The sequence below is a fragment of the Lolium rigidum genome, chromosome 6 (genome assembly GCF_022539505.1).
Source record: "Lolium rigidum isolate FL_2022 chromosome 6, APGP_CSIRO_Lrig_0.1, whole genome shotgun sequence".
In the NCBI taxonomy this organism is placed as follows: domain Eukaryota; kingdom Viridiplantae; phylum Streptophyta; class Magnoliopsida; order Poales; family Poaceae; genus Lolium; species Lolium rigidum.
Genome location: NC_061513.1, coordinates 270,744,760 through 270,816,848, shown reverse-complemented (window position 1 = coordinate 270,816,848; position 72,089 = coordinate 270,744,760). Strand labels below are relative to the sequence as shown.

Below are 72,089 nucleotides of genomic sequence, written 5' to 3'. Positions count from 1 at the left end.
CCCCAAAAGTTGTGTGTGTCCACATGGCATGCACAAAAGTGATTTGAGATGGTTCTATATCCAATGCTACCCCTCCGGTGTGCCCGCTTCTGGACATGGGGTTCCTACACTTAGGCAGTACTCCGCATGTATAGTGGAACTCCCTGAGGTGAACCGGAGAGAACCTTGGGATCATAGGGTATGATCCTTGTTTCCACATGTACCTATGACCTAACCAAGCTCAAACGTAGGCATACGCCCACCGGGGGACCCCGATGGGATGCGACTCAAAGGGGTAGACAGCGCGGTCAACGTAACTAGGGTTTCGTCGTAAATCGAGCATCGGACCTAGGGAATGGCCCCAAAAGTTGTGTGTGTCCACATGGCATGCACAAAAGTGATTTGAGATGGTTCTATATCCAATGCTACCCCTCCGGTGTGCCCGCTTCTCGGACACGGGGTTCCTACACTTAGGCGCATTCTCGCATGTATAGTGGAACTCCCTGAGGTGAACCGGAGAGAACCTTGGGATCATAGGGGATGGTACTTGTTTCCACATGTACCTATGACCTAACCAAGCTCAAACGTAGGCATACGCCCACCGGGGACCCCGATGGGATGCGCTCAAAGGGGTAGACTCGCGCGGTCAACGTAACTAGGGTTTCGTCGTAAATCGAGCATCGGACCTAGGGAATGGCCCCAAAAGTTGTGTGTGTCCACATGGCATGCACAAAAGTGATTTGAGATGGTTCTATATCCAATGCTACCCCCTCCGGTGTGCCCGCCTCTGGACATGGGGTTCCTACACTTAGGCGCATTCCCGCATGTATAGGGGAACTCCCTCGAGGTGAACCGGAGAGAACCTTGGGATCATAGGGTATGGTACTTGTTTCCACATGTACCTATGACCTAACCAAGCTCAAACGTAGGCATACGCCCACCGGGGACCCCGATGGGATGCGATCAAAGGGGTAGACGCGCGGTCAACGTAACTAGGGTTTCGTCGTAAATCGAGCATCGGACCTAGGGAATGGCCCCAAAAGTTGTGTGTGTCCACATGGCATGCACAAAAGTGATTTGAGATGGTTCTATATCCAATGCTACCCCTCCGGTGTGCCCGCTTCTCGGACATGGGGTTCCTACACTTAGGCGCATTCCCGCATGTATAGGGGAACTCCCTGAGGTGAACCGGAGAGAACCTTGGGATCATAGGGTATGATCCTTGTTTCCACATGTACCTATGACCTAACCAAGCTCAAACGTAGGCATACGCCCACCGGGGACCCCGATGGGATGCAATCAAAGGGGTAGACTGCGCGGTCAACGTAACTAGGGTTTCGTCGTAAATCGAGCATCGGACCTAGGGAATGGCCCCAAAAGTTGTGTGTGTCCACATGGCATGCACAAAAGTGATTTGAGATGGTTCCATATCCAATGCTACCCCCTCCGGTGTGCCCGGCTTCTCGGACATGGGGTTCCTACACTTAGGCGCATTCTCGCATGTATAGGGGAACTCCCTGAGGTGAACCGGAGAGAACCTTGGGATCATAGGGGATGGTCCTTGTTTCCACATGTACCTATGACCTAACCAAGCTCAAACGTAGGCATACGCCCACCGGGGACCCCGATGGGATGCGATCAAAGGGGTAGACGGCGCGGTCAACGTAACTAGGGTTTCGTCGTAAATCGAGCATCGGACCTAGGGAATGGCCCCAAAAGTTGTGTGTGTCCACATGGCATGCACAAAAGTGATTTGAGATGGTTCTATATCCAATGCTACCCCTCCGGTGTGCCCGGCTTCTCGGACATGGGGTTCCTACACTTAGGCAGTATTCTCGCATGTATAGGTGGAACTCCTCTGAGGTGAACCGGAGAGAACCTTGGGATCATAGGGTATGATCCTTGTTTCCACATGTACCTATGACCTAACCAAGCTCAAACGTAGGCATACGCCCACCGGGGGACCCCGATGGGATGCGCCAAAGGGGTAGACTGCGCGGTCAACGTAACTAGGGTTTCGTCGTAAATCGAACATCGGACCTAGGGAATGGCCCCAAAAGTTGTGTGTGTCCACATGGCATGCACAAAAGTGATTTGAGATGGTTCTATATCCAATGCTACCCCTCCGGTGTGCCCGCTTCTCGGACATGGGGTTCCTACACTTAGGCGCATTCCGCATGTATAGGGAACTCCCTCGAGGTGAACCGGAGAGAACCTTGGGATCATAGGGTATGATCCTTGTTTCCACATGTACCTATGACCTAACCAAGCTCAAACGTAGGCATACGCCCACCGGGGGACCCCGATGGGATGCGATCAAAGGGGTAGACTGGCGCGGTCACCGTAACTAGGGTTTCGTCGTAAATCGAGCATCGGACCTAGGGAATGGCCCCAAAAGTTGTGTGTGTCCACATGGCATGCACAAAAGTGATTTGAGATGGTTCCATATCCAATGCTACCCCTCCGGTGTGCCCGCTTCTGACATGGGGTTCCTACACTTAGGCGATTCTCGCATGTATAGGGGGAACTCCCTCGGAGGTGAACCGGAGAGAACCTTGGGATCATAGGGGATGGTACTTGTTTCCACATGTACCTATGACCTAACCAAGCTCAAACGTAGGCATACGCCCACCGGGGACCCCGATGGGATGCAATCAAAGGGGTAGACTGCGCGGTCAACGGAACTAGGGTTTCGTCGTAAATCGAGCATCGGACCTAGGGAATGGCCCCAAAAGTTGTGTGTGTCCACATGGCATGCACAAAAGTGATTTGAGATGGTTCTATATCCAATGCTACCCCTCCGGGTGTGCCCGCTTCTGGACATGGGGTTCCTACACTTAGGCGGATTCCGCATGTATAGGGGGAACTCCTCTGAGGTGAACCGGAGAGAACCTTGGGATCATAGGGGATGGTACTTGTTTCCACATGTACCTATGACCTAAGCAAGCTCAAACGTAGGCATACGCCCACCGGGGGACCCCGATGGGATGCAGTCAAAGGGGTAGACGGCGCGGTCAACGTAACTAGGGTTTCGTCGTAAATCGAGCATCGGACCTAGGGAATGGCCCCAAAAGTTGTGTGTGTCCACATGGCATGCACAAAAGTGATTTGAGATGGTTCTATATCCAATGCTACCCCTCCGGTGTGCCCGGCTCTCGGACATGGGGTTCCTACACTTAGGCGCAGTTCCCGCATGTATAGGGGAACTCCTCGGAGGTGAACCGGAGAGAACCTTGGGATCATAGGGGATGGTACTTGTTTCCACATGTACCTATGACCTAACCAAGCTCAAACGTAGGCATACGCCCACCGGGGACCCCCGATGGGATGCGATCAAAGGGGTAGACTGCGCGGTCAACGGAACTAGGGTTTCGTCGTAAATCGAGCATCGGACCTAGGGAATGGCCCCAAAAGTTGTGTGTGTCCACATGGCATGCACAAAAGTGATTTGAGATGGTTCTATATCCAATGCTACCCCTCCGGTGTGCCCGCTTCTCGGACATGGGGTTCCTACACTTAGGCGGATCTCGCATGTATAGGTGGAACTCCCTCGAGGTGAACCGGAGAGAACCTTGGGATCATAGGGGATGGTCCTTGTTTCCACATGTACCTATGACCTAACCAAGCTCAAACGTAGGCATACGCCCACCGGGGACCCCGATGGGATGCGATCAAAGGGGTAGACGGCGCGGTCAACGGAACTAGGGTTTCGTCGTAAATCGAGCATCGGACCTAGGGAATGGCCCCAAAAGTTGTGTGTGTCCACATGGCATGCACAAAAGTGATTTGAGATGGTTCTATATCCAATGCTACCCCTCCGGTGTGCCCGCTTCTCGGACATGGGGTTCCTACACTTAGGCGTATTCTCGCATGTATAGGGGGAACTCCCTCGAGGTGAACCGGAGAGAACCTTGGGATCATAGGGTATGATCCTTGTTTCCACATGTACCTATGACCTAACCAAGCTCAAACGTAGGCATACGCCCACCGGGGACCACCGATGGGATGCGATCAAAGGGGTAGACGGCGCGGTCAACGTAACTAGGGTTTCGTCGTAAATCGAGCATCGGACCTAGGGAATGGCCCCAAAAGTTGTGTGTGTCCACATGGCATGCACAAAAGTGATTTGAGATGGTTCCATATCCAATGCTACCCCTCCGGTGTGCCCGGCTTCTCGGACATGGGGTTCCTACACTTAGGCAGATTCCGCATGTATAGGGGAACTCCTCGAGGTGAACCGGAGAGAACCTTGGGATCATAGGGTATGATCCTTGTTTCCACATGTACCTATGACCTAACCAAGCTCAAACGTAGGCATACGCCCACCGGGGACCCCGATGGGATGCGATCAAAGGGGTAGACGGCGCGGTCAACGTAACTAGGGTTTCGTCGTAAATCGAGCATCGGACCTAGGGAATGGCCCCAAAAGTTGTGTGTGTCCACATGGCATGCACAAAAGTGATTTGAGATGGTTCTATATCCAATGCTACCCCTCCGGTGTGCCCGGCTTCTCGGACATGGGGTTCCTACACTTAGGCAGATCTCCGCATGTATAGGGGAACTCCCTCGGAGGTGAACCGGAGAGAACCTTGGGATCATAGGGGATGGTACTTGTTTCCACATGTACCTATGACCTAACCAAGCTCAAACGTAGGCATACGCCCACCGGGGACCCCGATGGGATGCGATCAAAGGGGTAGACTGCGCGGTCAACGTAACTAGGGTTTCGTCGTAAATCGAGCATCGGACCTAGGGAATGGCCCCAAAAGTTGTGTGTGTCCACATGGCATGCACAAAAGTGATTTGAGATGGTTCTATATCCAATGCTACCCCTCCGGTGTGCCCGGCTTCTCGGACATGGGGTTCCTACACTTAGGCGGATTCCGCATGTATAGGGGAACTCCCTGAGGTGAACCGGAGAGAACCTTGGGATCATAGGGTATGATCCTTGTTTCCACATGTACCTATGACCTAACCAAGCTCAAACGTAGGCATACGCCCACCGGGGACCCCGATGGGATGCGATCAAAGGGGTAGACGGCGCGGTCCAACGGAACTAGGGTTTCGTCGTAAATCGAACATCGGACCTAGGGAATGGCCCCAAAAGTTGTGTGTGTCCACATGGCATGCACAAAAGTGATTTGAGATGGTTCCATATCCAATGCTACCCCCTCCGGTGTGCCCGGCTTCTGACATGGGGTTCCTACACTTAGGCAGTATTCCGCATTTATAGGTGAACTCCCTCGGAGGTGAACCGGAGAGAACCTTGGGATCATAGGGTATGATCCTTGTTTCCACATGTACCTATGACCTAACCAAGCTCAAACGTAGGCATACGCCCACCGGGGACCCCCGATGGGATGCGATCAAAGGGGTAGACGGCGCGGTCAACGGAACTAGGGTTTCGTCGTAAATCGAGCATCGGACCTAGGGAATGGCCCCAAAAGTTGTGTGTGTCCACATGGCATGCACAAAAGTGATTTGAGATGGTTCCATATCCAATGCTACCCCTCCGGTGTGCCCGCTTCTCGGACATGGGGTTCCTACACTTAGGCGCATTCCGCATGTATAGGTGGAACTCCCTGAGGTGAACCGGAGAGAACCTTGGGATCATAGGGGATGGTACTTGTTTCCACATGTACCTATGACCTAACCAAGCTCAAACGTAGGCATACGCCCACCGGGGACCCCGATGGGATGCAGTCAAAGGGGTAGACGGCGCGGTCAACAGAACTAGGGTTTCGTCAGAAATCGAGCATCGGACCTAGGGAATGGCCCCAAAAGTTGTGTGTGTCCACATGGCATGCACAAAAGTGATTTGAGATGGTTCCATATCCAATGCTACCCCCTCCGGGTGTGCCCGGCTTCTCGGACATGGGGTTCCTACACTTAGGCAGATTCTGGCATGTATAGGGGAACTCCCTCGGAGGTGAACCGGAGAGAACCTTGGGATCATAGGGTATGATCCTTGTTTCCACATGTACCTATGACCTAACCAAGCTCAAACGTAGGCATACGCCCACCGGGGAACCCCGATGGGATGCGATCAAAGGGTAGACGGCGCGGTCAACGTAACTAGGGTTTCGTCGGAAATCGAACATCGGACCTAGGGAATGGCCCCAAAAGTTGTGTGTGTCCACATGGCATGCACAAAAGTGATTTGAGATGGTTCTATATCCAATGCTACCCCTCCGGTGTGCCCGGCTTCTCGGACATGGGGTTCCTACACTTAGGCGTATCTCGCATGTATAGGGGAACTCCCTGGAGGTGAACCGGAGAGAACCTTGGGATCATAGGGTATGATCCTTGTTTCCACATGTACCTATGACCTAACCAAGCTCAAACGTAGGCATACGCCCACCGGGGACCCCGATGGGATGCGATCAAAGGGGTAGACTGGCGCGGTCAACGTAACTAGGGTTTCGTCGTAAATCGAGCATCGGACCTAGGGAATGGCCCCAAAAGTTGTGTGTGTCCACATGGCATGCACAAAAGTGATTTGAGATGGTTCCATATCCAATGCTACCCCTCCGGTGTGCCCGGCTTCTCGGACATGGGGTTCCTACACTTAGGCGGATTCCGCATGTATAGGGGAACTCCCTCGGAGGTGAACCGAGAGAACCTTGGGATCATAGGGTATGATCCTTGTTTCCACATGTACCTATGACCTAACCAAGCTCAAACGTAGGCATACGCCCACCGGGGACCACCGATGGGATGCAATCAAAGGGGTAGACGCGCGCGGTCAACGTAACTAGGGTTTCGTCGTAAATCGAGCATCGGACCTAGGGAATGGCCCCAAAAGTTGTGTGTGTCCACATGGCATGCACAAAAGTGATTTGAGATGGTTCCATATCCAATGCTACCCCTCCGGTGTGCCCGCTTCTGGACATGGGGTTCCTACACTTAGGCGATTCTCGCATGTATAGGGGAACTCCCTGAGGTGAACCGGAGAGAACCTTGGGATCATAGGGTATGATCCTTGTTTCCACATGTACCTATGACCTAACCAAGCTCAAACGTAGGCATACGCCCACCGGGGACCACCGATGGGATGCGATCAAAGGGGTAGACGGCGCGGTCAACGTAACTAGGGTTTCGTCGTAAATCGAGCATCGGACCTAGGGTTTAGGGTTAGGGTTAGGATTAGTGTTAGTATTTGAGATGATATATTCCGTTCTTATTATTTGGAATAAATAGTGATAATGTTTATTTTAAACAAACTAAAAAAACTTGTGCCGACGTCACCGTCGCACAACCTAAACCCTATTATTTGAGATGATATAGTATTACTATTTGAGATTATATATTCTTTTTTTACTATTTGGAATAAATAGTGACAATGTTTATTTAAAAAAATAAAAAAAAATAAAAATAGAGGTGCCGACGGTCGGCCGTCGGCACAACCTAGCCGTCGGCACAGCCGGGCCGCCTATACACGGCCGGACCGACACGCCGCGCACCCCTCTCACCCCCGCACTCTTCTCCCACGCCCGCAAGCCACTTCGCGCCGCCCGCCACCGCGCCGCCGCCGCCGTCCCCTTCCCCGCAGCCGCCGCGCCGCCGCATCCGACCCGCCGCCACCACCGCGCCGCCGCCCGCCGTCCCCTTCCCACCCCGACCCGCCGCCCGCCACCACCGCCGCCGCCCCGTCCCCTTCCCGGCCGCCGCGCCACCGCCCGCCACCCCGACCCGCCGCCACCACCAGCCGCCGTCCCCACCGCCGCGCCACCGTCCGCCTTCGCCCACCGCCGCGCCGCCGTCCCCTTCCCCACCGCAGCACGCAGCGCCCGACGCTCGCCCGGCCGGCCTCCCTCGCACCGGCTCCGACCAGCACCGCCGGCGCCGCCTCGGCTCCCTCGACCCGCGCCTGCCGCGCCTCGGCCCGCGCCTCCCCGACCCGCGCCTCGCTCGCTCTCTCCTCTGCCGCCATGGTATGCGCTGCAGCTCCGTAGTTGTATGGAATTAGGAAATGTAGTTGTAGGAATTAGGAAATTTTTTAGTTGTAGGAATTAGGTATATGGATTTGTAAATAGAAATTGAAATTTAAATTTAAATGGTAATTGAAATGGTAATTGAAATTGAAATGGAAATTGAAATGAAAATTGAAATGGAAAGTGAAATGAAATAAATTAGAATTTTGTAGAAATGCATTTGTTATATCAATTGATGAATTTGCATTGATTTATTATTATTATTTTAACTAGGTCCCGTAGTGAGCACCCCGCATGACGACCCCGGATCTTGCGGCGCATCGCTACGGCCGTCGACATCGCCGGTTGTTCGACTACTTCCTCTACAGCCGAGGGTGAGCTGAATTGCCGACTTCCCTCCGCATTTTTTATGTCACTAGATTTAATTTCTCCGTCAAGTCGCGTAACCTAGGTGTCAATTCCCGTCCGCAAGCGTTACGCGGATAAATATGCATTAGTGGTCAGCATATTTTGAACCGTAACGCTTGTGGCATTTACGGACAGTCGCCGGACTCGTAGTTGGGTACGTTTTCCATGCTGCTCGGGTGCGAGACAGATTTCGTCGCGCCTCCCTATTGTTCTCCGGATGCACATCCTCTCGGCTTTTTGCCGAGACGTGTATCGGGAGAGCAGCGGGGAGGTGCCGCCGAAATCTCGTCTCGCACCCGAGCAGAACGTGGAGAACGTACCCAACTACGGGTCCGGGGCTGCTAGGAGCCCACCTAGTAGAGATGTAGGTTGATGCACGCGTTTTCGCCGTAGAAAAATAAAAATATGATGCATTCAATTTCATGCTACTATTTGTTGTTTGTCACGCAATAAAGCAGGATGGCCGATAATGAGTGGATGTACAAGTGGCCGTGTTAGTTCGACTCAAGTGACAGATGAATGGAAATGGAAGACCGATTTGTTAGTGAAGGAGTTAGCTCGTGGTTCGAAGGGGATTGTTCGTCCCCGTTGCCCTTGCAATGTCTGCAGGAGGTGTCACCCTAAGGATATTCTAGAGATGACTAAACACCTTTGGTGGAATGGGTATATGCGTGACTACGACCCGCCGGTCGACTTTTCTCGGCACGAACGTGATAGAGGTGAGGTGATGCGGCAGCGGATCGATGGCAATGAGAACGATGGCATCTTAAACTTGCTAGATGATCTTCGGGATGCCGACATGCCGGAGTTACCATGGGACGAACGAGTCCTGAACCGGAGGAACCGCCCGAACCGGAGGGACCGCCACAACCGGAGGAACTTCCAGAGGAGGAACCAGAGCCAACCGCGAGGGCCTTCATTGATATGATGGCCTCAGCTAGGAGGCCTCTATACCCGGGTGCAAAAATGTCTCAACTTGATGGCATCACGCAGTTGCTAGCCGACAAGTGCATGTTTGAGAGTACTCGAGCATCCTTTGAAAAGACTCTGAGCACAGTAGGTAACATGTTGCCTGAAGGTCATTGCTTGCCCAAGACCATGTACGAAACGAAGAAAATCTTGAAAGCATTGAAAATGGATTATGTAACATATGATGTCTGTCCAAAACTTTGCCTTTTGTTTTGGAAAGACTATGCGGATGACAAGTACTCGTGCCAAGTGTGGTCACTCTAGGTATCATGAGGTAGATGTAGGCAATGGTCAGAAGAGGCAGACAAAAGTAGCCATAAAGATTCTTCGTTATCTCCCATTCATCAAAAGAATCCAGCGGCTTTACATGTTCGAGGAGACTGCCAAGCAGATGACATGGCATAAGACCGGGATAAGATTGCAAGACGAGCAGAAACGGGTACCCATGGTACATCCATCTGATGGTCAATCATGGAAGCGCTTCGATCAAAAGCACCCAAATGAGGCAAGTGAGGCTCGGAATGTTAGAATTGCGATAGCAACCGATGGATTCAACCCATATGGTATGTCGACTGCCGCGTACAGCTGCTGGCCCGTGTTTGTTATTCCGCTCAATCTCCCTCCCGGAGTCGTAATGCAAAGGAAGAACATATTCTTGTCGATGATCCTTCCAGGGCCCGAATATCCAGGGAAGAAATTGAGTGTCTTAATGCAACCACTTGTGGATGATTTGCACCACTCGTGGCATCACGGTACATTGACATACGACCGAGCATCAAAGAGAAACTTCATCATGAAAGTTTGGTTCCACTATTCGATGCATGACCTACCCGGGTACGCCCTATTCCGTGGGCATAGTACAGCTGGTAAGTTTCCATGCCCGAGTGTGCGAGCACGAACTAGAATTCAGGCACCTAAAAGCTGGACACAAATATGTTGCCTTTGACAAACACCGCAAGTTCCTCGATCCGGGGCATCGGTTCAGATCCGACAAGAAAAACTTCACGAAAGGCGTAGTTGTGCTTGAACATAAAGAAATACCAAAGTTCAATGGTGCAACCGTTGATGCCGAGCTACGTGCTCTCCGACCCTAGTAAGGAACCCGGCCACCAATTTGAGGGATATGGTAAAACGCACAACCGGACTCACATAGCGAGCATAACGGAGCTCGAGTATTACAAGGACCTTGAACTTCCCCATAATATCGATATGATGCACACCGAAAAGAATTGTGGGGAGGCATTCCTTAACACCTGCCGCAACATACCAGGCAAGTCAAGGGATAATGTTTCAGCTAGAGTCGATATTGAGGAGATATGTGACAGGTGGCTCTACACATGCAGCCTCCCGAGGGCAATCGAAAAGGTTGGTTAAAGCCGCATGCCAAGTACCGTCTTGATAGCGCCGACAAGAAGGAGGCATTTACGTGGCTCAAATATGACGTGATGTTCCCCGATGGTTATTGTTCGAATATGAGTAAGGGAGTCAATCTTGCTACAGGAAAAATAAACGGGCTCAAGAGTCACGACTATCATATATGGATTGAGCGGCCGATGCCGGTGATGCTTCGAGGGTATCTCCCCGATCATGTCCGGCGAGTGCTTGCGGAGGTGAGCCATTTTTTCCGCACGGTCCGTGCTAGCGGATATGTACCGAGGTGATTGAGAAGCTGCAGCAGCAAGTGCCGGACATGCTATGCAAGTTAGAGATGATATTCCCCCCGGGCTTCTTCACTCCGATGTTACATCTCATCGTGCATCTCGCCAACGAGGCACTCTTGGGGGACCGGTGCAAGTATCGTTGGCAGCTTTGTATTGAGAGGGAGTTCAAATATATTCGGTACAAATGTGGAAACAAAAATAAGATTGAAGCATGCATAGCTGAGGCAACTCTCCTCCATGAGATGACGAGACGCCACGACAATGTACTATGCCAATGATGTGCCCACTAAGCATAACCCGGTCGCTCGGTACAATTCCGATGAGCCCAACCGTGACCCAAAGCTCTTGCTCTTCAAATATCCCGGTGGCAAGGCCGGTGCCTCAAAAGTGGAGAACATTTCGCCGTAAGAGAAGGATTGCATAATGCTTTACGTGCTTATGAACATGGAGGAAGTGGTCGATTTCATGAGGTAAAATGATGAACCAATTACTTTGCAACCGAGTAACTTGGTTTTGGTCTAATACGTATTTTCTCCTTTCGACCAATTCCATGATGAAATGTGGTCGGGAAGAAATGGTCCCACTCCCACGCAAGTGGTACACTCTTCCGAAAGAGGGTGCCCCGCCCTTAAATAAAAGCTTCGTGAACTGGTTCCATGAAAAAGTAATTTCTCAAATGTTCCTCTTACTTTGCAATCCGTGACTTGTCTTATTACACGTAACTAATGCACTGAATAATCTGAACCGAACTTGTAGGGAGCTGATCCCAACGTTGAGATGACAGATGAGTTGAGATGCGTTTCCCAGGGTTTTAACCGTAGAGTCCATACGCATGAGAAGTATGATGTAAATGGGTATCGCTTCCATACGGAGTTTCACCAGAAGAACCGGCCTAATGCAAAAACAATAAATACGGGGGTCTACACCCGCGGAGCCGATGATCTTGATTACTATGGATGGTTACAAAAGGTATACGAGTTGACGTTCAACAACGCAAACATAGAACTCAAGCTCTTTGTGTTCAAATGCCACTCGGTTTGACCCACACGGTGGAATGAGAAGCACCCCTTCCATTGGTTTAGTTGAAGTTAGGCCTACAACCACCTACGAGCGGATCCGACGTCTATGTTGTGGCTCACCAAACCAAGCAAGTTTATTATTTGTCCTACCCATGTCGGAATGAGGAACTCATGGGCTGGGAAGTCGTGTTCCGTGTATCGCCACATGGTAAGCTACCCATCCCCTCCGAGGACGATTACAACAACATTGACCCGGTAACATATGAGGGAATTTTCTATCAAGAGGAAGAGCAGTTCGGGGCTCTTCAAATAGACATAGGTCTTCGGGATCTCCACAACGATGTACAAATGCGTGGTGAGACCGTGGTGGACCCGAAGGACATAGCTATGCTCACCAAGCGCCATGCGAGCAAAGACAACATTGTCGAGACTCAACCGGAACCCAATGCCGACCATGAATACTCATATGATACTGATTTTGATAGTGAGGCTGAGAACCCAATGCCTAGAGATGAGAGTGGTGATGAATGGTGAGGGTCTTTTATGCTTAGTACCTACATTATCATTATGCTTAATACATACATTTGTCATTATGCTTAGTACCTACATTATCATTATGCTTAATACATACATTTTTCATTATGCTTAGTACCTACATTATCATTATGCTTAATACATACATTTGTCATTACGCTTAATACCTACATTTTTCATTATGCTTAGTACCTATATTTGTCATTATGCTTATTAATTTTCAACATGCTTATTAATTATTTTCTCTTTTTCTTATGCAGGTAATTGCCCAATATGAGCGGACGGAAGGCATCATCGAGCTCCTTGCTTGATCAGATGCATCAGCGGAAGCCGTGGCCGGGTGCTTCCGGACGGAGTGCAAGACCCATTATTCCCACCCGGCGTTACGAAGACGCAGACGGAGGACGGGGAGGACGAGGGGGAGGACGAGCCGGAGGACGAGGGGAGGACGAGGCCGGAGGACGAGGGGGAGGACGAGGCCGGAGGACGAGGGGAATGCACAGCTCCTTCTAGCCGACATTCCCTCCGCTTCGGCTCGGTGGCTTCACGGTCGCCGGACGAGGAGGAGGACACTAGGGAGGAGGAGGAGGACACTAGGGAGGAGGAGGAGGAGTCTAGGGACGAGGAGGCTTCGACGGAGATGGCTCCGAAGAAGTTGCGGATTCGTGGGGAAGCGCAGGTTCCCGATGAGAGTAAGGAACCCGCTACGAGAGGATGACAAGTGGCTCCTTGTCCCGGGACGGATAGAGTAAGTAGTAAGGTGATTTCATTTTCGTTATGACACTTAGCATTTTCTAATGTTTGATAATTGTGCAGGAATTTCACATACACGGGGAAGAATGTCCGCGTGCCAGGGAGTCTGATTGGAGCTGCTATTAGGAAGTACGGGCCGGGGATGTACACTCCGATCCTTGGGGGCGAGTCCAAGCTAGCCTACACTTGGGAAGACTATGAGATAGCGCCTTACCCTGGCTTTGCTTCCGCCGCCGACGCCGTGATCAAGAAGTTTTGGGTACGTAATGCATACTCTTTGGGTTTCGTTCATATGTAGTTGATAACCCCACCGTGATAACTCATGCCTCTCACACTTTCCGTTATGCTTGATTGCGGCGCAATTATAGGGTGGCGACCGAGCATAAGGATAGGGCGGACGTGGTGCTCCGTAACATGTGTCGGAAGTTGACACGGCAGCGAGTGGTACAACCGAGAGGATCACGTGCATCGGCCACTTCTATGCTGAGCAGGGCGTAAGGTACACAAAGCCCGAGATTGTGCGGGGACTCGCCCCGGCTATGACGATAGATGACTTCATGTCGGTAAGTAATTGTCAATGCGATTCTATGTACCGCGGCTAACTTGCAACTATATTGTTTGTTCTTCAAATGAGTTTTGATTTTGCGAGGTTGTACCACATTGGGCTGATAATAATAAGAGGGCCGCCTTCATGGAGTTGGTCAAGAATTGGGTCGGCGAAAACCCCGATTTCAAGGCCGTGAGCGACCGGAACAAGGCCAACCGTGGTTCTCAGGGAACACACACTGCGGGGAGCAGACAGCACCGATCGCTATCGGGAGCGTCCGGTACATATAAAAATGGAACAAGCTGCATTTTTTTGATTTTCGATGATATGCATAACATTTGTTTTGTGATGCAGGGGAAGAAGCTCGGGAGGGAACTTGGTGAGATGGAAGCGTGGACGCACATGAAGCCGGTGACGCCCGGTCCGAACGAGCCTCGGCCCGCGCCCGAGATGTACTACGGCAAGGCCAAAGAGAACAAGGAAAGATACTTGCGAGGAGTACGCCAAGCTCCATCCAGAGGTGGAGGACCCTATGACCGAGCCGGTCGACGAGGTGGCGATGATGCCGGCGGGGTCCGGCCAGCCGCATGGACGTCCCGCACCTTGCTGGGGGTTTCAAGCCTCAGAGGAACTTCACGCAGATCAAGGCTACCCTCCCCTCCGGCAGCTACGCTACCTCCTCGCGGACTACATGCCGTTCTCGGGTAGAGGTTGATGTAAGTCATCCACACTTTCATCCTCTGTTTTGACTCTTGTTCCCGAATGGCTATGTTGATGAGACGCATTATTTCCGAAATTGTAGACTCAGCTCGAGGAGGCCTATGCGATAGCTTACGAGGAGTATCTCGAGAAGATTAAGGAGCATGACCTTGTGAAAGATGCCTATGTCCGGTGGACGAGCAACCGAGATGGCGGTAAGTTTCAATCTCTATGGTTGCAAAACATCATAAGTCCCCATGTTTGAATCCGAGCTATCTCTCCCGTTTCTTGCGAGTTTCACTCGGTTCATGATGACCGGAGTGCGAGAGGAACCACTCCCGAGCCACCTCATCCGGGGCCGACGCCGGTGTTCCCGTCCAAGGAGGAGTTCTATATCATGTACAAGCGTCGGCGTCGGTTGACCCCGGTAAGTTGCTAACTTGGCTAAGTTGCTAACTTGGTGTGACATGGCTAAGTTGCTAACTCCCTCCAACATGTAGGGATTGGGAGAATCCGGGAACGACACTCCTTGTGGTACGCCGATGCACCCCGGTCGCCATTCTCCTGGTGCTTCTGCCGAACCTCGGCATTTTTCTGGTTCCGGTGGCTCTCGTCGTGGTTCTACCTCCCCGAGCACCGTCGAGATACGGCGGCCTCACTTCACCGACTCGGAGCTAGCTCGTCACCGTAGCTAGATCGTCACTCGGGTGGTGCACCACCATAGTTTCTACATTGTACTAGCACATGATGACACGCTCCATCTTTGTAGTGGATCCGGTGTATGTACCATGGTCTTGTATGCTATATTTGTGCTATTTGTGAGATTTGATGCTATATTTGTGAGATTTGGTGCTATACGGTGATATCTTTGTGCTATATGGTGCTATATATGTTACTGCATATTCAATCCTATAATATGTGCATTTTGTGCGATTTTCTGAGCAAATGAGGCCAAATTGGCAAAAAACAGAAAAAAACTGGACCTGGCTGTGCCGACGGTGTCACCGTCGGCACAGGCCCGTAGCTGTGCCAAATGGCAGGGTCTGTGCCGACGGTGACACCGTCGGCACAGCCAGGGCCCAGCGCGCGTTTTTTTCCAGTTCAAATTAGAACGATTTCCCGCCGGTTACGGGAAAAAAAAAATGAAGCCGTGCCGACGGTGAAACCGTCGGCACAAGGGGGCACGTTGACGGCAGCGGCGTGACGGCGAGATGAGTGTGCCGACGATGGGCAGGCCGACGGCCACCGTCCAGCCGTCGGCGTACGCCTGTGCCGACGGTGTCGTGCTACGCCGACGGTGCCCGCGCGAACCCCGACGCCATCTGTGCCGACGCCGGTACGCCGACGGTGACCGTCGGTAGAGACGGTGCCGACGGTGAGCTTACCTGTGCCGACGGTGCGGGGCCGTCGGCCCACGGCGTCTTCCCCGTAGTGTTCGTTCTGCCTGATTTCTGATTTCCTCTCGTGCTGCATGCAGTCTTCAATGGGAAAATTTAATTCATCTGCTGAAGCTGTAGTGCCATTTCAGATGTTCCAGGTGACCCAAAAGTTCTCTTTCATCAGTGTTTACAGAGCATTCAGTGTTATGAGCTCTGTTGACATCGATGGGCTCATGAAATGGCTGTCACCTCTTTTGGTGGTAATCGTCGACTCTTTGCACCGTTTCATTGCATTATACAGTTGTTACATGCGATGTTCATGTACTTCTACTGTCCTCTCAATTGCTTTAAGTACTTTCCATAGGTCTTCCAAACGACGACCAATAGGTTGTAGGGCACGCCATGGGAAAGAGGGGCACCCGATCACCTTGGAAAGAGAGAATCTTTTCATGCTATGTCATATGATTATGTAAGAATGGTGTTGTGGGTTCCATTTAAACTGATTATGTTGTCATTTCAATGAAAAATTTCCACGTTGTTGGTCAGGGCCCTGGCAATATGAGAGGAAGTGAGGAGGTACCTGAGAATTTGTGAAGTTCATCAACTCTTGCAGCTGGAGACTCAAACCGCCTATATTGGTGGATGACCTAGCTGTTGAGCTTGACAAGTTGGTGCTCGGCATTATTTTATAGTGGTTTAGCATGAAAATATTTGAACTTTGCTACAGTTCTCCTAATAAGGTGTGACGTGTGGAGTATCCATTTATGGATAAAGTCATGCATTTATGAATAAAGTCTACACGAATTTCTGGATGAGTTATATCAATTTTTTAGTATTTTCTCAATAATTAATAGATGTTTTCCCAATTCTATCACTTGGTGCAGTATGCTTGCTTATGAGTTAGATGCAAAGTATTTATTTCTGATCTGTTTTACATGTTCATGCATAGAGGGCCATTTTTTTTACGGCTACATCGATTTATCTCATTTGTCCTTCTTGCCGAGTGAAATCTCCATGCTAATCCCTTTGGTATATCGTTCTCTTGACAAGCACAATCTATAAACCTTGGACTTCAGCTATATTACCACCATCTTTGGAATGCCCAATAGTTGAAGCTGTCTTATTTGCACTTGAAGCAGATCCAACTACATACATTAGCATAATCTGCATCATGTATCATGTTCAATGATACTGGACGAAAAAAACTTTGAATCAGTCAAATTACAAGAGATACCACCAGGTATGTGCGAAGGTGATCGACTGGCTGGACGCCTGGACCTTCTCCAATTGCATCTTCTATCCTATGCAAGGGAACAATCTCTTGCAAAGTTTAGATGCATGGTTATGAATATTTTAGTCTAAAATCCCCTGATAACACTGGAATTCCTATAAAACAAAGATGAAACATACAAACAAACATAGTGAGATATCATATTAAGTCTTTACTGTCATTCTTCTCTGTGTAAGGGAGGACATTACTCAGGGCAGCAAGTACATTTTACTATCCTTACATTCGGAGTCATTGCCAACAGGTGTCATGCTGGAGGTTTTCTGTTATTTTATTGCATTAGCTCATGCATTTGTGCAGATTCTTGTGTTCATGTCGCTGTGCTTCATTGCCAAGAGAATAGTGTCATGCCGGAGGTTTTCTGTTATTTCATTATATTAGCTCATGCATTTGTGCGGATTCTTGTGTTCATGTCACTCGCTTCTGTGCATACATAAACATTTTCTTTCCTGCTTATGAATTAATTTGGTGGTCTTTCTCTCACTCCCTTGAACCTTCCCTACATCAGAGCAAGGCACATGTAGTTCAGGGGCCCATACATGTAGAGGTTATTAATATTTGATAGTATCAAACTTACATGTAGCTAACTGGCTCGGACCACTGTACCTCCAAAGAATTGAAGCAATAAAACTAAAAAGAAAAACAATGAACAGCTCACGCAACCCATAAAAATGGAGATGCGGGTAGCTAGCTGGCTAGCTTTCCTAATATCCTTTGTGCTTTTTTTCTCATATGAGCGAGCAATATCAACATGATTCTTTTTCATTTTCCCTTCTAACAGTCACTTTCATTACCAAACAAGAAACTTCTCTATTGGAGCCTAGAAGTGGTGCCAATCAATCACAACTTTCTTTGATCCCTACGAAAAAGATGTTGCATCAATGATTTTGAAAGACTTCGAAAAATTATTTGAGGTAATTTTCAGCATGCCACAAGAGAGAAAGATTCGCATCCACGGTCCTTATTTGCCAACTCCAAATCTGAAAATACAAATATAGAGCAGTGACTCCCACAAAACCCTCAATTGCACCACGCTGGACTTGGCGATCTAATTTATTGATCCATAGTTAAGCACAATTATTTTGCCAATATGGCTACCTTTCTTAGTTGGTGGATATGGCTGTTAGTTTTAGACAAATTTATATTATTTAGATTTGTTTGAGCAAGTATATACTTCTGGTCCTCCCGTTCTGGTTTAGTGTTATATTATTTTGAACAGTGTTATATTTATGTTATAATTTTTTTTAGCTTTGTTGGACTAAGTATGTTTTTGGTCCTCCCATTTTGGTTTATAGTAATGGTATGTTAATTTCCTAACGGTGCAGATAAATGTAGATGGGTCATTTTCTTACAGTTTCCAGTTGTCCATTGTTGTAAACTATATAAGAGGCTCTACCAATTAGCCCATAACAAGGGTGAACTGGCACCTGGCTTAACAAGCCGGCTGTCAAGAACATTGAGTTGGTGCATGTTCTTCCAACCTAATTTCCACTAAGGTTCTACTCTTATTTCCTTATGGTGCGTGAACTTTATGTCTATGCAATTTGAGCAAATGGGTGATTGTTTATCTGATGTGAAGTGCTTTACTTTTGGCGTTGTCCTTGGGGTTAATTACCATATTTGTTCATGTGTATTTGGTATTATATTTTAGGTCCATTGTGTAGGGTGTTTGCAAGGTCAAGCCGCAAGTTGTGTTCTCTAGATTCTGGGAAGTTTGCTTTTACGCTTTTTAGGGGTCGTTCGTGGTGGTTTGTTGTTGATTTGTAGTGTTTTTTTTAAAGGTTTTTTTTATCTCCTCTAGGTAGATTATGCAAATTTTACCAAAGTGAATGGTTATCCAAATCCACTCCACAAAGATCCAAAAATGTAACCAAACATAAACATGAAATGTTGAAATGCTCAACCACTACGCCCCTAGAATGCATGTCCATGTTTGCGAGCACGTTTAGCGGCAGCAGCCCTTCGCGAGACACCTCATTCAAAATCAAACACACGGCACGCGATGCACTCTCAATCACCCACGGATCAATAACAACCACAAGAACAAGATTAACCAACAATCAAATGACAATCTATAAAAAATCACATCCAAGCAAATGGACAAAAAAATCACTACATTCTTCACGCAGCCACAAAGATTTACCACCGCTAAAAATTACCACCAATCAGCCACCATATGGCGCGGCGTGCCGCCGCGCCGATCATTGCTAGTTAGTGTTAGGACTGTGCACACATAGCAACGGAGATAGTACAGAACAGTTCGTGGGTTGGACTATCTCTTCATGCAATATACTACTAGTACTCATAGATTAAACTAGTAACTCCAACGACAAAGCGACAAGACGAAGTCTATAGTTTAAAATTTTGTACTGGCATGTATAGGAGCTGTAATTAGCCTTTCCATGTTACAACCACGAAATGATGATTTACACCGAATTATCTCTACTAGATTTAGATGTGCGCCTTGGCGCACGATCCCGTGAAACTCGAACCGATCTACTTCTAAATAGAAATGTGCTATATAGAATTTAGAAAACAAAGTTAATAAGGTGAAATTAGACCCAACCACACAAAAACAAACGGAACAACAATACTTATATAGAATCATGAAAATAGTTAAATATACTACTTCCACCGATCCCAAAAAAATGCCAGATGATTAATACAATTGTGTTTGACAATTAAAACCTTCTAGAATCAGAAAATTCAACTTTGGTGACGTTTCAAGGTCCTCGGCACTAACCGGGCGAGCAGGCGCTAGGCGAGCTCGACGTGGACGGGATCAGAGCCTCCATCTCAAGCGCCGGCTTCAGATGCTGCTTGGGCTTTCTGCCGGTGCCATATGGGTCGCCATCTCAAGGAAGGCAGAGCCATTGGAGGCCAGGGTCAACCCTATCACAGGCGTGGTCACAATATGCATAAGACGGTAGATGCAGAACATGATACGTCACTATATGCTTAGCAACACTGGCTTAATTGCACTAAAATGGATCAATACAATAGGTGGTTTAGCCGGAACTTGTTTCAGTAGCTTAATAAAGTTTTAAATATAGTTACCTGAATCAACTGGAAATTATATATGGATCAGTCTAATCCAATCAACCAGAATCAATGAAGGAATTCTAACAGCAGATCATGGTACCAAAACACCTAAAATCCATCAAAGACATTCTAAGTAAACATGTTTAACCAGATATCTGAAACTGGTATTAGACGGTTTAGATAGCGCAACAATCAAGTATCACTGCAACTTTCAGTTTTTGCTAATCATTTCAGCCATCTGCTTATGAAGATCAGGATTGCATAAAGAGCTCACCGCTGAGATAGTTAGTACCTCTCATAGCATCATGCCAACCTCATACACCCCGTTGCAGTGGAAGGTGAATGTATCGTACATAGAAGATTAAGCTAAATCACATGGGAGTGGCTACATACCTGGAAATGTCAATTTGTTATCATCATCTTTCCAAAAAATAGAGGTATGAGCACATGCATGATTAGGACTTGGAAGGACAGAAGCAAGACAAAAAAAGAAACTAACAACTCTGAATCATCTTGTGATCATAAGAAAAATAATATCTCTTTCAATAGCATGATATATTAAAGAAAAGGAGCGCACAAATATCATACAATTTCAACCTATATGTGAATAAAATAAAAACTTGAAATTGTCCTCAATATAACCTAAGGTGCCTTTGAACTTTCTCACTGCTTATTCCATGCAAAGGATATAAAAGCATTCATAATTATCTAAGAGCGGGAATTTTATATGGTGAAAAATCACAAAATCAGTTATCATGTAAGCACGGAAGCAACAATAAGCCAGCGCAAATCTGATATGAGCTCATATATTCGTGAGGAAACAATCTTCACATAATAAATTAGCAGCCACCAGTAATACAAACATGAAAAAAATATTGCTAAAAGGGAAGAAGATATCAAGCAGATACAGACTTCCAACATACAATGAATGAAATAAATAAAACACAAGCATCTATGTCTTCTTCCGCCTGGGCTAACGCAAAAGACACAAGGAGTATTGGGAGAGGACAAAGCCGGAAGCAAAGGAGAAGAATCAATTATGCTCTACAGGAACTACATTATTCTGAGTTGTCTATTTGTACGGATAGTAAATTATATTACTCTTCAATCCTTTAGGGTATGTGTAGATACGTACCGTTATTTAGCACTACAACAACAATAGTGTTCATCATACCTGAGGAAACAATGGCACACCAGATGCATGTATTTAGAAATTTTCCCATAGATCTGCCTATTTGTCTTCTCTTCTCCTCCCCATGCGAAATTAAATCATATATCTCAGCGGCTGCCAAAAAACATATATCTTTCAGTGCAGAGTTGAAACATAAACAATCTTGAATCATTACATATCTTATGAAACACTACTCCGCGACACCATAAAGCATGGTAATGAACATACATAATGTTTAAGGCACAAACAATCTTGATAAAAGATAATAGTGACTGCATATCAAATTAATGTGTACTAAATAATATGACTATTTTAGTATGCAGCAACATTTCAAGTACGACCAAAATAAGGATGATAACCTGGTGGCGCTCAATATACTACTGCTTGAAAGCACCCAGTTCCTTACAAAGTGCACAAGAATTGAATATCTACTGCCAACAAATAACTGAATGGTATTGTCTCCCTTTGACATCTTGCCTATAGCACGATACACAACTGTAAGGATATGCTAGTTGCAGGTGTATACAAATCCACGCCAGTTAACATGTATAAGTTGTCGTGACTTTTCCATTTTTTAGAAAGATAATTTGCCTCATCTTATTGACTTATGGGAAGGCCTGAAGATAATAAGGCTGAAGCTGGACCTAGAAATGAGCTATGAATATATACGTAAAAGCATTTCTCCAGGCATTGTTGTTACTCCTAGACTGCAGTTAACACAGACATAATGGCGAAACTAAAATATATGTGCAACAAATGACTAAACGGCTGGAAGTGAAAAGGTAACAACGGAACATCCAATGTAGGAGTGCACAACATACTACAACACTGTATACAAACGAAATTTGTAGATTTCCATCTAGGTACAGATTCAAAACCTCTGCCAACCTAAAGACTAACCAAATCGACCCACAACATAAATAAAAAAAATGTGAAAATTTCCCCCAATAATGTCGCTGAGAACTCCCAACAACCTCTTAGACTGGTCAAACCACAAACACCTAAAATTGTTGAAAAACATGACCACGAACTGTAATCCAGGGAACAAATGAAAAGCTTCATCACACCTTTCACTCTTCACATGTTAGTCAGCACTCTATACCTACACGATGAATTGGTGTCGTCTTCGACAGAACATCACAGGTCCAGAAAAATCTGCACCCTTTGTTCTTCCGGTGTATTTAGAAGAACATCAGAGAATCAATTAGGAGATATGCACATCTGATTCACTATTCAGGGCATGTTGCAACTGAGCAAATGCTGAAGGATGGATCCTGATGATGGCAACATTGAAAGTTGCAACCCCGTAGCGAAGCTATCCTTTGCCTGATCAAGAGAATTGTCACAGAAAGTTCCTAATAATCCAAATACTCAGAAAAGAGAAATAAAAAAACACAATTTGTCGCTTTTTCAAGAATTTGCTAGAGTTACCTGAATTATCATTGCCAATCCAAGAAGAGCTTGTGAAAACACCACTGCAGATTGTTGTACGAAGAATTATGCATATAAATGAGAGATGAAATAAAAGAGCGAAAGACATATTTATATAGAAAGTACAATACAACACCTAGTATCGTCATCATTCTTTACTTCACGTCGTCCAATTATAACAGTAGTGCAAACACTGCACAAAACCATATAACTAAGGAGTACAAAATTACCAGCCAACAAAGGCACTTTTTAAGTTTCAGTTATCATCCCAAAAATATCTTACCTTAATATATCATCAAGTTTCTCAATGACTTGAGGTATCTGCAAGGTCAAAACTACAGAAAGAGCCACTGCATAATCCTTTTGATGTATAACAGTTGCATCATCCACCTGTCCAATGGCATAGTGTTTGTTAAAAACAACAATGCATAAACCACAGCGTACTCGAGAATTTACAAGTGTATGCCACCTTCTGAAACATATTAATACCATTAAACTGAGGTTGATATTGAACACTTGTTAATATCATCAGTAGGGCACATTATCTGAATTAAATGCAAAGTTTCCATTGAAAATGCAACAACGATATTCAAAGTATTCCCTAGGCAAGGTTAAGCGTCGAACCAACCAGCATAATAAACTACTTTCTATGTTTCCTAATATAAGAGGGGTAAGCTGATTTAACCTACCAAAATATCTTATATTAGGGAATGGAGGGAGTACATCGTTAGCCGCTTGAACTATGAGGAAAGAATGTATTAACTGACACGTGTATCTCAGTCCAATGAAGAGGGAAACGTTGCAGAATGTACCTTGTCAATCCACATGTCAACCAAAGAGAGCAGCAGATTATCTTTTACAGATTTCCCTGGCCGTTGAATGTTTGCCAAAAGGGCAGGCTCGATAATAGCTGCGCTGAAAAATTCGTATTCATCGCCAAAAGCCTAGCAAGAATTGCTCTAGGGGATGCATGCACGATTGTCCTTGAAGGTCGTCATTACCCATGTAGGCATGCTAAAAAGGACTGAAGAATGAAGGATTATAAAGCTGGGACTCTAGGCAGGAAACTAAGGCTAAGCACAGCCCATGCAATGTAATGAGAAGCCTATTCAGATTAATTAAATATTTCTCATCTGCTATATTTCAAAAGGAAAATAAGAACACATTCTTCAAATAGAACTATATTTCTCATCTGATATTGTACTTTTGTATAACATATGCAAATATTTATAGAGAGAAGCACGTATTACCTGTTAAATAAATCAGAGCTAGATACCCAATCTATGAAAGAAGACGGCAGTTGCGCTCCCACCGCTGAAACGCACAGGTGGCCCCTGAGCCTGCATGATGAGTGCCAATCATCACATAAATCAAATGCATCATACAATTGCGACAAATTACAGACTGCTCTCCAAAAAATGCATTTTTGGTACATCAAACAACTTTTTGATACTAATTAGGGTCACTAATTGTAGTGCTGCACTGCTGCTTGCTCTAATTTACTATCCCTGCCCTATAGAAGCAATCTGCAATGGGTGACAATCGATTAAGCTTATACTACATGAACACATGATCATCCAAGGAACCTGTACGAAGAACAGTCACAAACACACATCTGAAATAGACTAAAAAAAGCGCCACCTCTCGGGATCGGGATCAAGAACATCACAGCCTCAGATCGAGAAAGGGGATGGAGTGTGTCTGGAACCAACCTCAACCAGCTAACCACCGGGTCAGGGGTTGGCCATCCAAACCACGCAGCAGCACGCCACTTCCCCTGCACCTGAGAAGAAATGGATGCTCAAATGATTAAGATGTCATGGTACTACCAGACAATGTTAAAAAGAACATTTCAGAGCTCAGTATTAGTGTATATGCAAAATTGATTTAACTCACTAAAACTCCTAACGGATTTCAGCGAAGACATGTTTTTCGCCTGCTTGCAAGATTATGCATTTGTATTTTTTTTTTTGCAGATCACCCTCAAGAACTGAAAGAGGACCCTGCTGCAAGGTTATGCAAGCATCTTAGAAGAAGAGAAACAACCAATAAAGCATGATTAAATCTGACCACTGCAAACATGTAAAAAAAATATAGTGGGGGAGAGGCTAGGAGAACTGTGCTGCTGGTTGTAGTCTGAAGCAGCGAGAAATGAATATCATTCATTACCTGTTTCTGCTCAATGGTACTGGCAATATGCCTTGCAAAAATGGGTTCAGCCAGCTCATGAACTGGTGCTTCCTGACCTGAAAAGAATAAGAAAAGTGACATTTTAACGTTTGTAGGAGCTCATCAGAACAAGCAATAAATAGTTGATTAGAAGTAAAAAAATGTACTTGCCAGCAAATAACTGGCATACTTATACATTAAAATTGTGGCTGCAGTTGTGGTTCTGTCCTAACATCATGTTTCAGTAGTTTTGCGATAGTGTACTTGGGGAGCATGTCATTACATACGTATATGAGATCTGATACTTTAGGTCAGATGGAATTTAATTCCCATTAGCCTCTGATAATAAAGAACGGGGAGCCATGTTACATAACAAGTAGGCATGGAGGTCAAAGATAATCCAAAAGGGACAAAATAATGCATGCTAAAAGTATGAAAGGTATGTTTTGTTCGCGTAAATGCTACTAACAAAGATTATAAGCAACCCACTGGAAGAATATCGTAAATCGTATATTGAAGGAGGAATGACTATATCTAGTAAAAGTAGTAAGGAAGATAACAATATTGAACAATATAAAAGCTTAACAAAATTGTCAATAGCAGATGAGACTTCTTCCTCGGTAAAACCCAAACGGAGCAAATAAACAATTTTATCCATTTCCCCATACAATAATTCAACCATTTCAAAATTAAATTACAGCCTGTTAGTTACTCACCTTTGTATACAATCCAAAATCCAACATATCCAAGGTGTTGAAAAAAGTAAAACAAATTATAAACGTAGGCAACAGCCATGATAAACGCTAGTAATGTTGTCTGAAGTTGTTGGCCGTTAGTATTGTTAATAAACAAATGTATACAATGTAGATGGTTGGATACCTCTAAGTTTACTTCATATCTACAGAGATCAAGATTCAGAAGTAGAAACAGCAACCGAGAGAAAACAAAAGGCACTCTACCTCATTCATAGCATGTCCATGTTCCTTGCCTCTGGAGAAACATGCTCCCTGAGCAATGACAAGCCAATCCACAAGTTGATCAAGTGGCGCTTTCTCACCTGACTAAAACATATTATCATTATAATGTATATTAAGAATAAGATCATTATCAAACACACCTAAATTGTCATGTTTGCACCAAACAAATGGTGTTCTACCAAGCCTATAAGGGTGTAGTACTGATTCAGCTATAACTGATTAAAACTTTACTCTATGTTCGTCACCTGATGATGATAATCTGGCCGCACCCCATATTGCGCCTTCGTTGGTCTACTCAACCTTCTCTGTCCTTTGTACCTTAGCTGAAATTCCTGGAAACAAAAACTAAATCCTTGTTAATGAAAAGGGACAGAATGTGCATCTGAAATCCCTGTGTATGCATGTGACGACAGATTCCAATAGCAACCTACTCCTTCCTCCATGCAAGGTGAGGCAGAAAGAGGATTAGGCACATGACTTCATACCTGCCGCACATATGTGTCTTCAGCGTCACCGGAGCCAATGCTAGTGATTTCCTACTCACCAAACCTGACACCAACCAAATCCTCGTTGCACCCACATCAAATCCACACCATGGTGTCGTTTGGGATTCATCACGGCCGGATCTATGGATGCCTACAACCTAGAATCGAAGTGTCAAGGATACATTGAGAGAAAGACAAAGATTTTCGACCTGCTGACCTGGTGGAGGAAGTGGATAAAGATGACGGCTCGTGGTGGCACAGCGGTACATAAGGCGTTGCAATGGCGTGGCCTCGAAGACGAAGATGGCCGGACGGCCGACCGCGCTCATCCCACGGGAAGGAGAACAAACAGGGAGAAACACATCGTTGTTCACCTTCCTCCGTGCTCCTCCACAGCATCTGAGTTGGCCTGGCGCCCTCATCCATGGTGCCCTCCCTTCGCATCTCCTCGTTCCATCCATGGAGGAGACCAGAAAATGGGGTGGGGGAGGAGAAGTGGACGGGATTTGAGGGGGTTGAGGAGGAGGGGAACGTGAGGATTGGGTGGTTGAGAGACGAGACGAAGCTCGCGAGGGGATTGGGGACTGGGGAGAGAGAGGGCGGGCGCGGAGCGGAGGCGGCGGCTGGGAGCGGAGGAGGAAGGGGAGAGGGAGAGGGCGGGCGCGGAGCGGAGGCGGCGGCTGGGAGCGGAGGAGGAAGGGGAGAGGGAGCGACGGGATTGGAGCTCGCAGCCCACGCGCGACGGGAGAGTCTGGGCCGAGCGGGCTTCACAGGACCCGTGGATAAAATGTGGGTCTGCGGGAGGGCCTCGCGCCCTGGATGGAATGGCTGGCCGAGATCGCGCCACGTCAGCTTGATCGGACGGCCCAAAATTCAAACGCATGTGAGAGCCCCATGGGGGTGCAGCAATCATACCGTGAGATAACAAGCACATCAATAGATCAACCATATATACTGTAGCGCGACATTTCCATGGACTGATCTGACCGGTACAAATATATAGTAAGCACATGAATCGTAATCTACCATCTTAATTTGGTGCTAGCACTAACCGTAGCATGCTCGAATCAACACCATCATAAGCACGCCAAATTAAGCTTAAACATATGTTACACACTTACACTGTCTCCACCACCGGCCCCAAAACTATTCGGCAACAACATTGAAATGGACGTTTTCGGAGCGGCAGCACACGTTGTGGCTCTATTGGGGCCGGCTGCCCGGCATCGCTCCCAATATGATCTACCAAAAAAAAAGGAAAAATTCCAAACGAACCGGCGATAGTTCATTCAAACAATTGGTATTTCATATGAGTATGAACGATTTTTTTGAAACTAGCTTAACCCTAGATCTAGTAGCGACCGAACACGCACCAGTCTATGCTGCCATCATCCGAACCATCGTCGTTATCGCTGCCATCACAAAAGGACGATGAGAGGTCGTTGCTGCCATATGTGCCGCCATGGCGCCATTGTGGCATGCCGTTGTTGTTGTCGTAGTCGGCGAGGTCGTTGACCGCACCGTTCTCATGCACCGAGCCGCCTGACCACCATTTGCGGAACTACTTAATTAGTGGCCGACGGAGAGCTTGGCTGGTCCTAGACGTGCTGGGAGGACAATCCGACGTGCCCCCAAAGATCGATTAATCGAGTCATCCAGAGTGAAGGCGTATTTGGGCACATATGGGTACGTGTGTGTATGTGCACGTCGATTTCTTCTTTGGGTCCGCGCAGGGGACGTACGTACGGACAAGGTCGTAGGGTATGCATGTCCGGCGCCTTGCTTATCTAGCCCTAGCAGAGCACATGCGGCAGAGGGATCGGGATCTGGAACCCAACAAACCGACCACCGGGAGTACCTGGCCTCATGGCCTGGCCCCTCTCAGCTAAGGCCAGGTGATCAATGTCATGTGCTAAATTTATTGGAAGAAGAAGAAGAAGTGATCATATCGGTGCCATTGCTCTACCACCTGCACTTGGTAATTTCTGAATGTTGGAGGCAGAAATTGCGGCGGAAGCCCCTGTGAGCCTGTGACCGGTAATGCCGGCCTGTGCATGATTGTAAGTTTGTTTCAGGGGAGCCTGCAAACTGTCCGCTTGCAGAGCGCGACTGTATCCTTCGGAGATCGATATGCAGCATGCTCACTTTGACTGAAACACAATACAAATGCAACGGCCGCTGGTACGGACAAATCAAGCAGTGTGTGTCATGCAGCTTGATTAGAAAAGACGCTGTGCTAGCTAAGGGCCATCTTCAGCGGCGCGACGTAAATGGTCGCTGAGCGACCGTTTTCGTCCGCCGTGATCGGAAATTCGTCTGGGCCCTGCTCCAGCGGGGCGACGCAAAGTGACCGGCCCGTCCGCGGAGACGTAAACCTGGCCCAAATATGCGCCAGGTTTGCGTCTCCGCGGACGCTTGGCGGACGCGCCGAGTGACCGCCGAAAAAGACGTAGGACCCGCGCGTCGGTGGCGGCGAGGCCGATATAATTCCCGCCACCGGCCATTCCCCGCGCGAAAAGCAAACTAGACCGACGCGAAACATTCCGAAGCGATGGACGTCCTCGCCGCCGCGGCCACCGCCATGGATGCGGATCAAACCCTCGCCGCCGCACCCGCCGCCGCCCCACACTCCCCGTAGCCACGACCGTAGCCACAATGGAGGGTACGCCGGAAGCAAAGCGGGCCGGCACCGGCGGCGGCCGGGGACAAAGGCGAAGGCTGCAAAGAAGGTGCTCTCCCCGGAGGAGAAAGTGATCGAGGCCGCGAAACGTCGGCTGCCGGCGCAGGAACCGGAAGATGAAGATTTCCGCGGCCGCCAACCAGCGGGCGTGGCGGATGCAGATCAAAGCCGGCGTCGCGCAAGTAGCCCTCCATCCGACCTTGGCGGAGGGCTACATGCTCGTCAAGAGAGAGGGGATCGCCGGCGTCGCTCCTCCGTCCTCGTTGGTCAGCTCGGTAAGTTCCCAGCTGCGTCCTGGAACTCCCGCTCCCTTGCAGGGCCACCCGGCGTCGCGGTTCGCGTCCGGCCTACCGCCGATGGAGTTGACCGGGACGGCGGAGCAGTTCAACGGGGCGGCTGTTCCCGACCTCAACCGGACTCCTAGAAGCGGTGACTCCAGCTCGGGCACGACACATAAGACGCGCCAGCTGCCGGAGGTGTCGTTGCCTAATCGACGGTACCTCGGAGGAGGGATCCTCACGAGGGGGAGAAGAAGTAGGGGCCATAGGGCGGAGTGCACACGGGACGGTGGTACGCGAGTTACCCAGCTTCGGAACACCTGCACGATGACAGGCCTACCGCTGCTTGTCCGGAATTATCCGGGCGCTTTCGCGTTGTTACAATGAGTTGAGGTTGTGCCTCTAGGGCTCCCGGGATCCGGCTTATAAAGGCGCACGGATCTAGGGTTTACATGGAGAGTCCTAGCCGGATTACAGATAGCCTAACTACGGTACAATATCTTGCCGTGCACGTTACGGATCCGCCTTCCATATACGTCGTATCTGGATCCGGGTTCCTCATGGGCCTCCATGGATCCGGGTTACTCCTAATGTCGGTACGGATCCGGCTTATCGATCCTGGGCTGGACTTCTTCCTTCATGATCAACAAGCAATCGGGCCGCCCGATGGGCCACATGCCTCATCACCATCTATGGGCCACCCGGGCTTGCCGGATCTAGGCACTCGTCGATGGTACACCCATGAAGTATACCCACAACAGTAGCCCCCAGAGTTCTCCGAGTTTCACCTGCAGTTTCCGCCTTGCTGGTCCATCACGATCTCCGGCAAACGTTGGTAACGCGGAGAAACTTGAAGAGCTCCAACTTCGCGTTTTCTGCTTTCTCCAACTATTAGTCGGAAAATGCTCCCATCCTGCGGGACTTCATCCATCGACATTCCAAAGAACACTTCCGGGTTACTCCCTGCTCGCGAATGAGAACTAACTTATCCTCACGCAATTACCCGGAATCTTAAAAGACTCAAACGGTTCCGCCAATTCTGGCGCCATTTTCGCGCGATTTCCGCGGTAACTTATCTCTTGCCATTTTTACTGTTAGGGTTTTGGACACGTGTCACGCATCCAACGGTGCGACGCTTGCGTTCCGACCACAGGATGCGGAGCACGAATCTTATCCCCTCAGCCTATAAATATCCGCTGTCGAGGCCCTTACCCTCATTCACCCCCCTTCTCACCTCTCTGCCGAGCGACGCCCGTGAGCTCTTCCTCCGCCGTGCCGGAACCTGCCGGAATAGTCGCCGGAGCATCACCGGAGCGAGTTCACCACCGCAGTGTTCTTCGTGTTCTTAACTCCGGCGAGCCACCGCGCGGAAAACTCATCGCCGGCGACTCCAACCACCGCGTCCGCCATTACAGTAAGTCCTCGAGCTTTATCTTCGCGCCGTAGTTGGTAGGGGTGAACTTTGGGGAAGACGATGTGGGATCCGACTAAAGTAAGTTTCCGCCAAACTCTTTTTCCTCAGATGTCTTCAACGACTCCGCCTCCGACCTCGGAACCAATCATGGCGACCCCGATCTCCTCCGCCCCTCCTCCCTTCGTTCCAGTCAGGCTGGATCCTTCAAAGGATTCCGGCAAGGAGGCCGAGGGGACCTCTGCTAACCCGGAGAAATCTTTCGGGGCGGGTCAAACGGAGCACCAGGCGGAAGAGGTCACGAAAAAGTCAAAAGCTCGGAAGCGAGATTCTGAGGCTAAAGGAAAATGGTGGCCTTGTACCACCACCGAGATGGAGCTCAAGAACCTCGAGTCGGAGGGCTTTCCGCAACCCGGAAGCTGGAGGTCAGTTCCAAATGAACTTGCTCCGGCTCCGAGGGACGATGAGATGGTGCTGACGAAGGCGCTGGTAGAGCGCGGATTTTCATTTCCGCCTTCGGACTTCTTCCTGGAGATTCTGAAGACGTATGGACTCCAACCCCACAATATATCTCCAAACAGCGTGCTCGCCATCAGCAACCACGTCGCCCTCTGCGAAGGCCATCTCCGGGTAACCCCTGAGATCTCCCTGTTCCAATATTTTTTCTCTGTCAAGAAGGAGAGGATCCGGCAATCCGCCGAACTCGCTACATGCGGATCCATCACCTTTATGCTCCGCCCGGGCCACGTCTACCCCCTACCGACCGCCACGAATCCGCAAGGTACTGGTCCGGGGGTTTCTTCTATCTGAAGGACGTCTCCGACCCCGCGAGTGAAAAGAAACTTCCGGCTTTTAAGAACTGCCCCGCCAACGAGCTTCCGTCATGGACGCACTGCCCCCACTTCTCCGACTCGCCTCAACCGACCCGCGGCTCGTCGGGCGGATCCGCAAGCTCACGGAGGAGGGGCTGACGGGGAAGGATTTAACCCTTTCTCGGTTCACCAAGCGGATCCAGCCGCTGCACCACAGGGACCGCCTGATGTTTGAATACACAGGGCGCGACGATCCAATGCGCGCCACCAAAGACAATCTTTCCGCCGACGCCATCGACAAGAGGATCCGGGTCCTCCTCAAGGTCTCACGTGAACTCCATGTTCACGTATGCAACAAAGACATCCACACAAATGGATCCGGAACCGCGGTACGTCGTCTTGACTTTGGTTTATTGTTTTTCTTCAAACTTTTTCATCTAAGTGTTTAACTTTGCATTAGCTCGAGGCGCTTGAGGAAAATGAACTCGGAACACTCCTCCGAGTCCCATCCACCGGTAACGCGGATCCGGAAGCCGCATCGGAGGCGGAAGCTCCCGAGGCTTCCCGCCCCGCTAAGAGGAAGAAGCCAGCTCCTTCCAGCCCCCATGCGAAGCGCGCCCGCGAAGTGCTCAGCATTGCGGCTACCCGAAAATTGGAGGCGGAAAAGAAGCGCCTCTCACTGATTAACACCAGCAACAAGGGGCAGCCTGTCATCCAGCATTTCTTCAAACCTTCCGGGTAAATGTCCACTTCCGAGACCCAAGTTCCGATTTAACGCTTGCTCTTATACTTTTTTGCTTTTTCTGAAGCTCCGGAAGCCAGCCCCCCAAGGCCCCAAGGGTCCTCAAGAAGAGAGCCAGGCCATCTCCGGCTTCTGTTCCCATTACTCCTGAGGTTGAAGTTCCGCCCAAGGCTTCATCCGCCTCCAAGCCGGATCCGAAAGACGTCATCAACCTTGATGACCTTCCTGAAGATCCCACTCACCACGGCGATTCCTCCAAGGGGACCTCCTCACCCGTTCCTCCGCCAGATCAGCCAAGCTCCGCTTTCGCGGGGCCCACTGGAGAAGAACAGGAGCAAAAGGCTAAGCTCCTCCAAGTTACCAACGCGACCCGAGTCAACCTCCAACCAACTCCGTCCCTCCAAAAACTTACCCTAGCACAACGTCACGCGGAAGTTTCCGCCATGCTGAACAAGGTATGGGGAAAACCGGAGGAGGAAGTGGGTTATCTCGCCGAGCTGGAGGACAGCCTGAAGGAATTTTTCGCCAAGCACAAGGAAGTGCGGCAGTAATACTAGCCCCCAAGCATTGGGTGATATAGTTCCGTGTAACGTGTATTATCCGATGCTTTCCCAGAATGTACTTTAGGCGGAAATTTAAAAATTTTATATCTCGAAGACTGAATTCCTCACTAGCCCCCAAGATTTTAAATATCCGGCTAACTCCCTGCTGCTTCACAGACCACGCGGAAATTGCACGAAGATCTGCGCATTCACGTGCTAGAGCAGATCACGGAGATCGAGGGACTACGCCAGAACGCGGAAAACAGCCAAAAGGCTATCCAGCTGCTTGAGACCCACCTTAAAGGTACGAGATCCGGGTCTTCACTGTTTGTGCTGTCATAGTTCAGGATGCATAATATGTGCAACTTTCTGCCTTCAGAAGAATCTGCCAAGCACTCCTCGTTTGATGAACTTTCCGCCAAAGTCAAGGTGCTTGAGGCGGAGAACGAGTCCCTCAAAAACTTCATTCAGGAATCCTCTAAAAAGGAAACTGAGGCGAGGAAAAAACTCTCCGAGAAGCATGCCAGCGACCTGGCGGAACTGAATGACAAACTAGAGAAAAGCCAGGGCCGCGTTATTTCCATAATATCCAAGAACAGAGTTCTGGAGGAGGAGGCGGAGGCTATTGACAAACTTATCTTCCGTAAGCATTTTTTCGTGTCGTTGCTCCGACTATCTTGTATGATTCCTCTCTAACGGAACTGAACCTCTTTCTTCCACAGCAAGCCTTGGCTTCGAATGGACAAAAGAGTCAAACCTTACGAGGACGGAGGCATACGATGAAGCGCGGATATCAATTGACGCGTTATTTGAAGCCTGTCGCGGAATCGCCACGGCTCTGTCTCTGAAGAAGGCCAAAACCACGGTCATCGATACGATGACCAAACTTATGGGACTCGGTGCCGGATTTCATCAAGGACTGGCAGAAGTCTTCAGCATGCGGAGTCGCCTCCCTAGTCTTGGCCACCTGCAAGGCTCACTTCCCCTCGCTCAACCTGGCGGCTGTTGCACGCGGAGCCCCCAAGGGTTCCGACATGGGCGCCCTCCTCGCGGAAACCGAAGGCTATGAACAGCTGTTTGTCAGGCGAGTGGATCACTCGTTCTGGTATAACAAGCACGATCTGCCCGAAGGATTTTCCGATGCTGAGGAAGAAGCAGGTGAGCCGGAGTATTACGGGGAAGGATCCGGCTCAAGCGGCGAGCATTCCAGAGGAAACTCTGGTGACGACTCCAAAGCCGGATCTAGTGACAGCGACGACGGCTCCACCTACCAGCAATCTGAAGAGGAGGACTCCGAGTAGAGTTCCTGTTTTAAACAATGAAACAAGTTGCATCATTTTGGCCCCAGAGTGGGTTTGTAATAAGACTTAAATTCTTAAGTAGCTAGGAACGAAACGATTATGCATGGGGCGGAAACACTTATCCCGCTATCCGTTAATGTTATGTGCATGTTTCGTTTTATGTCGGAAAGCAAGTGCTGACTTCATTGTTTTCCGGCTTGCCCGCTTGACCTTCCGCGAGCCGGAAGACCTTAGCCGGAAACGCTCGCTAGCGGCGACGAAGCCCAATGGCAATCCGTCAATAACCGCGGAAACAAGCCCCCAGGCGTAGGTGCCGGAAATCGCTACTAGGAATCCACGAGTTCGCAACAGACAACAATTTAATCAGAAAACTTAAGCTTACGTCCTAAAGGACGATTTTTGAAAATCACAACTTTTATACACGCCTAGGCGGAAAAATCCAGCTCTGCGGTTTTAGTCGGAAAACATACACGATCTAAAAATGAACAAGTAAAGGAGGTAAAAGACTCAAAGAGTGAACCATAAGCTTTATTTCATTGATCATGTATAACTATTACGTAGTTTGTAACTCGGAAGAAGTATGCTAAGTGTAAAAAGGACGTAGCTGTGCGATATTCCAGGGGCGATCTGTTTCATCGTAGATGTCATCCGGATCCTCACGCTTGCGTTTCCGGCGCCAGTTAGCAGGTCTATCCCTCAGCTCGTGGAAATCAATAAGGTAGTACGATCCGTTATGAAGCACTTTGCTAACGACGAAGGGTCCTTCCCATGGAGATTGCAACTTATGGTCTTTCACCTGTCGAAGGCGGAGGACCAGGTCTCCTGCCATGAAGGAGCGTTTCCGAACTCGACGACTGTGATAGCGTCGGAGCTTCTGCCGGTAGATGGCGGAGCGCTGATCAGCTAGATTCCGAGCTTCCTCGATCAGGTCCACAGATAGCTCGTCCGGCCTCGTCCAGCTGTTTCTTCATTATAGGCGGAAACTCGCGGCGAATCGTGGATGATGTCGGAGGGAATCACGGCTTCGGATCCGTATACCAGGAAGAATGGGGTAAACCCTGTTGACCTGTTAGGGGTAGTTCGTAAACTCCACAAGACAGCGTCCAACTCATCAGCCCGAGCTCCTCGCTGCTCGTCGCAGCGGTTCCTCAAGGCGTGGCTTGATTCCTGATAATATTAGACCGTTTGCCCTTTCAACTTGACCATTGGATTGTGGGTGAGCCACAGATGCGAGGTCCAATCGAATTCCCATTGTTTCGCAATAATCCTTTAATTCTCCCTGAGCGAAGTTTGTGCCATTATCTGTGATTATGCTGTGTGGGATGCCGAATCTCATCACGAGGCTGCAGACGAATTTTAGTGCCGTAGCACCATCGGCTTTTCTCACTGGCTTAGCCTCGATCCATTTGCTGAACTTGTCAACAGCGACCAGGAGGTATTCAAAACCGCCAGGAGATGATCTTTTTAGCTTACCAACCATATCGAGCCCCCAGACCGCAAATGCCCAGGTAATAGGTATGGTCTTCAGCTCTTGGGCTGGAGCGTTTGGTTGAGTAGCGTAGTACTGACAACCTCGGCAGGTCTTGACTATCTTGTCAGCATCTTCTTTAGCTGTAAGCCAATAAAAGCCTAACCGAAAAGCTTTTGCAACGAGTGACCTGGGGGCGGCATGGTGCCCGCAATCCCCTGCGTGGATCTCTCTGAGGATTTCAATGCCATCTTGATTGGAGACGCATTTGAGAAACACCCCTGTTGCGCTTCGTTTGTAGAGCTGTCCATCAATAATTGTGTAGGATCTTGCTCGTCTGATGATCTGACGTGCGAGGACCTCGTCCTCCGGCAACTTCTGATCGATGAGGTAGTCCAGGAAAGGCTGTGTCCAAGCCGGAATGGTGGCCAACACCTCTCTGGCCGGAGACACTGCCACCTCTGGGTTTTCCGGGTTAGCGCCCTTCACGGAGGGTATCCGAAGATGCTCCAGGAAGATTCCAGGCGGAATTGGCTTTCTGCCGGATCCGAGCTTGGATAGCATATCTGCCGCTGTGTTATCGTCTCTCCTGACGTACTTGACTTCGTATCCGAGGAAGCTTTTGGCGATCTCATCAACTTCGTCTCTGTAGGCCGCCATGACGGAATTTCTGGCGTTCCAGGTTCCGGCTACTTGCTGTGCCACCAGGTCGGAATCTCCGCAACAGATGATGTGCTTGATCCCTATTTCCTTAGCGATGCGCAGTCCGTGTAATAGAGCCTCGTATTCCGCCATGTTGTTTGTAGCTTCGAAGTGGATCTGCAGAACGTATTGCAGTTCTTCTCCGGTAGGGGACTTCAGGGTGACTCCGGCTCCTGAGCCTTGATGCTGCTTGGATCCATCGAAGTGCATGACCCATGTTTCTGGTTCCGGCTCCAGACTTGCATCCGGAGCTTCTGTCCAATCTGCAACGAAATCTGCCAAGACTTGGGATTTTACCGCAGTCCTTGGCTTGTAAGCGATGTCGAAGGCGGATAATTCGATGCCCCATTTGGCCGTCCGTCCTGTTGCGTCGGCGTTGTTGAGAATTGTTGACAGCGGAGCCTTGCTCACAACTGTTACTGGGTGCTCTTGGAAGTAGTGTCTCAGCTTCCGGCTGCCTAGGAAAACTCCATAAGCTAGCTTCTGAAAGTGAGGGTACCTCTGCTTTGACTCCGTCAGCACCTCGCTTATGTAGTAGACAGGTCTTTGGACGTCATATTCATGACCTTCTTCCTTTCGCTCCACCACGATCACGAGGCTAATGACTTTGTTGGTAGCTGCCAGATAAAGGAGCATTGGCTCTGACTCTACTGGGGCTGCCAAGATAGGTGGGGAGGTAAGTATTTCCTTCAACCCTCGAAGAGCTGCATCAGCCGCGTCGTCCCAGACAAATTCGTCTATTTTCTTTAGCAACTTGTACAGAGGTAGCGCCTTCTCGCCAAGACGGCTAACAAACCTACTGATTGCTGCGACACAACCAGTTAGTCGTTGCACATATTTGAGACAAGTTGGCCGTTTGATACACAGGATTGCCTTGATCTTTTCCGGGTTAACCTCAATGCCTCTGTGGGAGACTATGAAGCCAAGGAGTTTTCCGGCTGGTACGCCAAAGACGCACTTCAGCGGATTCAACATCATCTTGTACCTGCGGAGGTTGTCGAAGGTTTCTGTGAGGTCGCTGATCAGGTCGGATCCTTTCCGGGTCATGACCGCGATGTCGTCGACGTAGGCGTGCACGTTCCGGCCAATTTGATCCTTCAGGCATCGCTGCATCGTACGTTGGTAGGTGGCACCTGCGTTTTTCAAACCAAAAGGCATAGTAACATAGCAGTAAGTACCAAACGGGGTAATGAATGAAGTCGCCTTTTGGTCGGATTCCTTCATCCGGATCTGATGATACCCGGAGTACGCATCAAGAAAACACAGGAGTTCCGCCCCTGCCGTCGAATCAATGACTTGGTCAATGCGCGGCAAGGGGAACGGATCCTTCGGGCAATGCTTGTTCAAGCCAGAGTAATCGATGCACATTCTTACTATTTCAGTGTTCTTTTTGGGTACAAGGACGGGATTCGCGACCCAATCGGTGTGGATAACTTCTATTACAAAACCTGCTTCTAGTAACTTTGCTAACTCCATTCCTATGGCGCGGCGCTTCTTGTCTCCAAAGCGTCGCATAGCTTGCTTCACCGGTTTAGCCCCCGGATTTATGTTGAGGTAGTGCTCGGCGAGTTCCCTTGGTACTCCGGACATGTCAGAAGGTTGCCATGCGAAGATATCCATGTTAGCGCAGAGGAACTCGACGAGCGCGTCTTCCTATTTGGGATCCATGTTGGCTCCGATCGAGACTTGCTTGCTAGGGTCATCTTCCTTGAAGCTGACTTTCTTGGTCTCTATCGCGGCCCTGAAGGAGTTTTTCTGTTCGGAGATCTGCTTCTTGGTGGTTTGCATCTCAGTCGGATCCACCGCGGCTCTGTAGCCTTTCAGCTCTTCTCCGGATATGACAGACTCTGCGAGGGCGGCTTCGCCCAACTCGCACTCGTGAGCCTTTTTGTAGTCTCCGGCTATGGTGATCATACCATTAGGACCCGAAATCTTGAGCTTGTTGTAGATATAACACGCTCTTGCGTGGAACTTGTGGTAGGTGGGCCTGCCGAAGATGACGTGGTAGAAGCTCTTGAAGGGCACCACTTCAAACGTGATCTTTTCTTCGCGGAAATTGTGAACATCGCCGAAAGCCACGGGAAGTGTGATGCTGCCGAGGGAATTCGCCTTCTTACCCGGAACCACGCCGTGAAACTCAGTGTTGCTGTGTTTGAGCTGTTCCTTGGTGAGGTTCATCCGCTCCAGAGTCTCCAGGTACATGATGTTCAAGCTAGCTCCGCCATCCATGAGGCACTTGGAGAAGTCATACCCGTCTATGCGGGGACTTACAACCAAGGCGTAGTATTCTTTTGGCACAATGGGGGGATGATCTTCCCTGTCAAATGTGCACGGAACTTCCGACCACCTGACATACTGCGGCACAGTCGGAACTGTGGCGTTCAGGATCCGGGTAGCCGACTTTGTAGCGCGGATCGTTGGGGTTCCGAGGAAGGTGTGGTAAGCCCCCACGCTCTTTTTCTCAAAGGGGTTGGATTTACCTGCGGATCCGGCTTTGGGATCCGGCGAGTTATCATCCTCGTCCATCGCCTCGGAACTGTCCTCCTCCTTGTCCTTATTCTTGCCCTTGCCTCCTTTGCCGCGTGGGCGGTGCTTCCGGGCTCGCTTGTATCCTGCTTCCGGGTCGTTTTTTAGATCATTGACCCACTTGCAGTTGCGGTTGGTGTGAGTGGACTTCCCTGTAGCCGGATCCAAGTGGGCCAGGCAGGGCATGTCTCTGTATTCCTCGTAGGTTTGCGGGGCGCGGGATCCGCCAGCGGTGACCTCAGTGCCATGCCGCCGACCCCCGCCGGCTCCGCCTCCGCGGCCGCGTCCTCTTCCGCCTCCCGAACCTCCGCGTTGGAACGCCATGGCGACCATGTCGGATCCGCCACTCTTCTGGTCATCAGGGTTTTTGCGTTTGTGGCCGCTGTTGTTACCGTTATCACGGTTCTTATTTTGTTGGTGCAGGGGGATTGCTGTGGCTGCGATATCACCGCCCGCATCGTCATCGGCGGCAGTGTGGTCACTGGCAATGGAGATCATCTCATCCAAAGTCAGTTTATTGGCGTTAGCCAAACATGTGAGCTTATGCCTCAGCAATCCTCCTCTCTGCAGTCCACCAATGAAGGCGTACATGGCAGTGGTGTGGTCGACGTTTTCGCACTCGTTTCTGCATGCCAACCATCGCGTGAGGAAGTTTCTTGAGGATTCTCCCTTCTTCTGGATACAAGCTTGTAAGTCGCTTGCCGTGGCAGGTCTTTTGTAGGTGCCCATGAAGTGTTTCTCGAAAGCGGTCTTCAGGTCAAACCAGCAAAAGATGGAGTTTTTCTCGAGGTCACTGAGCCAGATCCGGGCTGGACCTACAAGGTACAACTGGAGCATGCGGCATGCGATATTAGGGGTTCCTCCGGCGAAGGTTACTGCATTGTAGTAATCCTCCATCCCGGTATCCGGCCTTTCGGTGCCATCATCATGCTTCAGGTTTCCGGGTAGCTTGAGGGAGCTCCTTGGCTTTGGTTCCTCTCGAATCATCCTCGCCAAAGCACTTCGGTCCGATGTAGTCGGTTCCGTATTCGTTGAGGCGTTCCCGCGCGTCGCGCGAACCGTGACTGGGGACCGTGAGCGAGAGCGAGATCTCCGGCCACCGCCTCCGCCTCCACCTCCGCCGCCACCGCTAGGTGGTGGTGAGGGAGACCTGCGAGGGGGCCGATCCGACCTCTTGCTTCCGCCTCCGGATTCTCCCCGTGGCCGGCTCCGGCTCCCGTGGCTGCCTTCGCCGTGGCGCTGGCTGCCCTGGTCGTTCCGGCTCCGGCGAGGTTCCGGGTCGCGCTCCTCATTCCGGCTCCTCCTAGGCTCGGGCTCGCGATCGTTGTTCTGATTCCGGCGAGGTTCCGGCGTGCGCTCCCTGTTCCGGTTTCCGGAGGGCATCACGTTGTCGCGGATAACAATTCCACCATGCCCTTGAGGCCTGGTGTTTCTGGCTGGACTACGGCGGCGAGGGGGACGCGGGTAACCATTAGGCGGAGGAGAGGGGTTGCGGTACTTGTCTCGTCCAGAGTACATTGGATCCTTTCCCTTTCTCGGATCTGACGGTGGCGTCTTTGACGGTACGGGGATCGGATTTGGGTGTTCCCTGGTTTTCCTTCTGCGTTCCGAGGATCCGGTTCGCGATTCGTCATCTCGATGGAGGTTATCGTGGGTGTCCTTCTGCGCAGTGGAGACACAATGCTCCGGGTTAGATTCCAACTTGCGCGAAGTGTCTGCCTTGCTCTGTTGTTTAACCGCTGAAGCGACGAGCGTGCGTAGGTAATTGATGTCAATCTCCTCGTCACTTTTCTTCAGAATTTCTGCAGCTTTCGTCATATTGTCTTTTGGGGTTGCGAATGGCTGCTGCTCCGTTGGAGTCGCGAAGGTGATCCTGCGAGGAGCTATCAACTCACGCCGGACCTTTTCTACCTCCCGATCAGCTTCAACGATCTTTTCCTCCCAATGCTTTCGGAGTTCCTTGACCTTCGCCAGTCCTTCGTCCACCTCCTGCTCACGCTGGATGAAGTCTTCCACAAAAGCTCGCGGCGTGCTTCCTTTCCTCCAGCATGGCGGCTGCGGTGTCCTTAAACTTCTTGGCTGTGGCCAGCAGCTCCACTCTTTTAGCTTCTAAAGCTTCTACGTCTTCGGGAGTGACGGGTTTGTTAAGGATATCCGAGCGATAAACTGCATCCATGCCTGCTTGTGCGACCATCTCTTCAGGTGACAGGAGGCTCTCCGAGGAAGAATCCTTACGGGGCCGTTCCCGCGACATTGGAGATCCGTGACGGGATGGCTGGGGGTCGGATTGGGTGCCTGCCTCTTCGGATCCGTTCTCTCCGAGTGCTGCTACAGTTGCAAGTACCTGCTTTGGCTGGACGGAATCGACTTCAGGCTGTTCACCGTATCCGAGTTCCATCACCTTGCGATCAAACTCTTCAGTGTTCATGGATTGAGTGTCTCCGGAAATTGGGCTTAGGTTTCCCAAAATTGACTCTTCAGCCGGAGTTCCGCTTTCTCCGACAGCTTCTTGCTGATCCGGAACAGCCGTTGTTTTCCGGGACCTCGACTCGCTCGGGACCAGCTCCGGCTTCATGAGGGGCGGTTCCGGCGGTATGGGCCAAGAAGTGCACAAAGTGACACCTTTGCTTCTCTAACACCCGGGAGACCCAGGCGGATCCGCATTGGTCTTCCATCGTTATTTCCTCGCTCGGGGGCGGATTGGGTGGGTTTTGATTTTTTCGGATCTAAGGCGGAATCTTCGCTAGGAAGTTCCTGCGTCTCGGATCGGATCTTCGTGACTCGCGTCCCTGCTCGGCGGCGGTCGCGTCAGCGTTACTTACCAGTGGGTTTCCGTCGGAATCGACGGTTTCCCCGATGAAGATGTGTATGCCGCCAACTGGGACGATGGAGAGCTTGACGGGGTCGGTTTTAGCCGGAATCCAACACTCATCCGGAGGGACGATCGGCAGATTTCCGGCGTAAAGGACACGCCCCACAGCGATGGTGTCGTCGTAGCTTCCCATGGCGGAACCCTCCCGGCTCCGGCCTCCGGTACGCCGCAGGCCCCACGGTGGGCGCCAACCGTCGTTGCCTGATCGACGGTACCTCGGAGGAGGGATCCTCACGAGGGGAGAAGAAGTAGGGGCCATAGGGCAGAGTGCACACGGGACGGTGGTACGCGAGTTACCCAGCTTCGGAACACCCGCACGATGACAGGGCCTACCGCTCGCTTGTCCGGAATTATCCGGGCGCTTTCGCGTTGTTACAATGAGTTGAGGTTGTGCCTCTAGGGCTCCCGGGATCCGGCTTATAAAGGCGCACGGATCTAGGGTTTACATGGAGAGTCCTAGCCGGATTACAGATAGCCTAACTACGGTACAATATCTTGCCGTGCACGTTACGGATCCGCCTTCCATATACGTCGTATCGGATCCGGGTTCCTCATGGGCCTCCATGGATCCGGGTTACTCCTAATGTCGGTACGGATCCGGCTTATCGATCCTGGGCTGGACTTCTTCCTTCATGATCAACGACAATCGGGCCGCCCGATGGGCCACATGCCTCATCACCATCTATGGGCCACCCGGGCTTGCCGGATCTAGGCACTGTCGATGGTACACCCATGAAGTATACCCACAACAGGAGGAGAGCATGCCACAGCCCCGCACCCTGTTCGACGAAATGGCGCCGGCTGCCCCGACGATGGATGACCCGGTACGTGAGCTCTCTCAATGTGTGTGTTCGCCGTGTTTCATGCGTCTGACGGCCGGTGATTCGTAGGAGTATTGGAAGGACCGCCGTGAGGCTGACATCCAGGAAATTATCTTCGGCGGCGGCTTCGTTCGCGGTGAGGCCGGGACCCCGCTGGATGACTGGGAGCCAACGGCAGATGAACGCGCGGAGGACATCGAAACCACACGCATGTTCGCCACCCAGCAGACGCAGCCAACACCCGTGTCGGTCGACGACTTCGACGACGCGCCAACAAAGCCTGCGAAGAAGAAGGGGGAGAGCCACAGGACACAAGGCTTCGTCAACGAGGAGGACAAGTGCTTGTGCGAAGCATGGCTTGCATCGAGCACTATGATTGCATTAATGGCGCGCAGCAAAAGGGCAAGGTCTATTGGGCCAAGGTCTCACAGCAGTACAACGAGACCAGGCGGCACCCGCCCTACAATATCACAAGCCCTCGGACGTTAGAGTCCCTCCGAAAAAGATGGAACTACATCAAGCAAGAGACAGACCAAGTTTTGCTCGGCGGTCGAACATGCTATTAACAACCCCGTAAGCGGCGTTGGCGTCATGACAGTGGTAAACACGATAGAACCATCATCATTCAACACTATGTGCATCATTGTATTTACATCATTGGCGGCTATGAATGCAGGTATCCCGCGCCTTGGAGAAGTTCAGGGCGACGCATAAGAAGGGCTTCCATATGGTCCATTGCTGGGACGTGCTCAAGAACGCCAACAAGTGGATGACAAGCTATGCGGCCTACAACGAAGCCGTGAGGAATGGGACAGCGATCAACCTCGACGGCGAGGACGACGATCAAGGCCGTCCGGCCCTTCCACCTCGTCCACGAGGCCACAAGGCTACCAAGGCCGATCTACGAGCGGGAGGCGCAGGCCCTTGCGTTCACCATGAGCATGGAGAAGATGATGGCCGACAATCATGCCGCCATGGCTGCTAGGGACGAGAAGAGGCGTCTGGAAAAAGAGGCCGCAGCTGCCATCTACCACAACCTCGCCAAAGAGGTAATTGAGGTCCAAAAGGCAGACGCCGATGCCAAATTGCTTGACGCCGAGGCTAGGAGGATGGACGCCAAGGCCAAGATCCTTGCGGAGGACACTAGGATCATGCTAGCCGACTTGAGCAGCGTCGACGACGACACCGTGGGCTGGTTCATGAAGAGGCGCGCCGAAATCCGCGCGCGAGACGCCCGATCGCCAGCCGCCATGCGCCCAGCACCTTGGCCTCCTTTTGGACATTTTTATTGCTGCACAGGCCTTGTTGTGCCCCTTTTGGTCTCCACTTTACGCAGTCCGATATGCAAAGTGGGGTGAACTTGTTTCAGCCCTCAAAATGCGACTGTAAATTTGGTGTAAAAGTTTATGCGTGCTTCTATTTTTTGAATTCTGGGCTGCGCCCAAAATACGTCGCCCCGCTGGAGCCAGCCCCAGACGCAAACGGACACGCGACCATTTCCGCGTCCGCCTCGCGACGCAAACGGACGCCAGCGGACATTTTCGGTGTCCGAAATGCGTCGCGCCGCTGGAGATGCCCTAACTAGCTAGCTGCCCTTCGTGTACGCCGCTGGAGATGCCCTAACTAGCTAGCTGCCCTTCGTGTATGCCGTGCTACCGTTGGATCTCACATGCATTCAGATTCTGCTGCAGTTCTTCCAAGTATTCTGAAGGAGGAAGAAGGGGAGACGTCACAGAGAGAGAGAGAGAGGTGGTGGTGGTGGTGGTGGTGGTGGTGAGATCCTGTCATACTGAGACGAGAGAGATGCAGCACAGTGACTGGCAATGGCGATGGCTTGTTCTGACCTTTGTCTCGAAGCTGAGAAAAAGATGATACTGCTGCATAGCTAGCCTGCCTGCGTGCAGCCGAAACTGCCAAACACAGGCAGCGCTGCCTCTCGCAGCGTCACATGCCGCACAACAGTTGCTATAGTGCGCCGTCCCCTTCCATGAGACTGTGCTGTCCGAACAAAACAACCCACCTGTCCTACCTACGTACTACCCTTGCCCTCTTCCTGTCATGTTCACATTTCCTGTTTTTACACGGTCGTACTACGTGATTTCTACTGTACGCTACACACGGGCAAAAAATACTAGTCCGTATACAGTTTTTTTTAGTTAGAGCTAAAAATAGTGTACAGGGGAGAGGTGACGAAGTGAAGTTGCCTGCACTCGCAATTCTGCACGCTTCTCCGTATACAGTTATTTTTGGGCCATATCTGTGTTAGGACCGGGCTAAGAAGCCATGTAGTAAAGCGGCCCATTCATGATTCTTCCGGCCTTAAAATCCAGACCATTTTGTTAAATGGACTGATTTGACTCCTACGGGAGGCTCGGACCACTGGACCAGCGCAAGCAAATGTACAGAACTATTGGGTCCGTAAAGGATTTAAAGGTTCAGCTCGAGTTTTTGCCAAGCCCCTCAACTCGACTTGTTTAATCTGAAAATATCGGTTTACTCCGGTTGATCGAAAGAATTAACTACTTCCTCTAGTCATTGAACAGAGGTAAGACCGTTTACATAATCCAGTGTGGACTAGATATGGATCCAAATGAGTGGAGAAACACTACTTTACAAGTTTTTTTTTTGAAATGTTCATTGATTTGCTTATCAAACTTCTTATTTCAGAGCAGTGGCGGATCTAGGGGACCAACAGGGGCCTTGGCCTCCCTAAGCCATGTTACAACAAGGTATTAAGAACCAAATTTTAGGGGAATACCATGTTGGAGTACCGCTAGCATGAGGGGTATTTCCTGTCACGACGATGTGAGCCGAGTGGACCTTGGGCTTTCCCAGGCCTTCATGGATCCATGATGCTATCACCAAACCGTCAGTCGGGCCATCTATAACGCGGAATACACCACGGAATCCAAATATGTGAGAGACATGCATCTATGACGTTTTTGTTTGGATTCACTATCGGTCTCGAACCGCCATTTTGAAAGACTTGTAGTGTCAAATGAGTGGAGAAAACAATACTTTACAAGTTTTTTTTAAATGTTCTTTGATTTGTTTATCGAACTTTTTATTTCAGAGTAGTGGGAGCTAGGGGGGCCAGCAGGGGCCTTGGCCTCCCTAAGCCATGTTACAACCAGGTATTTTGTATACAAAATCCTGATTAAGAACCAAATTTTAGGGAAAAACTACCATGATTGCCCCCATCCCCTAATGAAGGATTACCATGTTTGGCCCCCCTCGAGCGTAATTCCTGCCCCGCCACATTTTTTTCACAAATTCTGGTGAAACAAGCACAATAGGTGTGCGCTAGATCGGTAAAATATGAAACTCCTAACAGTACTAATGCAAAAATATAAGATAAACCATGATACAAAATACACTCATCACCGCCTAGGGGTACCGCTAGCATGAGGGGCATTTCTTGTCACGACGATGTGACCCAAGTGGATCTTGGGCTTTCCCAGGCCGTCATGGATCCATGATGCTATCATCAAACGGTCAGTCAGGCCATCTATAACAAGAAATACACCACAGAATCCAAATCTATGAGAGACATGTCGTCCATGACACTTTTGTTTGGACTCACTATCGGTCTCAAACCATCATTTTGGAAGACTTGTAGTGTTAAATGGAGTGAATCCATGATTTAATGCTTACTCATTATAAATAACTTTCATTACTATTGATGGCCGTCCCTCGCATTACATTCAAGCTACACTAGTGACTTCAATGGATGTTTTGTCGTCTTGTAGTAAGTTTCCCGACAGTCCCAAATAACACTTGGTCGCTTATCTTGTATATTTTCAACAAAATTAGTAACCTTCATCCCTATCCTGTCCCATGGAGCTGGATATCGAAATAGGAAATCCTAAAATAGTTTCATTTAATTCTAGTTAAAATCAACCACTCTCGGCTATTTATACTAAATTATTTTACTTTATCTAAAATCAAATTTGACCCACATATGTTGTTTTATTAATACATATTTTCCTCGATAAACCATATTTCATGTATAACATTTTTAGGTATAACTAATAAATTTGACGAAGGTGTTATGCTCATGTGTAGTAAGGTGCATATTTGTAATACCGTTTTATTGTTTATCATTACAACTTTTAATGTGTCAACTTAAAAATGCATTTCTTTTGGACGGGTTCAATAACATTTTTGCTACAACTTGTTTCACCCCAAATCCGAGCAAACCAAAGTATGGTATCACTCTATAAATGTATTTATGTCCATGAACATATTACATTTTTCTGTGTATATCTACTACACGACTTGGTAGAATGTTTTCGAGTGTATGTACCATAAATATCTGATAGTCGTTTCTAGAGTACAAGACTATAAATCTTAGATGTAACTAAACTAGTACAAATTTTAAGTTGTATGAAGTGCTGGTAAAGGATTGTCATGGAATCAGTTCTCTCCCGTGCTTGTTATCGTTACTAGTGTACATAAAGGAGGCCCATTCTTGACCAGACTTAAGAAAACATTTAGTTCAATGGGCTTCGCTGCTTGGTTCCGGTCCAGTTTTTGCGAAGCCCAAAGTAATTGTCCCTTGACTGGTTTGATCTGGATATTTTGATATGCTCCACTACTATGAAAAGGCTTATAGCCGCACTTGTTACCACCGGCAAGTACGATTTGAAGATGCCAGCGGTAAAGCATTCTAGGGTGGTCTAACCCTACCGCCGGCGAGATTGAACGGACGGCGCCGGGGGTGTGTCCATTACCGCCGGCGAGTTGGGCACGAAGGTGCCGGCGATAAAATGGGCCGCGGGTCCCAATTGGGCCTGGCCTTACCGCCGGCGATTTGGGCCCAAAAGCGCCGGGGGTAACCCGTCCTACCGCCGGCGGTTACGAAACGAATCTGCCTGGGGTAAGTAGAACTGGGCCGGGTCTTTTTGGGACGAATTTAGCGCCGGCCTCCCCATTCCTTCTCGCCGGTGGTAGTTTTCAGCTCTTCGACCCACCATCCCCTTTTCCCATCCCCAACACACGCACCATCCCCTTCCCCGTCCCCAACACACAACTCGCCCCCTCACCCAAATCCCAAATCGATCCACCACCGCGCCTCCTCTCGATCCATCGCCCTCCGTCGCCCTCGATCCATCGCCCTCCGTCGCTGTCGTCGTCGCCCTCCGTCGCCCTCGAGCCATCGCCGTCCATCGCCCTCGATCCGGCAGCGACGCCGCCCCAGTCAGCACCCACCCCACCGAGGTAACGGGATCTCACCCGACTCTCCCTCTCTTGTTCCGATTCCGTGGTTTCTGATTGAAGTGTTTGCTGATCTGCGATTTTGTTTGTTCGAGGAGGAGGAGGTGACGGTGGAGAGGACGCCGGAGGAGGAGGAGGCCAGGCTCAGGTACCTCGAGTTCGTGCAGCAGGCGGCCGCGCAGGCGGTGGTTCTGGCCGCCGCGGCCTATGCCTACGCCAAGCAGGACGCGGGGCCGCTCCGCCCCGGCGTCGACCACGTCGAGGGGACCGTCAAGGCCGTCGTCGGCCCCGTCTACGACCGCTACCACGCTGTGCCGCTCGACCTCCTCAAGTTCCTCGACCGCAAGGTGAGGACGCGCGAGAGCTAGTTCATTCTCTTATTAGCTGGTTGCAAGGATTTAGACCCTAGTGTTTTGTGCTGCTCGATATCCACAGAGTTAAAGGGGATGGAATTCGTGTGCTGCTCGATATCCTCGTCCGATCTTACTATCGTGCTGCTCAATACCTCGCATCAGCTTGCATCCTATGCTTGCACTCATGGTTTCATTGAAATTTATAAATGCTCATGCCTAGAAATTGAGGTGTTCATTCAATCATTCCCATCTGCAGCACACGCCCAATACGCGAGGATACAATTGCTTGTCACAATCTGTCCGTTTGGTGCTGGTTCGTAGGTTTGACTTGTAGCGCCTTAGTTGGTGGCTTGGTGCTAGACAATGATTAATTGAGATCATTTTGGTTGAGATGTAAAATGGATACATCTGATCCTGTGCTCTGGTACTTCAGCTGTTTTATTAAATGGAGTGCCTGGGAAGAAATTTTACTGCAAAAGAGGGGTTAGACAAGGTGATCCATTATCACCCCTGTTATTTGTTCTTGCGGCTGACCTTCTTCAATCAATTCTAAATAGGGCTCTGATGCTTGGTCTTATCTCCTTACCAATTATATGTCCATCCTGCCCTGATTTTCCTGTGATTCAATATGCTGATGACACACTGGTAATTTGTAAAGCTGATGCCACACAGTTGATCTGCTTAAAAGCACTTCTGCAATCTTTTGCCACCTCTACTGGGCTAAAAGTCAATTATACAAAATCCAATATGATACCAATAAATATGGATGTTCAGAGATTGCAACATTTTGCCCTTACTCTGAATTGTCAAACTGGGAGTCTTCCTTTCACCTACCTTGGTCTGCCTCTGGGACTTACTAAACCCTCCATTGAACATTTTTTACCAATGGTACAAAGAGTACAAAGAAGACTCTGTGGTATTGCAGATTTTCTGAATTATGGAGGAAAACTTCTGATGGTTAAATCAGTCCTTGCTTCTCTTCCTATTTTCTTTATGTGTTGCCTGGATGTCCCAGTAACAATTAAGGAGCAAGTCCAAAAGTACATGAGACATTGTTTATGGAGAAAAAAGAATAATGATGTCCAAGCAGGAGGTTCTGCACTGGTTGCTTGGAAAAAGATTTGTAGACCAAAACAGCAAGGGGGGCTTGGAGTTCTGAACCTTGACCTACAAAATAAAACTTTGCTCCTTAAGAATGTCCATAAGCTGTTCAACAGAGATGATACTCCATGGGTGAACTTAATTTGGAATTCATATTATGCATCTGGAGCAGTTCCTGGGCAAAGATTGGTGGGCTCCTTTTGGTGGAGAGCTCACTTAAAACTTTTGGACAGCTATAAAGCTCTGGCTAGATGTAACATTGGTGATGGAAAGAGTGTCCTTTTCTGGGGGGATTTATGGAATGATCAGTGTCTGCAACAGAAATTTCCACACCTTATCACTTTTGCAAAAAAAACAAATATTTCGGTAAATGAGGCTGTACTCACTGAATACAGTGAAGATCTCTTTAATCTTCCCCTATCTCAAGAAGCTTTTGAGGAATTTAATGAGTTGGAGATCATTTGTCAAGATGTTATGGAAAAAGTGCTCTCAGGAGAAAAAGATACCTGGTCATACATTTGGGGAAATTCTGTTTTTTCATCTCAAAAAGCATATAAAACTCTAATTGGTGTTCAACCATCAGTTCCTCTTTTCTCTTGGATATGGAAATCTTCCTGTCAAGCAAAGCACAAGTTTTTCTTTTGGTTGTTGCTCAATGACAGACTCAATACCAGAAATCTACTTGGAAGGAAGAAAATGGTTTTGCAATCTTATAATTGTGCTACCTTGGAATGTAACAGAGAGGAAACCCTACAACACCTCTTTTTGACTTGCCCCTTTGCAGAAGAATGTTGGAACTTTATATGCCCCAGTCGACAAAGAAACCTCTCTGTAAATGAAGCGTTCCTGGATTTGAAAGTTGCCTTAAATCTTCCATTCTCGATGGAAATTATTATTCTGGCTTCCTGGGCTCTCTGGATGACAAGAAACAACAAAATCTTCCGAGGACAGAATGCTAGTTTTCAAGGTTGGAAAACTATTTACATGGAAGAACTAAAGACTCTTGCTCATAGAATGAAAAAGAAACACAAAGCTTGTTATTCTTCTTGGCTAGACTCTGTGCTATAGTTTAGTTCCTTAGTTCTTTTTGTTCTTTTCTTTCTCTTTCTTCTTCTTCTTTGTATATATGCTTGTACAGTTTGTTCTCTCTTATATATAATAAAAAATTGCAGTGGGAGCCTTTCCCACTGTTTTACTTCAAAAAAAAAAAAAAAAAAAAAAAAAAATTTCTTCTCTTGCATCTAACATGGAAATTCAGTAAAATGATTAACAAGTAATGTTTCTGGATACGCTAGTGTCTCGCTAAGTTTTATACTTGCACTTCTATCAATTGGAGAATAATCCTGGAAGTAACTTGACTGGTAAGAATTTTATTTGTCCATGTATCTTGCTGCCTTGCATCAGGCATAGCAACCTCTAAAGCCGGTCTCAGGCATAGCAATTTTTTACTGGCTTTATAGGATACTTACTGTGGCAAGTGGCATTGCAGTATACAGCTGCTTGTGTACTAGTTTACTTGTTTTGCCTGCTGCTCTGCAGGTTGATATGAACTAGTAACTGCTAGTCGCTTTTGTTTGTATATAATTACTAGGTGACACCCCGCACGTTGCTGCGGAAGATGTAGAACATTAAGTTTAAATATATGTTCATATTCATAGGAAAAATGAAAGGAAAGTAGTTTCATAAAGAAAATGCCCATGTGTTGATGTTGTAGAAGGAAGCACCCAACTCATCTTGCAAAGATTTCAGGATGATTCTATCCAGCTAAAAGATGCAGTCTCATTGTTCAGTTTGTTACATCATAGCAAAAATACTCATGTACATACCGTTTCCATTCTATGAATCTTAGCTCATGTTTCTTGCACACATGGGTCAGGTGGATAGTGATAGATATACATAAAGATGACATCTTTCTTGCCATCATCGATACATAATATTTTGAACTATAATTTACAACAGGATGAAACAACTACTCTGGATCCAATGACCGATGGAGTGTGATTCCTCTATGCCTGTACATGAAATATATATAACACATCTTAACAATGACCAAAGTATGAGCTAATTAGATTTAATTCATACTAAATTACTCACAAACATCATGGAATTGACGGGGTGTTTCTTCAGTTTCACAGGTGGCGTCAGCAGACGGCGTTGACTCCGGTGACCGGCCGCTGCAATATATGCCTGCGTTGGGCGTGGTCGGTGGCTGGTATGCGATACTAGCCATGACTGGTCACGGTTGTTCCATGTAACAGTATTCTTGGTATATATTCTTGTATTGAGGATTCTTGTATATTCTTGTGTGTATTCAAACAATTGAAAATGTGTGTAATGGGTACACCTAGTTTTTGTGTATATTCTTGTATATATTGTGTATATTCTGCATATTCTGTGTAATTCGAGCTTTTTTTTTTTGCTCCTGCTTAATGTTACCCCCGGCGGATTGGAAAGCGCCGGTGGTAAGTGTTACCCCCGGCGGATTGGATGGGGGCGCCGGTGGTAAGCTCGATTACCGCTGGCGGTTTCGAAAGCGCCGGCGGTAGGCCATTACCACCGGCGAGGTGATCGCCGGCGAATACGAAAATGCCGGCGGTAAGCCTTTTCAATGTGCCGGCGGTAAGCCTTTTCCTAGTAGTGCTTGCTTGAAGCAGTACTTCTGATTTTGAATGGGGGCACAGGAGCTAGTAAACACACACGATAAATTTCATTCCATGCAACAGGTACAGCTACACGAAATGAAATCACACGACACGACACGTTAAGGACTCACAGACGACCCAAGGATCAGCCACTAGTTACAGGGGAAACAATGAGATCAAGACCGATGCAACGACCGATCTGTTCCAACTATTTCCCCGTGCACACACCGGCTTAACCATCAGGTTTTTGCACAACCACACATAGTAGCAGATAGACACACACTGGTAGAAACTTTTATTGACACAACTACGCACCACTGGAGTGCGTAAGTTGGGTACTAGTACGTGTAGACGGCCGTGGCGCGAGAGGCCCATCAGCAGGGCTTCTTCAGTGGCCGCAGGTGCAGTTGGTGCAGCTGCAGCTGGTGCCGCACTTGCACTTGCCGTCGTTCTCCGCGACCTCCTGAACCTCGAAGTGGCTGCATGGGAAGGTAATCGATCGTATTTAGGATGATGAACAAACATCCGTAAAATATAATCTATATGTGGTACTACTTGAAAGGAAACTGAATTCAGTTAGACAAAAATGATGGAAGTTCGATAAAGATTCGGGGCAAGACTACTTGGCTGTTCGCTGGCTAGATCTGGGCTTTATGATACACATGGTTGAACACAAGCTGGGCTGCAATCAGGTGCTGTTGGTGTGTTCATGTTCCGTTCTGGAGGGTATACCAACAACATCTTGGATGAATTTACACCAAGCAGAATAGCAGATCTTTCAGCTCCAGTTAATATGGTGAATATGAGAGAAAGCTAGCTAGCTTGCGTGTCTGGTTAATTTTGTGTGCTGATGCTTTTAGTGGATCGAGAGAGTGAAGAGTTAGCAGTACCTCTTCTCGGTGTCGACCATGACGATGCCGTAGCTGTTTCCCTTCTTGCTGCACGCACGACAAAACAACAGCGTCACTGCGTCAGGTACCCAGATTGCCGGCACAAAAAAGTGCCGGTAAAGACACCAAAAGTGCCGGCAAAGATTTTTCAAGGCACAAAAAAAAGTGCTGCGTTTATTCCAGTCGAGGTAGGTCTTTGCCGGCATTTTTAAAAAAGTGCCGCTAATTGTATATTAAGGCACTTCCAAAAATGCCGCTAGTTAGTATTGCCGGCACTTTTGAAAGATGCCATGGAATCTTTTTGATGGCACTTTCCGAAAATGTCATAGAATCTTTTTGCCGGCACTTTTCGAAAAATGTCACGAAATCTTTTTCCTGGCATTTTTAAAAATGCCAATGAATCTTTTTGGTGGCACTTTTCAAGATGCCATAAAAAAATTGACTACACTTTTCAATGATGCCTTATATTACATTTGAAGGCTGTTTTCAACAATGCCTTTGATTATGTTTACATGCACTATTCAAAACAAAGCAATAATCATAGTGCTTGCACAAATATATGCAGTTATCATATTGCCTGGTATTTTAATCAAACACAGTAACCTGATCATGCATTAAAATTGTAGCCAGACATCTAAATTATAGGATATGGAACCAACATTTGCAAGTAGCGTCTAAATTACAAAATCATTACATGATCTTTAACCAGCAGCTCGTCCCCAACCTCGCCGGCAAGGTCTCCTCTCCCAGCAGAGCATCTCGCCGTGATCTCCGGCAAGCACCACCACGGCAACCTCTGGTCTCTCCAACGGCATTCTTCGACCTCAACTGCATTCCCTCCTCACTAGAGATGTGCGATCTAATCCCAGTCCAATGAAAAATAATTCAACGCCCAATACGGGTTCCCTTGGCTTGCCTCCTCCGTGGTCTTGCATCCGCATCAGAACTCATTCTGGCATTTTTAATCACTACAATTCAGTTTACAGTTTCTACGCAAGCAGACAACACAACATCCCATGGAATAAGTCCAAGGTATAAGAACTTTAGGCCACTTCCAAAATTATGAATAAACCAAAGTTGCAATATTGTGTATAGTAACACATAGGAAAACTCCACATTTTTAGCCAAACACAAATACAACTCAGTCTGCTGGTATCACACTAAATCGCGACCAAGAGTAAATTGAGGTCCCAGCGGGAGTAAACAATACCACATGTAGAGCCCGTACACCTTTTTAGCATGAACTTCTCACTGGCTATATTGAATTCAACATCTGCCACCTATATAAAAGAAACACAAAGGAAATCCAGGGCCACGAGGACAGATTTTGATAGCAAAATCCACAGAAAAAGATGTGCGAGAACTGGATAAGAGCAGGTTTATAACACCTGACCTATGAACCCAACATAAACAACACAAGTCGGTATCGATAATTTATAATCAAGGCGTGGACTAAAATTGCTTTTGGAAATTCTGCAACTTGCTGTCATATTTATAGGTAGGTATACAAACATACTAAGCTACTAACTGAAGAAACTGCTATAAATAAAAATAAGAGCTTGACAATAGCCATCTAGGTAATAACAATGGAAGCCCTCACCAAAGAAAAATAAGCCAATCGAACCTGACAGTTGTTATGGTAATATCGTAGAAGTGCTTAGACTAAGATCCTGAAAACTGACTTGTTCATCACAATAATGGATACATAACTGAAAATAGTTTAACCATATAACTGAGAATAGTTTACCTTGATAGCAAATGTTGGACATCTGCTGCTTGCTTAGAAAAAATGCCCTTGTTGCCTCCCTTTTTAGTAGTGATACCGAATCCGATATAGCCGGAGATATGGTATTCTCTTGATTGAGAGGAAAGAATGAGACAGAGATAATAGTGTTCCTCATACAGATCATTAGTCAACCGGTAGAAAGCCAGAGCACATACGCTTCTTTTGTTGCAACTGGATGCAAAGTAGATAATGAGAGACTGTCCACGTAACACATTCTGAGAACAATGCGACAATTCCAGGTGAGCATACAATTGTTCTTTGCACTACCTCCACAATTACTAATAAAAATTTATCAGCACAAGACAATTTATAAAGTTGTTGAGCTCATAAACATGTTAAATGAGGAACCTTGATAGTTCACTTAGATTTGTACTTAAAAATGAAGCAGCCCCTAATGTACATCATCATGACATATCAGTCATATTGAGCAAAATATATCAGCAGAACACATTTTCTGAGCCATGGTTCAATCAGACTTTTTTGCGGACCTGCAACATACCATCCAGTTTTAGGATTTAAGCAAGGTATACAATTAGATATATTTTCAAACATCTAGATATATTTAGTCATCTAGATATATTTGCAATACTCCCAAAATGATATATTTAGTCCTAGGTTGAAGTAAAATTTAATCTCTGGAACAGATGTAGCAGGGGAAGTGCGAGCATCATGAACAAGAAAGCACCAATAAATCTATGATGGCCTGGACCATGTATTTTACCACCACGTCCAATACATATATTGGATGTGAGAGACGGATGGTAAGTGGTAACAACCCAGGCATGTGCTGTCATGTTGTGAGTATTTGACGTGAAACCACAACACAATACTCACTGAAAGGAAGGAAACAACAGCAACAGGCACGCACGACAACAGTTAAGGCTACAATCAAAGACCAGAAAGTGCCAAGTGGACACGGCTGAGACTGCAGTCTACAAACAGATAATGAAAATGAAGGAAAATAGTACTCCCTCCGGTTCATATTAATTTACTCTAATATGGATGTATCTAGACACATTTTAGTTCTAGATACATCCATATTGAAGTCAATTAATATGAAACGGAGGAAGTACTTAAATAAGAATATAAAACCAAAAAATTACATTATAAAGGCAACCATATGGGAGCCATGCACCAAACAAATAACCTGATGTCTTGTGAGCTAGCTTGTAAAAATCAAAGAGAAGTGGGAGTTCAGAACCCGCTTCTTGGGAATCAGACACTTTTGCTAAAATATATTCACAGATTCTATGATATCATCGATACTCGTGGGCCAACATCATGGTGTAACTAAGATCAGTAGGCAGTCCCCCATGCACTCCGTCCACCCAAGGTCAAGTGACATTTACATGGGGATTACTTTTCAGACAATCAAGAGAAAAGGATCACGAATAATCTGACGAAATGGTCATGACGCAAACATGTCCATATTCATGACAAAAAAAGGTATGTTGGGAATTCAGTTTTTCACAAGAAACAATAGATCTCTAGGGCCCCAATTTTGCTTTTTATATAGAAGATATCCTGCCTAAACTGCATTCTCTTTCCATTCTGGTGGATCCTATGATATTATATAAATGCATAAGTATGAAATTAGTGCGCATTATCCTCGTATTCTGTGTGGAGAAAGAATTCCTGTAGATTTTTTAATTATACAATTTCCAATAGTTGTGCAATGCAACTTACTTATAATTTGTCAGGTTCTATCAAGTTCTGCATTGATAAACTTCTCATGCTTTAGAATTCTTCCTTCCAAGACACACCAGAGTTGTAAAGCAATATTGCTGACCCCAATTCAGCTCTTGTTGATTTTGAAACTATTTCCTTAAGACAGGAAAAAAGCAATATAAGTTACATACTGAAGTTGCAAAGCAATCATTCTAATTCCGCACTGGTTGATCGTGCAGCAATTTCCATTAGACAGGAAAAAAACAAAATTTTATACAGAAAACATAGCGTTGTAAAATTTAAACAGAGAAAATGTTCAGGTGCTAACACTTGCACACTGAAGCTTCCGGCATTCAGGTACAAACTCTAGGCAAACTAAAGCTATCGACGTCGATCTCTAGCAACAAGCATACTGCTATAGTTAACCACATTCTACTATATGATGCAGAACTGAAGAAACTTCAGAAACCCTAAAATAAAACAAGGAAAAACCATAAGATATTTGACAAAAAAACCATAAGGTTAAGTAAGATTCTATAATGCCAAAAGGCATTTACTAGAGAAGTGGAACTCTGGTATCAAGTATTCAAGGACTAACCTTCCCTCCGGCCCATCTTAGACAGAAGCGTGTGCCAATATTGTCAGCCTGAATCTTAGCCTTCTCGCAGCTTCTTTGGTAGCCTTTTGTGCTGCAGGATCAGTACAACGTGCCATGAACTTCTCAAGTTCTTCCTGAGGAACGAAGTCACCCATGTGGTGTCCCCTCTAGGAGGACCTAGAAACACAGAAAAGATTGTACTACAATAAACATCGAAGTCTCTACAGCCTACCAATAGAGCACTGGATAATAATAAATGTAAAACGGTACTCTGAACAAGGCAAGAAGGTGGTGACATTTCCAACCCTTTCAATCAACACCCTTTCCGGCAATATCGATACAGTTAATCTACAAGTGGCAGCCATAAGAAAAACCAAAACCCAGCATGTACAGGAGCACTGTCAATATTAAAGAAAGCAGGTTACTTGAAGCCAGTAACAAAAAATATTGACACAGTGAAATTGTGTACAGAATCCCAGCATGTCTATTTGTATATTTCCTATGGTTGCAGCATTGTCTATGCATTTTAAACTTTGCAGTACAGGAAATCAAGAATTATTAAGTGATAGAGTTGCGCAAACTGCTCTTTTTTAAATGTTCCCATGCCAATTATAGATCAGCAACAGTTGCATTTAAATAATCACCATGAGCATGAAAATTGATCAAACATAAGTTGAAAGTAGCAAGAGAAAATTCAGACTCCCAATAAAACATAAGTTACATATAAATAATCATGATGAGCATGTAAGTTGACTGTAAGTGTATTGGAGAAACAAAATTCAGTTATATGAGGGATTTTGAAGAAATAAGAACCTGTACAGATATGCCATGCCTTGATTGTCAGTGTACCTACCCATAGTACTCCATGTGCCCGATTGCACTCAGAAGTATGAACAAGACAATGTCTCATCGACCGCTGCTGATGAACCCACGTTGCTTCCCTTTCACTTGGAAGAATGCTAGCAAAGGAGACAACGAAACTACTATTACCCTGTTGAGCGGAGTGGCAGATAGTTATACTGCTGCCTTCGAAGTCACTACACAATACTTCAATGTGATGCTCAAGCAATGAAGAATACACAAGCAATGAAAATGTATCTTACTCTGCAATGCTGATCAAAGCCATCAGCACGCTCTGCAATGCTTACTGTTCTTCAAAACCTACATATTGCATATACAGTTTGTAACAACTAGAGATTGTGCCTCATATCAACTAATAATGAATCATGTTCATGGTAACTATAAATTCGATAACAAGATCACACCATTTGAACATAAATACATATCAATGGTGGGTATGGGCATTTTAACGAACAAATCAATGGTGGGTGTAGGCATTTTAACGAATACATCGTGGGCAACAATTATCCCCAAATCAGAGTTGAATGGATCAACTAATGAACTGCACGATAGGGGCTAGATTTGAAGACTAATCCATGTATGCAACTGAACATCAAATCCCAAACACATTAGTGGACTCACCAGATGATGCGTGCCCCTCATCGTCGATGGGAATGGACGATGCTCGTGGCTGCGGCCTGGTGCCGTCTCCATGCTTGCAGAAAGCAAAGCAACAAAAAAAGTAGAATCAGCCAAAGAAATTTACACAGACCTCGACTTGATGTAGTATTTGCAAATTGCTGCACATTGGACATGGCATTGACTTTATATGCAAGGAAACGCAGTAATCTAGCAGCAAGAGCGTGTGTGTTTTTTTTGGGATTAGAGACGAAGTGTAGAACTATCCAACTGGACAAGCTGGTTAAAGTTTTTTTTAGTTGAGAAATTAAAGCATGTATCGTCATCGAAACTAAACCTGCACTCTCTTCTACTGTGTACGAATGTTCAGTGCTTGGAGCAGGACAGAGTGGCAGTTTCAGGAATAACCGAAGTACAATACAGTAAAAACCTTTTTTTTTGAAGAATCGAGGTTCAACTCACATCGAACCATGTGGTAATCTGGGCACCACAGACCACAATATCCTCTAGAAAAACATTGCATCGAACATTCGGCTAAGAAGTAGAGTACGACACTGCTAATTTCACCAACAGAAGCAGTAGGAAAAGATATAGCTGCGCAGCAAATCGCGCAGTAACCACGCCGGGGACTCAGTTAATTTCACCAATAGTAGCAGTAGAAGCAGTAAGCAAAGCAGGAGTTAATTTCAGCAAATCGCGCAGTAACCACGCCGGGGACTGCCGTGATTTACGACCTCCCACGCGCGCGATTCTCGCGACCAGTCCGCCAAAAATTACTACTAGTACTACCGCTAGAAACGTCCCGGCGATGACCTGCAGCTCGCCGCAGCGCAAACCCATCCAAACCCCAACCAAAACGAGGCCAGGAAATCTCAAAGCCACAGCATAGCAGGGGGAGTGAAACCATCAGGCAACGGGAGGAGCTAGCGCCCCGATGGAGGTAGCGAGGGATCTGCGCTTACCAGCCTCCTCCGCCTTCCGCGACGCGAGGCGGCCGTCCCGGAACGAGACCCTCCGCGGCTCCGCCATGCCCTCCGCTCCCGGCGCGGGTCGCCGCCGCGTGCGTGGGGTCTGGAAGCTTCGATTTCGTCGATGGGAGCGGCGGCGCGGTACCGCGGCGGCGACCGTGCCGAACCCCACACCTAGGGTTAGCCGCCACGCCGCACTCGGGGGCAGAAAGGCGGGGCGCTGGTAGGTATCCGGTGGAGGGGCCTACGAAGAAGCTTGCTCAGTGCGTGGAGGCGGAGGATGCGGCGGCGTTGGACGGCACGACGGCGAGAGACGGCGGGTATCGGGGACCGAGGAACCAAGGTCGCGACAGAGAGGTAGGTGCGGGAGAGGAGTTGATTTGGGTCGGGAAAGTCTGTTCGAATTTTGCACTTAGGCCCTTCAGAAAATATTTGGGGAGGGGAAAATGCCGGCATTTTTACTAAATGCCAGTATACATCAACATTAACGGCACTTCCTAACATATGCCAGTAATTAGATGATAATTTGAGGCACTCATCAAAAAAGTGCCTCTAATCACTAGCATCAGCGGCATATTTTAAAGTGCCGGCAAGAAATGTGCCGGCAATACCGGCACGTGAGGTAGTGCGTGTTCAGGGACAGAGTAGAGCAGATACAAAGACAGAAGATACAGATATTAACTTGAAGGCAGAAGAGACGGATCAGACGGATCATGGATGGATTAACACGATCGGTAGACATAGGAAGCTCGATCGATATGGCTAGCCAGGTACTTACGGGCAGTCGTTCTTGTTAGAGCAGTCGCAGTTGCCGCAGGTGTTCGACATGGTGGATTGACTTGTGAGTGGAGAGAGTACTAGGCAAATGGATCTGTGGTTTCTTGGTTATGCTCTTGCTTGGTGAGGAGAAATGGCCGCTGCTTGCGGTGGTATATATAGCCGCCTGGCGGGAGAGGGTTCGTGAGAGCCGGCCGGGGAATCCGCCGGTCCGGCCCGGGCTGGGGACGGGAGGAACGATAGGTAGCGCCAAGCCGCCAATCTGCCATCCGCCGCACGAAAGGAACCTCTCGCCGCACGCGCACGCGCAGTGCACACGCAGTATTTGGCCTTCTTCCCCGGCCGTGTCCGTCTATCTCACCTTTCCCAGATGCCTCCATGGACGCCGACGGCTAGCTTCCCCGGTCTCCTCTCTATAGGAGTATCTCTCTAGAGACTACTAGATTCTAGCTAGACGATCTAGTTCTGTATGCTAAATTATTGATCGTATTTCGATATTTAGGACTTCAGCAGGAGCTGACGTTTATGCAACGCGTTCACGAGATATCACGTGGAAATAGTTTAGCTGACAGTTGCTACCGTACGTCGATAAGAAAAATACAATGGCAGATAACTCCTTCACTCCATGATCGAAAATCCGAATGTTTGCTCAACTTAATTTTCGTTCTTTTAAAAGAGACGCCTACAGAGGAAGAAAGCCCTTAGAAGTTTTTATAGAACAATTAGTGAGTATAACCTGAGTTGCGATTGCGGAGGCTCGAACTCAGTTTATGGTACCCATATTTGGGAACAAGAAAGGTGTTAGTTCATATACATGCATACGGAGCATAAAATAAAAGCAAAACTAAGTGTGGATCGATGCAACACTGGAACTTCTCTCTATACTTTAAAGCGTGTGATTAGTTTTCAATCACTAACAACTATCTTTATTTTTAGTCAGATAGTATCATCAAATGTTAGTTGCAACTCATGACTAGCATGAATCACGAAGCAAATGATTTAGATTTTTTTTTAGTTGCAAACCCACTTGTAATTGAAATAATTCTAAGCTGCAACCTCACTTGTAACTGAAAAAACCGACTTGCAACTTAATATAAATGGCGTTGCAATCAAACGGTATAGTACTTAACATAACACAAACTTAGTTTTTAGCTAGCTGAAGACTAGCAAATCCCTTCTTAAAATGCAACTAATTTATGTTGGATTCCGTCCATGCATGTCAAACTAGCACTGATATCAGGGTCTACACTGAATGGTCCCGTCCATGCATGTATCTACATCAGCTCATTGAAAAGCGGAAATTAGCCAGTCGAGACTATTTTGTAGGCAGCACTACGGGAAAAATAGGCGTCGCCGTGCGGCTTTTCTTTGCCGTGAGCTACTGCACGGCAAAGAAATCTTTGCCGTGCGCACACAGTAGGACGCACGGCAACGACAATCTACACGGCAAAGTTTCAGAGAAGCTCACGGTAAAGAAAATCTTCACGGCAAAGTCAGCCGTGACGCACGGCAAAGATACAGCGCACAGCAAAGAAAAAAAAGAGCGCATGGCAAAGAAGACATGACGGCAAAGACACAGCAAGCCGCACGGCAAAGAAACGATTCACGGCAAAGGCCCTGGACGTTGCCGTGGTGGCCCCTTTGCCGTGCGGCCAGACAAAGTGCACGGCAAAGGATCCTTTGCCGTGCGGTTCTTTCTTTGCCGTGCGGCATAATTCATTTTATTTGTTTTTATTTTTATTTTATTTCATCTAATACTTATATTTATTTTTTTAATTAGTTTTAGTTTTTGATGACTATTTATTAGTGTTACTTAAGACAATGTGCAATACAAAATTACTCTCCATGTTCATCCCCCAACATATATCAGGGTTCCGGTGCTCCGGCGGTCGTCCCCCTCCTTCCCCCAAAAACAGCGGGACGGCGGGTATACCCTCGTAGATTTCTCCGCGCGAGGGTGCACAATGTACTTTTTCATTCTTTTAGGTTTGTTAGGGTTAGGTTTTAGGTCCACTTGCAAATTTTGGTGGCATTTCGGTGCTCCGGTGGTCATTCCCCCCTAAAAACGGCTGTCTGTGGGCCCCGGATGGTCTACCCCCCTAGATTTCTCCGCGCGAGGTTCCACCAATATACCTTTTCATAGGTTTAGGTTTGTTTAGTCCATGGACATATGGAAAACCATGTGTGGCACCCTTTGGCACAGTCTAGCCCCCGATATACCCGCGGCGGGACACTTCACCGTACACGTCCGAGAATCGTTAAGTGTTATCGCCCGAAGGTGAGGAATGTCGACCGGGGATCCATGCCATGCACCATTTGGTGAATCACACCTTGCACCACACTTTCACACATATTATAGGTCCACATCCAAGATTTGGTGGGGTTCCGGTGTTCCGGCGGTCGTTCTCCCCCTCCTCCCCCCAAAACAACGGAACGTGTGCTCCCGGCGGGTCTACCCCCTAGATTTCTCCGCGCGAGGGTGCACCAATGTACCTTTTCATTATTTTAGGTTTGTTTGGGACATATACACATGGAGAACCAAGATTGGGACCCTTTGGCACATATACCCCGTAGCTAGAGCCATTATCACACGATCGAGGGTGTGCCTGATCTACTAGTTAGGGTTCGGCGTAGGGTTAGGGCTAGGGTCTAGGGTGTAGGGCTAGGGTTTAGGTTAAAGGTAAGTATTTATGGTTAGTTATAGGTTTAGGGTTTAGGGTTAGGGTTGATGATGCATGGTTCTGCAGCTCCGGCGTCGTGGTTCAGGGTTTTAGAGGGGTTTAGTGCTCGAAGCCTCCCCAGTTTAGGGTTTAGGGTTTAGGGGAGCTACTTGTGCACCATTAGACCTTGCACCACACTTTGACACATATCATAGGTCCACATGCAAGATTTGGTGGGGTTCCGGTGCTCCGGCGGTCGTTCTCCCTCCTCCCCCCAAACCAGCGGAACGTGTGCCCCGGCGGGTCTACCCCCTAGATTTCTCCGCGCGAGGGTGCACCAATGTACCTTTTCATTATTTTAGGTTTGTTTGGGACATATACACATGGAGAACCAAGATTGGGACCCTTTGGCACATATACCCCGCAGCTAGAGCCATTATCACACGATCGAGGGTGTGCCTGATCTACTGGTTAGGGTTCGGCGTAGGGTTAGGGCTAGGGTCTAGGGTGTAGGGCTAGGGTTTAGGTTAAAGGTAAGTATTTATGGTTAGGTATAGGTTTAGGGTTTAGGGTTAGGGTTAGGTTTGATGATGCATGGTTCTGCAGCTCCGGCGTCGTGGTTCAGGGTTTTAGAGGGGTTTAGTGCTCGAAGCCTCCCTAGTTTAGGGTTTAGGGTTTAGGGGAGCTAATTGTGCACCATTAGACCTTGCACCACACTTTTACACATATCATAGGTCCACATGCAATATTTGGTGGGGTTCCGGTGCTCCGGCGGTCGTTCTCCCCTCCTCCCCCAAACCAAGCGAACGTGTGCTCCGGCGGGTCTACCCCCTAGATTTCTCCGCGCGAGGGTGCACCAATGTACCTTTTAATTCTTTTAGGTTTGTTTGGGACATATACACATGGAGAACCAAGATTGGGACCCTTTGGCACATATACCCCGCAGCTAGAGCCATTATCACACGATCGAGGGTGTGCCTGATCTACTGGTTAGGGTTCGGCGTAGGGTTAGGGCTAGGGTCTAGGGTGTAGGGCTAGGTTTTAGGTTAAAGGTAAGTATTTATGGTTAGGTATAGGTTTAGGGTTTATGGTTAGGGTTAGGGTTGATGATGCATGGTTCTGCAGCTCCGGCGTCGTGGTTCAGGGTTTTAGACGGGTTTAGTGCTCGAAGCCTCCCCAGTTTAGGGTTTAGGGTTTAGGGGAGCTAATTGTGCACCATTAGACATTGAACCACACTTTGACACATATAATAGGTCCACATGCAAGATTTGGTGGGGTTCCGGTGCTCCGGCGGTCGTTCTCCCCCTCCTCCCCCAAACCAGTGGAACGTGTGCCCCGGCGGGTCTACCCCCCTAGATTTCTCCGCGCGAGGGTGCACCAATGTACCTTTTCATTATTTTAGGTTTGTTTGGGACATATACACATGGAGAACCAAGATTGGGACCCTTTGGCACATATACCCCGCAGCCTAGAGCCATTATCACACGATCGAGGGTGTGCCTGATCTACTAGTTAGGGTTCGGCGTAGGGTTAGGGCTAGGGTCTAGGGTGTAGGGCTAGGGTTTAGGTTAAAGGTAATTATTTATGGTTAGGTATAGGTTTAGGGTTTAGGGTTAGGGTTAGGGTTGATGATGCATGGTTCTGCAGCTCCGCGTCGTGGTTCGTGGTTTTAAAGGGGTTTAGTGCTCGAAGCCTCCCGGCTTAGGGTTTAGGGTTTAGGGGAGCTACTTGTGCACCATTAGACCTTGCACCACACTTTGACACATATCGTAGGTCCACATGCAAGATTTGGTGGGGTTCCGGTGCTCCGGCGGTCGTTCTCCCCCTCCTCCCCCCAAACCAGCGGAATGTGTGCCCCGGCGGGTCTACCCCCTAGATTTCTCCGCGCGAGGGTGCACCAATGTACCTTTTCATTCTTTTAGGTTTGTTTGGGACATATACACAAGGAGAACCAAGATTGGGACCCTTTGGCACATATACCCCGCAGCTAGAGCCATTATCACACGATCGAGGGTGTGCCTGATCTACTAGTTAGGGTTCGGCGTAGGGTTAGGGCTAGGGTCTAGGGTGTAGGGCTAGGGTTTAGGTTAAAGGTAAGTATTTATGGTTAGGTATAGGTTTAGGGTTTAGGGTTAGGGTTAGGGTTGATGATGCATGGTTCTGCAGCTCCGGCGTCGTGGTTCAGGGTTTTAGAGGGGTTTAGTGCTCGAAGCCTCCCCAGTTTAGGGTTTAGGGTTTAGGGGAGCTACTTGTGCACCATTAGACCTTGCACCATACTTTGACACATATCATAGGTCCACATGCAAAATTTGGTGGGGTTCCGGTTTCTCCCCCTCCTCCCCCCAAACCAGCGGAACGTGTGCCCCGGCGGGTCTACCCCCTAGATTTCTCCGCGCGTGGGTGCACCAATGTACCTTTTCATTCTTTTAGGTTTTTTTGGGACATATACACATGGAGAACCAAGATTGGGACCCTCCTCCGGCGGTTTGTGTAGGGTTAGGGCTCTAGGGTTTAGGGCTCGAAGCCTCCTCAGTTTTACGGTTTAGGGGAGCTACTTTAAGATTTAGGCGATCGAGTTTGCACCCCTAGTTTTAAGAAAACATGATAAGAAAATTATTATAAAGTACTCGTGTTGGAAAAACAGGTTTAATTTAATTTGATATAAAACTAAATTTTCATATATGACAATTGAAATGGTAAAATAAAAAAATAGGCGCTGCCGTGCACTAGCGCACGGCAAAAGGCCGAAACGCACGGCAAAGAGGCTTTGCCGCACGTCAAAGCCATGCCGCACGGCAAAGAGGTTTGCACGCACGGCAAAGCCTTGCCGCAAGGCAAAGAGCTTTGCACGCACGGCAAAGAAGCTCACACGGCAAAGAGCTCAATAATTGAGCTCTATCCGGCCACGAGAGCGTCGTCTCGACCACACACTACCAGATCGACATCCCCACCGTGCACGCGCCTCCTCCCACGCCGCCGCTGCCGCCGGAGCCCTCCCTGCTGCCCCACGCCGCCGCCGCCGGAGCCCTCCCCTGGCTGCTCCTGCTTGCTCCCTCCCCCGCCGATGCTGCTCGCCTGCTCCTCCTCCCGCTGCCGCCTCCCTCCCCCGCCGACGCTGCTCGCCCGCCCCCGAGCTCGCCCGTGGCCGCGCCCGCTGCTGCTCGCCCCCGACCCACCTGCCCCGTCCGCCGTCGCCGCCCCGGCCAGCCTCCCGCGCGATAGGTATGGCAACTCTCCCCTTCTCTGTCCCGTTGTTGTGCCCTGTTACTACTTCTCATCGTCGTCTCCCACGCGTGAAGTTGCAAACCGGACGAGCCGGTACACCAAACCATGTAGTAGAGGAGTAGAAGTGATCTTGCGTGAGGCGCGGCAATGGCCGTGTAGGGCGGCAACGGCCAGCGCAAGGAGGAGGAGCAGGAGGAGAAGGGGAGGCGCCCGAGGCCGCACCCGCGGCTGTGTGGATGGAGGCGGGACGGCCGCAAGTACACGCACGGGCTGCACCCGAGGCAGATGGAGGCGCTCCGTGCCATGTGCGGCGCCTTCATCCCCTCGCTTAGGATACAAATTTACAACATATTATAGGGTTACATGCTTTTTTGAACCTTGTATAAAATAATATGCATGGTAATTAGTAGTTACAATAAATATGCATGAAAATAGGGAAGTTTAGTATAGAAATTATTTTAGCAATTGGAGGGCACAATTTATTAGAAATATTGTATTTAAAATAGTGGGATTTAGAGCAAACAAAAGGTCTTTATCGCTAATTACTTTTCTCGCTATGCAGACGATGTTTCGAGGTGGACACAGGGGCCGGCGTTGTCGGGGTGCTTGAGGAGCGTTGCCGGAGGGTGGTTGGTCTTCTTCACCGGCAGTTGATCACGCTTCGAGGGTGAGAATCCGTTCGCCTCTCTTGTACCTAGGTTTTTCTTTGTGTCTAGATCACCAAGTCTGTCGCGATACCTAGGCGTCTCTTCCCGACCGTAAGGGTTACGCGGATAAATATGCATTAGTGGTCTCGCATATTATGAACCGTAACTCTTACGGCATTTATCGGGACAGCCGACGGATGCGTAGTTGGGTACGTTCTCCCTTCTCTACCCCGATCCGAGACAGGATTTCGGTAGCGCCTCCCCGTTGTTCTCCGGATGCACACCCCTCTCGGCTTTTTGCCGAGACGTGTATCGGGAGAGCAGCGGGGAGGTGCTGCCGAAATTCTGTCTCGGATCGGGGTAGAGCTGGGAGAACGTACTCAATCTACGGATCCGGCGGCTGCTAGGAGCCCACCTAGTAGAGTTTCAGAGTTGATGCACGCGTAAAAAAATAAAGATATGATGCATTTATTTCTTATTTGATATATAAATGCTATGTTCGTCTGTTTTGTTGCTGATTAGAGGATGGATAATCATGGCTGGATGTACGATGGCAGAATCAGTCAGTGGAACTATACTGATGAATGGGGAGAAAAGACCGAGCAGTTTGTGGATAGGGTGTTTGCCATCCCTAGCAGACCTATAAGTGTTTGGTGCCCTTGTAGTAAGTGCGCTAACCGAAAGGCACAGGACAAGGAAACTATGAGTATGCACCTGATCAAGTTTGGGTTCACACCGTCCTACAGGATTTGGACTTACCATGGAGAAAAGGCAAAGAAACGTGCTAGGAAGGAGGTGCGGCAGATTCAACCTAGGGGGGGATATGACACTGGTTTTTATAGGTGCTTAGAAAACTTGGCTAATGTTAATGTGCCTGAAAGCCCTCTTGTAGAGGTGAAGACACCTCAGGATGCGGAGACAAGTGAGGACCCGGAGGAAAACACAAAGGAGTATTATGAGGCTCTGTTTGCTTCGCATAAACCCCTACATGAAAATACAGAGGTTACCCAACTAGATGCCATCGCTCGCCTTATGGCCTTGAAGTGCCATATGAACTTGTGCAGAGATGGGTTCGATGAACTTCTGGTCATCGTAGGCAGCCTTTCGCCGAAAGGGCACCTCTTGCCGCAAAACTTCTACTATTCGACCAAATTGCTCAGTGACCTTAAGATGTCATCTCAGCAGATACACACTTTTCCAAAGGGATGCATGCTATTCAGAGAGGAGCACGCCGACACAAATTATTGCATCAAATGCAATTCCTCTAGGTACTTTGAGGTAGACCGCAATGGTGATGGTCAGAAGAGGCAGACCACGGTTGCCAAGAATATCCTCCGCTATCTTCCGAGTTCTACCGAGGATCCAGCGGCTCTTCATGACCGAGGATACCGCCCGGCCAGATGAGGTGGGCCGTGGAAGGAAACGAGATACACCGACAAGATGATACATCCGTCGGATGGTACCGCATGGAAGAACTTTGTCAAGAAATTTCCACCGAAAGCGGGTGACCCGAGGAGCGTAGCGGCTTGCGATATCAACCGATGGGTTCAATCCATATGGTATGTCGGCTGCAGTATACAGTTGTTGGCCAGTGTTTGTTATTCCCATGAACCTCCCCCCTGGCGCCTGCATGAGAACAGAGAACATGTTTGTGTCGATGATAATCCCAGGGCCCAAATACCCGGGTAAGAACATGAATGTGTACCTGGAACCGCTGGTGGATGACTTGGTTCGTGGGTGGGAAGGTCGCGGGATCCGAACATATGACACATCGAAGAAGGAGTACTTCGATATGTATGTGTGGTACCACACGTCCCTGCATGACCCGCCAAGCACGTGCTTTGTTCCGCGGGTGGTGTACACATGGGAAGTGGCCTTGCCCACAGTGCGGTGCAGGCCGTGACTTTCTTCCGGCTAAACAAGGGAGGCAAGTATTCATGCTTTGATGAAGCTCGACAGTTCCTTGAGCGGAGGCATGCATACAGGAGTGATGTAAAGAGCTTCAAGAAAGGCCGTGTTGTCCGTGGCCCGAAGCCAATTCCGAAGACCGGAACGGAAATCAAGGCCGAGTTAGATGCTCTTAAGCCTAGCCCTGATGGGAATGGTTTATTGGGATATGGGGAGACACACCAATGGACTCACAAGCCGTGCTTATGGAAGCTCCCTTACTTTGAGTTTCTCGAGCTCCCGCATAACATTGATGTAATGCACACCGAGAAGAATATCAGTGAAGCCATTTGAAGCACGATTGTGGACACCGAGAAGACGAAGGATAACATAAAGGCTCGAATTGATTAAGAAATGTGGTGCGATAGGCTAGAGTTGAACATGCAGCCACCTCATGGTGCCAAAAAAACTTGGACTAAGCCACACGCTCCGTTCTGCCTCACAAAGGCCCAAAAAAGGGAGGTCTTCCAATGGATGAAGGACTCCTTGTTTTTCCCTGATGGGTTCGCAGCCAACTGGATGAGGGGTCTGAACATTGAAACGTTGCGAGTACAAGGGCTGAAGAGTCATGACTACCACATATGACAGCGAAGGAGCAGGCGGCCCAGGAGAAAAGGGCGCAGATGGAGCAGCAGATTCTGGAGTACCAGCAGCAGCAGACACAGATGATGCAGCAGATGCAGCAGCAGCAGCAGATGATGCTGCAGCAGACGAAGCACTGCATGAGCTGGCTGATGAGCCGGACGGTTCTGTCTACTCCACCGGGAGTATTCCTGCTCCTCCACCTTACTCCATGCCGTGGATGCCGCCACCGCCCACTCGGACCTCGGGGACACTGTCACCGTGAACAACTTGAACATCATCCGGAGCATGAACCGCGGTGAGTCCTCTTGTGCCCAACCTCGCTACTTGTTCAAGTGTTCAATATGCAAATGCAAATGTTCATTCCATCAACATGCTTATAGATTATATGTCACAAGGCAATGACGATGAGGCCGGCGGAAGCGGAGGAGGACAAGGTTGATGGCATGGTCTTCGTGCACTCGTCGTCATTGTAATGTATTGTTCGCACTTGTTATGGATTGTTCGCACTTGTTATGGATTGTAATAATGGACATTGCACTTGTTATGCATGAACAATGTGTGCTCGATGTATTTGTGGTGTTGTTGATGTGTTTGGTGATGCTATGGTGAATATATATGTTGTATATGTTATATATATGTGAAATGCAATTTTGAAATGCAAGGATTAATGAAAAGCAGCAAAAAAATGAAAAAACCAGGGGCCTTTGCCGTGCGTAGGCACACAGCAAAGGACATTTGGTCACTTTGCCGTGTGCATACACACGGCAAAGGTGCCACGTGGCGCAAGCCTGTGCTCCTGGAAGCTGTATGGGGCGTGCCTGTAGGGGCCTTTGCCGTGCGTGCTAGGGTTCGGCCGCACGGCAAAGGTGAGCCGCTCGGCACTGGCAGGGCGCACGGTATTGACGGGTCGCACGGCAGCCTACCTGGCGCACGGCAATGTCGAGGCGCACGGCAGCCTCCCTGCCGCACGGCAAAGAAACCCCACACGACAGAGATGCTCACGCACGGCAGCGTTGGTCACGCACAGCAGAGATCTTTGCCGTACAGATTGTGCATGCGCACGGCAAAGACGGCTTTGCCATCGAAAACTTTGCCGTGCACTCTTTGCCGTGAGTGCACGCACGGCAAAGCCGTTGCCGTGCATACATGCGTCTTTGCCGTGCAAAGTGGCGCACGGCAAAGCCTGGCTTTCCCGTAGTGCAGAATATATATAGTGTGGTGTATATGTAGATATATGCTAATGCTACTAGCCTACTATGATGTATTGATGTAGCTAGACGTTCTGTTTCTTGTTACTATTTAATTAAAAATACAAAAAAAATCCGATGACGTAGTTCACGAGTGTAGATTTGTGGTCCCCGCCCTAGATCCAGTGAGCCCCTTATTTCAAAAGATCGAAAATATTTGTTCAGTTTCAAATATTACCGAAAGAAATCCCATTTGTATATTTTCGACTTCATGATTATTGTGAAAAATTACATTAAATAATTGTAATCCCTCTGTCCCGAAATACATGGTGTATGCATTTAGCCAGATGTCAACAACTCAAGTACCGAAAAAAGGAGTGACATTTTGGATTTTCGGTGCATATGCTTCCTTTATTTTGAATGCATCTTGGATATATTTTAAATAAAAAAATTCAAACAAAAAATTCATGTGTGCATTTTCACATGCTACGTGCGTAAAAAATCTTTCTTTGAAAAAATTACCTCATCGTTTGGGCCGTGTAAAAAGCCAAAATTTGGTGCTAAAAATATGTCTTTTTGGGAGACATGTTTTGTACTTTTTACATCAACCATAAAACATATTGGATTTTGCGTACGATCGCACATAGATTGTCGAGAAGTACATGCAAAAACGTTTGTTTGAATTTTGATAATTAGAATTTAGAAATAAGTTTTTTTGGGGAGAGGTAGCATATGCACTCGGAAGGCAAATTGAATTTCCAATAAGTATACTCTTTGAATGTGGGAGTACATGCTCATAGAGTATTTCTTATATTCATATACATACTTCGTAAAACATAGAAATTATTGGATTTTGAATAAATTTATATGGCATATATGTCGAGACGGAGAGATCTTTATGGTATAGATTAGTCCGTGTTAATTTTTTGTTAGGGCATCTCCAGCGGCGCGACACAAGCGGGCGCTGAGCGACCGTTTGCGTTCGGGCGGACCGGAAATGCGTCTGGCACCACCTCCAGCGGGGCGACACAAAGTGACCGGGCCGTCCCCGGAGACGCAAACCTGGCCCAAATATGCGCCAGGTTTGCGTCTCCGCGGACCCCCGGCGGTCGCGCGGAGCGTCCGCTCGCGTCCCCACGGGCCCTCATGGCAGCGACCTAGGTTCGATCGGCCTCGAATTCACAACGCGCGTCGGTGTGGCAACCACGGCGACCAACCGCCGCAATGGAGCGCCGAACCGCCGCGGAAGAGCAATCGCCAGCCTCTTCGTTATATGCGCCGCCGTTAATCCGCGCACATTATAACCCCCGCGTCTACGGTAATTCAAGTTCAACCGCCTCCTTCTTCTTGCTCTTCTTCTTCTTCTTCTCCAACACCGGCACTCGTTAGGCTATAATCTATTCGATTGGACCAACATGACATCATTGAGTACAACTTTTCGAGTTTAAAACTTCATCATTCAACAAAATTGAAAAGAAGTAGCAACAAAAAAAAAACACTTGCATGTCCAAAATGTGTCGGACCGCTGGAGGTAGCCCCCGACGAAACGGACATTTCGTCTCTCGCGGTCATTTTGGCGTCTGCCAGGCGATGCAAACGGACGCGAGCGGACAATTTGGGTGTCTGAAATGCGTCGCGCCGCTGGAGATGCCTTTACGTACAGTGATAGTGTGATCACCAAATGTTGTTTTTCTTGTGCAACATACAAATAAATGTATTATTTTACAATTTTCTGCCAGGATTCCCAGCTTTCGTAATC

General features: G+C 48.2%; 1 long non-coding RNA gene across 11 annotated transcripts; it reads right to left on the bottom strand.

The window, feature by feature from the left end:
• Window positions 1–53,246: 53,246 nt before the first annotated feature.
• On the bottom strand, window positions 53,247–59,384 carry LOC124663390. 11 transcript variants are annotated; one of them, XR_006990396.1, is made up of 5 exons: window positions 59,297–59,344; window positions 58,338–58,410; window positions 57,959–58,016; window positions 57,709–57,846; window positions 53,247–57,032 (listed from the first exon to the last, which is right to left on the bottom strand). It is a non-coding gene; the product is annotated as an uncharacterized LOC124663390 (long non-coding RNA). The 11 variants fall into 11 exon arrangements; XR_006990397.1 differs by having other exon boundaries at window positions 57,669–57,846; window positions 59,297–59,342; XR_006990398.1 differs by having other exon boundaries at window positions 53,247–54,083; window positions 54,428–57,846; window positions 59,297–59,333.
• Window positions 59,385–72,089: the final 12,705 nt, after the last annotated feature.